This window comes from Pistacia vera, unplaced genomic scaffold (genome assembly GCF_008641045.1).
Source record: "Pistacia vera cultivar Batoury unplaced genomic scaffold, PisVer_v2 Contig500, whole genome shotgun sequence".
In the NCBI taxonomy this organism is placed as follows: domain Eukaryota; kingdom Viridiplantae; phylum Streptophyta; class Magnoliopsida; order Sapindales; family Anacardiaceae; genus Pistacia; species Pistacia vera.
Window position 1 is genome coordinate 74216 of NW_022196336.1, and position 61056 is coordinate 135271.

At 35.0% G+C, this 61056-nt stretch overlaps 3 protein-coding genes and 1 long non-coding RNA gene across 4 annotated transcripts; 2 read left to right on the top strand and 2 right to left on the bottom strand.

Annotated features, from left to right (window-relative positions):
* Positions 1-13667: 13667 nt before the first annotated feature.
* Positions 13668-17992, top strand: LOC116105605. Its single transcript, XM_031392014.1, has 8 exons — positions 13668-13793; positions 13884-14030; positions 14129-14226; positions 15351-15423; positions 15656-15716; positions 15841-15926; positions 16036-16125; positions 17633-17992. Exons 1-8 carry the CDS (start codon positions 13683-13685, stop codon positions 17693-17695), a joined length of 729 nt encoding a protein of 242 aa, XP_031247874.1. The 5' UTR covers positions 13668-13682; the 3' UTR covers positions 17696-17992.
* A 6535-nt stretch (positions 17993-24527) lies between these two features.
* Positions 24528-34644, bottom strand: LOC116105606. Its single transcript, XR_004124097.1, has 2 exons — positions 34547-34644; positions 24528-26938 (listed from the first exon to the last, which is right to left on the bottom strand). It is a non-coding gene; the product is annotated as an uncharacterized LOC116105606 (long non-coding RNA).
* A 2771-nt stretch (positions 34645-37415) lies between these two features.
* On the top strand, positions 37416-41308 carry LOC116105599 (elongation factor G-1, chloroplastic). Its single transcript, XM_031392006.1, has 4 exons — positions 37416-37755; positions 38479-39893; positions 40308-40820; positions 40991-41308. The coding sequence occupies exons 1-4, from the start codon at positions 37515-37517 to the stop codon at positions 41156-41158; spliced, it is 2337 nt and encodes a 778-aa protein (XP_031247866.1). The 5' UTR covers positions 37416-37514; the 3' UTR covers positions 41159-41308.
* A 5243-nt stretch (positions 41309-46551) lies between these two features.
* Positions 46552-50505, bottom strand: LOC116105593 (hsp70-Hsp90 organizing protein 3-like). Its single transcript, XM_031392000.1, has 7 exons — positions 49463-50505; positions 48376-48664; positions 47800-47885; positions 47473-47696; positions 47299-47365; positions 47147-47206; positions 46552-47069 (listed from the first exon to the last, which is right to left on the bottom strand). Exons 1-7 carry the CDS (start codon positions 50345-50347, stop codon positions 46956-46958), a joined length of 1725 nt encoding a protein of 574 aa, XP_031247860.1. The 5' UTR covers positions 50348-50505; the 3' UTR covers positions 46552-46955.
* Positions 50506-61056: the final 10551 nt, after the last annotated feature.

Here is a 61056-nt window from a genome sequence, read left to right on the forward strand (position 1 = left end):
TAGCCTTTATTGTCAGTGACCTATTCAAATGAATTTCTTATATAAAAAATAAAGTTTTAATAATCAATTTAATTACATAGTAAATATTGTACCTGATCATCATTGTTGTACCACACCAAATCGGTAATATACTTCATTGTTACTCTATTATGAAACATCTCCTTTTCTATTGATACTTCGTTGAAAATTCTCTTTTGCAATTAAACAACTGGCATGTTTTGGTTTCTATAATAATAACAATACATAAGATATCAATGTTATACAACATTTAATATTATAATATACAATTTCTTGGTCTTACATTTCTTGAAGGGAATGCACCTCCTCAATTTCCAGATTCACGTAAATTCTTGATGCTGAAGTTGTATTCAGAAATAATCGCCCAACATGTTACACACACAAAAAAAAAAAAAAAAAAAAAAAAAAAAGTTAATTATTCACGATATAATAATTTTATATAATATGTTTAAATTACCTTGAAACTCCTTCACATTTGTTGATGTAACAATCATAACAATAGCCTTGCCATTTTCCATTTGCACAACATCATTGATTTCATCACAGATTTTTCCCCCACAAAGATATAGTAATTGTTTCTCTGAAATTAATAACGATGTTAGTTACATCAATTGATAACAGGATGTACCAATATTGAAAAAAAAAATCTTATTGTTCAATCTGCAATCTAATGTCTCTTTTATTACTCTTTGTTGATACAATTTCTTGAGTTTCTCCTATTCCATTCAGAATACAAATGACATCTGCATATCATTATTTATGTTAAATATAATATATAACTTTATTTTTCATAGACTTGAAATATCTATAAGTAAAACTAAATATATCTAACAACAAAGTAGTATCATGTGATCTATTTTCAAGATCATGAATACTAGAAAATTTAAAATAAAACTTTGGAATGGCTATTCTTGGTTCCTTGATCTCCTTCAAAGATGTGGTCATCAGAAATTGTATACGATATGTGCCTTCCACATGTCTGTAAGAAGTAGCACATCCTATTACCCTTACATTTCTGATGAGATATATACAACCTTCATGAATCTGGCTTCTAAACTTAGGAGCCCTATTTTTTGGCATAGTTTCATGCATCATATTGCTCTGTAAAACCAATGTAAATGAAAAGCGTTAACAAATATGTGTAATTTATAAATAATAAAACTTTTAACTAACATAAATATTTATATTTTGCACCTGTTCATCCATCAAAACCATATCAATGCTAAACACATCGTTATTCATTTTAAAATTAATACATTCCCAACATCTTATAACTCTGGCAATGAGTATCCAATCATCACATGATTGGTTAAGATCTTTCAACGAACAATAAGACATTGCAATGAATTCCTGCAAGGGAAAAAAAGACAATTATCAATAACGTATAGTAATGGTGTAGCATCATTCGGCAACTGAATTTTTACAATATAATCAAAAACTGCATGTTTTGATGTGTCGAGTTCCTGTGAGATAAAAGCAAACGTACAAATGATACATTATGGTTCGACCGCCGAACCATAACTATAATACTAATTATTATAGTTTGCTCTTGCAAATTTTGTCCGACAACATTGCTATGGTTCGCCATATAAACATTAACTTATTATATATGTAATTATAATTGGAAAAATAGTTGTTATATCAGTAATAAACCAACATAATTCGCCTGTGAAATGCCACTATAAACATACTAATGGCCCATTATGGTTTGCCTATGGAACCATAAATTATAATATAAATCATAATTATAATTGGAAAAATAGTTGTTATATCAGTAATAAACCAATATAATTCGCCTGTGCGACGCCACTATAAACATACTAATGGTCCATTATGGTTTGCTTGTGGAACCATAAATTATAACATAAATAATTATACTTCGGCAACTCACGATGCTCTACATGACTTGCTGTGTGGAGTTCTTGTGACATAATAACAAACATACTAACAATTCATCATGGTTCGCCTGGCAAACCATAACTTAGAATATAAATCATTATATCGCTATGGTTTGGCATATAAACATTAACTCGTTATATATGTAATTATAATTTGGCCAACTGGATTGTTAATGAAAATAAACAAATAAAAAGAGTCATTACCTTCACATGGATATATAAGCAGCACCTTTGTTTCTTCAAAAAATCGTATATACCTAAATCAAATTGGAGGAAAAAGTAGTTGTTATATCTATAATAACGATTCATCATCGTTCGCCTGCCGAACCATAACTTAGAATATAAATCATTATATCGCTATGGTTCGGCATATAAACATTAACTTGTTATATATGTAATTATAATTCGGTCAACTGGATTGTTAATGAAAATAAACAAATGAAAAGAGTCATTACCTTCATAGGGATATATAAGCAGCACCTTTGTTTCTTCCAAAAATCGTATATACCTAAATCAAATTTGAGGAAAAAGTAGTTGTTATATCAATAATAAACAAACATAATTCGCCTATGCGACGCCACTGTAAACATACTAATGGTCCATTATGGTTTAGCTATCGAACCATAAATTATAACATAAATCATTAAACTTCGGCCGCTCATGATTCGCCTGCCGAATCAGAACTTATAATATAAATCATTATAAATGAAAAAAATATTAAAAACATGCAACTAGCAAGAACATCACATATAAACATATAAAAATTACAATATCGAATGACTTTACCTTCACCAAGATATATAAACAACAATAGCTTTGTTCCTTCCACAAATTGTATATACCTACATGAAATTTCAGGAAAAAGTAACTGGCATGAACATAAGCAAAAAAAAAAATCAATAAACTGGCAAGAACATGATCTATAAACATATAAAAACGAATAACTATACCTCTGTTTCTTGCTGGTAATAATGTACCAAATTATACAAATAATTACATATATATACTATGTACATCCAATTAAAGTATACAACTCTTCACATTCTCATAAATATTTGAAACCGTTTATATTAAAGAGCAACACATAACACATACAATGTAACAAAATAAAAACTTATCAAACCATTCATATTCACAAACCCCCTTAATTCACATAAATGCGTTGTGAATAACATACAACATATAAGACCCCTTACATTCACAAAAATTTATAAATAAACAGCAATCAATAACATTCTGTGTATAAGGTTATGTAAATGTAAATGACAATATTTATTGTCAATGTGAAACAAATAACAATCAATAAGGTTATTAAAATCTGTCATTATCAAACACCAATTACATGAAGCCACATATACCATAAAATACAAGTCATCAATTTATGGCACATCATCACCAATCAAATCTAGCCATGTGTCGGCCTATGCCTCGGGATTATATATATATATATAATCCTGAGGCATAGGCTATATGATTGCAATTTTGAGGGGCTAGAATTCCTTCATTTTGACACATAGGCAGATTGTACGACATATGGCTACATTTGATTGGTGATGATATGAATTCTTTACATTTGGCATCATGTTATTGGTGATGATGTGATGCGTTGGATTCTTTGTTACATGTGGCTTATTAATGACACATATTAATAACCTTAATCATTGATGTTTCACATTCACATTAAATATTTTCATTTATATAGAAATAAAATTTATATGAATGTAAAGGGACTTATACATTGTATGTGTTTGATATTAATGTGAAGGGTTAGAGATATTCATGTGAATATGAAGGGTTTGATAAGTTTTATTTTTGATACATTGTATTTGTTATGTGTTGTTGTTTATGTGCAATCAATATAAAGGGTTAGAGATATTAATAAGAAAATATTGATATTAGAAAGTTGGACATATGAAAGGTGTAATTAAATCTTTATCAATTAAATGCAAACTTTTTACATTCACATTTAAATCTATATATATTTATTTATGTGAGGATTGGTACCATAATATAGAGATGAGAAAGGAAAACAAATATTCCATTTGTTAATATTTGTTCATAATAGTTTTTAAAGTTAGTAGTTCCGTGAAGGAGAATCATTTTCATCTATTTCACAAATATCAAGTGATGTTGGATATTTAATTGTATTTGTCCTTTTTTTTTTTTTTTTTTTTTTTTTTTTTGTTGATAGTTTTGTAATGTTGTTGCGTAATATTTAATTGTATTTCTTTTTATAGTTTAGAATTTTTCATTTTTAAGTGGAATGCCTTTAATTATTGTCTCCATCTTTTCCATCTTCATTTTCATCTGTTTCAAGAAATCCAGTTAGGATGACCTGCGAGGATTGGTATCATTCGACAATTTTAGAATGAACATGTGAGGATTTATGCTATAAAAACAAATTCAATTTTAGTGATGAGAAAGGAAAACAAATATTCATATGTAATTTTAATTGTAATTATTCTATCTCTTTTTGTTGATATTTTTTTATGTTACATACATATATCATGAAAATGTGTTGTTGCTGAATATAACTAATTTTATTTGTTTAACAAATATCAACTGATGTTTGATGCCGAACCATGTAGCTTTAGTAAATTATTTATAATATGCCGAACCATTATTATTATCATTAAAGGAAAACAAGTATTAATATCTAGTTTTAATTGTAATTGTTCTATCTCTTTTTGTTGATATTTTTTTATGTTACATACATATATCACAAAAATAGGTTGTTACTTAATATAACTAATTTTATTTGTTTAACAAATATCAGCTGATGTTTGATGCTGAACCATGTAGCTTTAGTAAACCATTCATTTTATCATCACACACATTTCAGTTTCCACTTAACAATCAATAGTTAATTGACCATAACTGGCTCAATAAAAATCCAATTGTTGAGAGGTTTGAATCTTTAGAAATTAGACAAATAGGGCTTTAATTTGATATACTATATGATTAATTTAGATAACTGTAGCCCTACTTTTGAACCATTCCTTTTATCATCACATACATTTCAATTTCTACTAAATAGTCATTAGTAAATTGATCATAACTTGCTCTATAAAAATCCAATTGATGAGAGGTTTGAATTTTTAGAAACTAGGTAAAAGGCCTTTAATTTGATATATTATATGCTTAATTTGGATAACTTTAGCCCCACTTCCGAACCATCCATTTTGTCATCAAACACATTTCAGTTTCCACTGAACAGTCAGTAGTAAATTGACCATAACTTGCTCACTACAAATCCAATTGATGAGAGGTTTGAATCTTTTGAAACAAGACAAACAGGGATTTAATATTATATATTATATACTTAATTTGGATAACCTTAACCCTACTTCCAAACCATTCCTTTTATCATCATACACATTTCAGTTTTTACTTAACAGTCCGTAGTAAATTAATCATAACTTGCTCAATAAAAATCCAATTGATGAGAGGTTTGAAGCTTTAGAAACTAGACAGATAGGGATTTTATTTGATATATTATAAGCTTAATTTGGATAACTTTATCCCCACTTCCAAACCACCTTTTATCATCATACATATTTCAGTTTCCACTGAACCGTCAATAGAAAATTAACCATAACTTTCTCAATAAAATTCCAATGATGAGAGGTTTAAATCTTTAGAAACTAGATAGACCAAGATTTAATTTGATATATTATATGCTTAATTTGGATAACTGTAGCCCCACTGCCAAACCATTCCTTTTATCATCACACACATTTCTGTTTCCACTTAACAGTCCGTAGTAAATTAACCATAACTTGCTCAATAAAAATCTAATGGATAAGAGGTTTGAAGCTTTAGAACCTAGACAGATAGGGCTTTAATTTGTTATATTACATGCTTAATTTGGATAACTTTAGCCCCATTTACAAACCATTCTTTCATCATCACACATACTTTGGTTTCCACTGAACCGTCAATAGTAAATTAATCATAACCTTCTCAATAAAATTCCAATTGACGATAGGTTTGAATCTTTAAAAACTAAACCGACAGGGCTTTAAATTGATATATCATAGCTTAATTTGGATAACTGTAGCTCCACTTCCGAACCATTCCTTTTATCATCACACACATTTCTGTTTCCACTGAACAATCAGTAGTAAATTGACCATAACTTGCTCAATAAAAATCTAATTGATGAGAGGTTTGAATCTTTAGAAACTAGACAGACAGGAATTTAATTTGATATATTATATGCTTAATTTGGATAACTATAACCCCATTGACGAACCATTCCTTTTATCATCATATACATTTTGGTTTCCCTGATTCTCAATTTCCACTGAACAATCAGTAGTGAATTGGCCACAACTTGCTCAATAAAAATCCAATTTATGAGCGGTTTGAATCTTTGGAAACTAGAAAGATATGGCTTTAATTTTTTGTAATATATGATGAATTTGGATAACTATAGACATGCTACCAGACCATTCATTTTATCGTCACACACATAAAACAAATTCAATTTTAGTGATAACAAAGGAAAACAAATATTGATATGTAGTTTTAATTGTATTTGTTATCCCTGTTTATTGATATCTTTTATGTTACATACATATATCATGAAAAAAGGTTGTTGCTGAATATAACCAATTTTATTTGTATCACAAATATCATCTGATGTTTGTTGCTGAACTATGTAGCTTTAGTAAATCATTTGTAATATGCCAAACCATTATTATTATCCTTAAAGGAAAACAAATATTGATATATATGTGGATTTACTTGTAATTGTTCTATCCTTTTTTGTTGATATTTTTTTATGTTACATACATATATCATGAAAAGAGGTGTTGAATATAACTAATTTCATTTGTTTAAAGAATATCAACTAATGTTTGATGCCGAGTCATGTAGCTTTAGTAAACCATTCATTTTATCAACACACACATTTCAGTTTCCACTGAACAATAGTAAATTGACTATAACTCGCTCAATAAAAATCTAATTGATGAGAGATTTGAATCTTTAAAAACTAGATAGATAGGGCTTTAATTTGATTCATTATATGCATAATTTGGATAAATGTAGCCCCATTTCCGAATCATTCATTTTATCATCACACACATTTCGGTTTTCACTGCACAGTCAGTAGTGAACTGGCCATAACTTGCTCAATAAATATCGAATTTATGAGAGGTTTAAACATTTAGAAACTAGACAGATAAGGCTTTAATTTGATATATTATATGATTAATTTGGATAACTGTAACTCCACTTCTGAATCATTTCTTTTATTATTACACATATTTTGTTTTCCACTGAAAAGTCAGTAGTAAATTGACCATAACTTTCTCAATAAAAATCCAATTGATGAGAGATTTGAATCATTAGAAACTAGACAGATAGGGATTTAATTTGATATATTATATGTGTAATTTGGATAAATGTAATCCCACTTCCGAATCATTCATTTTATCATCATACATATTTCGGTTTCCACTGAACAATAAGTAGTACATTGACCATAACTTGCTCAATAAAAATCCAATTGATGAGAGGTTTGAATATTTAGAAACTAGATAGATATGGCTTTAATTTGATATATTATATGCTTAATTTAGATAATTTTAGCCCCAGTACCAAACCCTTCCTTTTATCATCACACACATTTTGGTTTCTATTGAACAATCAATAGTAAATTAACCATAACTTTCTCAATAAAAGTCTAATTGATGAGATGTTTGAATCTTTAGAAACTGGACAGACAGGGGCTTTAATTTAATATATTATAAGCTTAATTTAGATAAATGTATCCCCACTGCCAAACCATTCCTTTATCATCACACACATTTCAGTTTCCCCTGTTTCTCAATTTTCACTGAACAGTCAGTAGTGAATTGGTCATAACTTGCTCAATAAAAATCCAATTGATAAGAAATTTGAATCTTTGGAAACTACAAAGATAAGGCTTTAATTTGATATATCATATGATGAATTTGGATAACTATAGACCTACTGCTGAACCATTCATTTTATCATCACACACATAAAACAAATTCAATTTTAGTGATGACAAAAGATTTCAAATATTGATATGTAGTTTTAATTGTGTTTGTTCTATCTCTTTTTGTTGATATTTTTTTATGTTACACACATATATCATGGAAAAAGGTTGTTGCTGAATATAACCAATTTTATTTGTATCACAAATTTCATCTGATGTTTGTTGCCGAATCATGTAACTTTAGTTTACCATTTCTAATATGCCGAATCATTATTATTATCCTTAAAGGAAAACAAATATTGATATATATGTAGCTTTAATTGTAATTGTTCTATCACTTTTTGTTGATTTTTTTTTATATTACATAAATGTATCATGAAAAGAGGTGTTGAATATAACTAATTTCATTTGTTTAACAAATATCAACTGATGTTTGATGCCGAGCCATGTAGCTTTAGTAAACCATTCATTTTATCATCATACATATTTTAGTTTCCACTGCAAAATTAGCAGTAAATTGATCATAACTTGCTCAATAAAAATCAAATTGATTAGAGGTTTGCATATGTAGAAACTAGACATATAGGGCTTTAATTTGATATATTATACACTTAATTTGGATAACTTTAGCCCCACTACCGAACCATTCCTTTTATCATCACATACATTTTGGTTTCCATTGAATAATCAATAGTAAATTAACCATAACTTTCTCAATAAAAGTTCAATTGATGAGAGGTTTGAATCTTTAGAAACTAGACATACAGGGCTTTAATTTAATATATTATATGCTTAATTTGGATAATTATAGCCCCATTTCCAAACTATTCTCTTTATTATCACACACATTTCGGTTTCCACTAAACAATCAGTAGTAAATTAATCATAACTTGCTCAATAAAAATTTACTATACACTTAATTTGGATAACTATAGCCCCACTGTCGAACCATTCTTTTTATCATCACACATATTTTGGTTTCCTCTGTTTCTCGATTTTCACTAAACAGTAAGTAGTAAATTAGTCATAACTTGCTCAATAAAAATCCAATTGATGAGCAGTTTGAATATTTGGAAACTATACAGATATAGCTTTAATTTTATATATTATGTGATGAATTTTGATAACTATAGACTTGCTGCCGAACCATTTATTTTATCATCACACACAAAAAACAAATTCAATTTTAGTGATGAGAAAACCATTCATTTTTATCATCACACACATTTTGGTTTCCCCTATTTCTCGGGTTTCACTGAACAATCAATAATAAATAGGTCATACCTTTCTCAATAAATATCCATTCTAATTTTCATAAGTTTCTCCAATATATGATAATATTTCTATCAAATTAAATGCATTAGAAAGTAGACTCATAAAATCATGCGACTCATTATTTTGGCTGTTGAATTGTAGGAAGTCATCCAAACAATGTCGAACCATTATTCAATATTTTGTCTAATATTTATGTTAGGTGAATGCACATGCCGAACCATGCTGTTTCATTAATATATAATTTTAGCAAGTCATCAGCCGAACCATAACTTATAATGAATCACTATAATAAGCCTTTGCCGAACATAGGTTTCACTACATTTGTAAAAGATAAAATGTTTGTTTGATTTCAATAAAATTTTGAAGAATCATCAATATGAGTAAAATATATTGGATAGGTTCTCTGATTTTCATAAGTTTCACCAATATATGAAAAATTTAGTTAAAGTTAACTATTATTTTTCTATAGAATTGTAATAAACCATGTATCGAAATTTAATTTATCCATGGTTATAATAGATACGTTAGTTCACAGTTTGGTTGTCGATCCACATATTTCTCTATTAATGATTTTTGATATAACAGATTTCAAACCATAAATTCGAGTGAATAATTGTGTTAAGCTATTGCCGAACTACAATTTATATATTATCGTTATGTATTCTTACTTTTGTAGTTATGTCGAACCATACTTCATAATATATTAATGTAATAAGCCTCTGTCGAATATAGGTTTCACTTCAACTGAAAAAGATAAAATGTCTATTTGATTTCCAAACCTTATTGTAGAATTATCAATTTGTATTATTCGGAACCATTATAATATGCCGAACCATTGTTATTATCTTTAAAATATCCACCATTTAAATACAAATAATAAAAAAAAAAAAGAAAAAAAAACAAATTAAAAAAAAAACCAAAAAACGTAAAGGCCTTTCAACTAGTTTTTTAACTAAAGAGGACCCGCTTTTTAAAATACTCTTTTTCAAGGTTTTGAAATTTAACTTTTTTCTTATTACACTCCATAAATTCCATGAAGATCCTTTATTCTATTATTTTTCAATTTCTTTTAAATTAAAAGTTCAAAATAATTAAAACAAAAACAATTAATACAAATAATTAGCCCATTGATATAATAAAACTAAATAATACAAACAACTATTAAGATTAAAATCACTACCAACAATTTGAAAAATAAAATAAAATAAAATCATATTGACTAAGACTAATAAAAAATATGAATTCAAGAAGCAGTAAGAAAAAAAAAAAGAACATTTTTATGTTACTAGAAGTATAAGAAACAATTCTACCGAAAAATAAAATAATATAATTAACTTAAGTCTTTAAGGTTTTCTTTCCAACTGATTTTTCATTAAAGATACAACTTGAATTAGAAAATAATAATAATAATTTGAGAAGCAATAAAAAACTTATAACTTTATATTAATTTCACTAGATATATCCTAGTGCAAAATATCTTCCTTCCTTGAACTAACTTTTAGTTCTAAAAAATATTTCGAATTCGTCCAAAGGTAGCGTATTGAGGGGGCTGCTTGTTCCGTTTCTGTCTTTATTCTTTTCTAATATAATTATCGGATTTACCCAAAAAAAAAAATGTTCCTTTTAACTGATGCTGTTAAAAGGATAGTAGAGTAATATATTTTTTTCTTTTCTTTTCTACTTCATTTGCTATAGGTATAAATAAACTCTAACAGTTGCTTAATTCTTTCATTATAGGTATGGAACGCTTATCTAGTAGCTGACCCACGTTGGTTGACTCAACTTCATCATTTCAAACCCCAAACTTGTCTAACCTTCATGCCACAACTAATACGGATGCAAGTGCAAGTGCAACTTGTGGTACTAGTCCACTTGTTGAAGAAGAAAATGATGATAACCCATTCCAAAGGAAGAAAATAGCGAAGACATCTCCTATATGGACAAAATTTAGAGAGGTTAATCAACCTGACAATACGAAGAAGGCATAATGCATTCATTGTAAGTCCAAACTGTCCATTACTGCAACTAGAAGCACTATTCAGTTTTCAAGACATTTGAAGGGGAGTGTAAGGCGAATGGTTTTTCAGAGGCAACAACAACAGATAAATTTTCCACCTTCACATTTAATTAAGGGAGGAAGTGCGATACCTCCTCTTGTAGGTGGCAAGTTTGAGATGGCTTAGATAAGGGAGCTAGTAGCGCAACGGGTGCTTATGCATGAGCACCCATTCACAGTTGTGGAGCAAGAGGGTTTTAATAATATGCTAAAGTATGGGATTCCAAGTTGGGAAAGAATATCGTGCTTCACAAGTAATAATGATTGTCAAAGGGTGTATGAATTGGAAAAGAAAAGGTTGAAGGTTGTTTTGAGGAATGTTTATAGAATTAGTTTGACTACCGATTTGTGGAATTCAAGTAATAAAAAACTTCAGTACATGGTTTTGACAGGGCATTGGATAAACAGTAATTGGAGGTTGAACAAACGTGTGCTCAATTTTTGTTCGTTTACTGCCTCCTCGCGGTGGTGTCCAGATTGCTAGTTGAAAAGTTTGTACCCTAATTAATAATATCCCTAATTCCAAGCTATGTGACACCTTTTCCTCCTCGATTTTCAATTTGTGGATCACTTACCTTTACTTAATTCAAAGTTTGGGATACTACAAAGTTTTTTTATATTTTAATTTTTTTTTTTTTCATGAAATGTTCTATATCTATATTTTAATTAATGTTTTGCTCAGTAAACCCCTATAGTTTTCAACTACTTCTAAAGCACCCACCAATATTAGAAATAGGAGGCTAGCCTCTATTCTGTTAGTTTTGTCTGTTAAGGTTAGCGAAAGTTAAGGTATAGCTATAATTTTAAACTTATAAGAAAGGTATTTCAGTTTGAATTATATCCATAATGTCTTTTCTAACACAACTTATTTTTCTCTTTTAAGAAGGGCATATTGTCACTTTCCCAAAGCCTAGAAAGGCCTAACCTACCTCGTGCCACTTTCACACTGGTCAAAGAGGCCTGACCTGGCCTCATGCCGCTTTCTCGACAACTTAGGGTCTAATTAGGCCTTGTACCGCTAGTGAGGTGTTCAATAAGGCCTTGTGCCACAGGTGATGCAGTTAATGAGGCTTGATTTGGTTTTATGCTGCTCTAGTATCGTTATTGGTTTTTAGGTTTATAAAGGGGTGTGATTTTGTCAATTTTCAGAGTTGACGGGTAGAAGGTGAAGAGGTTTTAGCGTTAGAAGGGTAGAAATGCCATTTTCTTTTATAACAAATTATTATTAACGATTTATAAAGTAATGAGGTTAGCCTCTTATATTTGATACTAGTGGTTGTGTTTGGAATTTCTGAAAACTATGGGGGTTTTGTAATAAGAGCCCTTTTAACTCATATTTTCTCATAAATTAATTAAAATTTACACAAAGGTTAAGTTTAAATTTTTAAAAACACTGTAATAGTTTTCTTATATTTCCAATTTTTTATATTTAGTATGACTCCTAATTTATTTCTTAATAATTTTTTTTTTCAATTTCAAAATAAATATAAAACGTGGAGTTATTGTTAATTAACACATTTGAGCATTCTTTATTGTCGTGTTCTGTTTAAAAAGAAAAAGAAAGAAATGGAATGTTTAGACTTCTATTTTGGTAGCCCACGTTAAGAAAAGTAGAAAGCTACGAAGAGCCAAAAGCTAACAACTCGTTACCACCACCTCTTCTTCTCCTTATCCAAGCAAGAAAAAATAAAATGGCAGCTGAGAGGATAACAGCATCCTGTTCTTCCTCAATATCCCATCTCAATTCTCAAAGGAGCCATGTCCCTCTCTCTTCTCCTGCTCGCTTTCTGGGTCTCCCTTTACGACCTTCTCATTTCTTGGGAAGCACTTCCACTTCTTCTTTGTCTCCCAAGTTCTTCAATTCACGCCACACTAACAGAAGAAACTTCTCTGTCTTTGCTATGGCAGCTATTGGTATATATATCCTTCTCTTTCCCTTACTCTTGTTTTATTAATTTCTTTTATAACTGAATTTCCATTAATTTAGGTGTACCCTTTATCTAGATTGTTGAAATGTTAATTTTTTTAATTTGGTTTGCTCATGTATCGCTATTTTATTTGATTGTCTTAGTTTTTTTATTCAGCATAAATTGTAATTTTATTGAAAGGATATTTTTGAATAATCAGGTTGCATACAATGCAATTATGTGATTTCTCCGTAAAATAATAATGTTGTTTTGTGTTTATCCTAGAGAAATATTTCTAAGAAATAATAAGTTTTAATCAATAAAAATTATGGATAAATTATGGCTTCCTTGCTTCTTAGTTCTCTCCCTTTTCATATTTTCTCTTAAAGTTTATTCATGAAATTGTATCAAATGAAACTTGAGTGTAAACTATATATGTTTTTTTTCCAATTGGGTTTCAAAAACCACTTAATATATGTAGAATAAGTAGTAGGCACCCTTGCTTAGGAGAACCTTGGAATCTTATTATTGATCATGTATGGCGTCATTACAATCCAATGGCCACTCTCTCAATAGGCATCGCACCGGCCACCACCTCTACAACTAGCACCATCCGTAAGATCCAAAGACCTTCCTTTTCCAGGCTCAGAATCTCCTGCATTGGATGGGTAACAATTTTAATAAATAAATAGAAATTTATCTTTCTTTTAAGGAATTTTTTATCATTTATATGATTTGAACACTAATTGTTTTTGAAGGACCCAGAAGGCATTTTGGGGCCGGCCCAGACGGGCCATATTGCAAGATTAGAGTTTAAAAGACGACTTGAGAAGGATGTTGAGGCACGAGAAGCCTTTGAGCAACATGTTCGTGAAGAAACCAAGCGTCGTAGAGCTCTTCGCCAAGTAAATTTTGAATCTTTGTATATATAATTTATAGTTAAATAACATTGGTTTTTTTGTGAATGTTATATTATTTTTGCTGGATGATGGGATTGTTTTAGTCTCGGGTTATACCGGATACTTCAGCGGAGTTGATAGAGTATTTTCTTGACACTGAAGCTCAAGAGATTGAGTATGAAATAGCGAGGCTGAGGCCACGGTTAGTTCTATGTTTTATTTTATGTTAACATGAAGAGAATATTATATTTTAAAAAATGCGTACCACTTGATTTATATTTGGCTTCTTCCAAGATTAAGAAGATTGATGTTTATTTGTAAAGAGAATTCTCTCTGACTAGGTTTTTGGGCTTAATTTTACTTCCTTTTTAATAAGCTGGGTTTTTTTATTCTTTCATTCTTTGGTTTGATATTTTTTTTTCCTTTATTGGTTTCTTCTTCCCTATTTTTTGTTGGGACTTCCTTTCTTGGAATTGAGTTACCTTTTGGTACTTTCTCCTCCGTGGAAATCGTTTGCCCGTGGGGTTTCTCTCTTTGGAGAGAGGGGGTCATATAACTTTAGCAAATCCCTTATCATCTACTGTGGTGGGAGTGGATACAGAGCAGAAGATTAAGGCGATTACTTTACTACTTTCTTGGCCTTTTATTATGCTTTTTGTCCTAATCAGCTATCTTCTTCTACACTAGGACGTGACACTATTTGTGTTTCGCATGATGAAGATTTATATCAACAGCAAATTTGTTGCAAAACTAATTTGATTGGCTGTTTACTTCTGCAAAAGGATTCGTAACCTTTAAAATTGGAGAATCTTAACTTGTATCTGCAAAACCTTTAGGTCCCTAAGTCTATGTGAAAGTGATTCCCATGTTTATTTTTAAACACCCAACTCTTTAAATTCATAGGGAAAAATTAGGCTATGAGTGTTTGCAGAGAGTAACTACTTTTGTATGTCATTTGATTAGTCTAACAATACATGCAAACTAGTTTCCTCATTGACCCTGATCTCGACACTGAATTTGTTGGTGAGAGCAGACTTGTGAGCCACTATTGCCCTTCTGACCGTTGGAAAAAAGCGATGGCTGTGGCAACTTTACTGAAAAAACCATTTCCAGTAAATTCTATAAAAGTATGGACAAGGACACCATTACCTCGAGAATGTGAATCTGACTTGCCTGTGACTTCCCTTCTTTTGTTTCCACCTTATTTAATATGTTATCCTCTTTGTGGCATCACTATTTTTATCGTCTCAATGAATGGGATGTGTTTTACTTCACAGCTTGATGTTTTTCCTTTAGTAATGCAATTGTAACATATGAATTTTGCAGATTGAACCAGGAGTTTTTCTCACACCTGCAATTTGAAATAGGTCAACTTCGCTTTGCTGTTTCAAAAACTGAGGTTCATTCTTCAACTATATATTTCATGGGAAAAAAAAATAACTTCTTTACAGTGGATGAACATACAGCTAACCAATCATGGGGTGCCGCGTCAGCCTATATGACATGCACTCACCTCATAATAAGTTGATTGTACGATACATCCGTTGTATGGAAACTTTGCTCGTATTTGAAATGATGTTATAGCATAATTACATAGAACTATGATATGAAACCACTGATGGATCTTGTAGGATATTGAAGACAGATTGATTGAGCTGGAAACATTACAGAAGGCTCTACAAGAAGGAACAGGTTTTTTTTTTTCTTTTTCTTTTTCCTTTTAGTTTGTTTTAGTCTTGACCGTGGTGCTGAAGGATTCAGAAATTTTTTTATTCACAACTGATGCTCAACTGTTGGCTCTTTTCTTGGTTTACAGAAGCCTATGACAAAATGCAGTCTGACCTTATAACAGCCAAAAAAAGTCTATCTAAAATCTTGACTTCAAAGGATGTGAAAGCAACTGTATGTCTTTACTTTTTTTTGTTAACTCATCAAGCCTCCATATTTGATACATTTTTTTTATTTTGTATGATTTGCTATTCATCAGGGTTGACTTTATGTTCTTATGCAGTTACTGGAAATGGTTGAACATAATGAAATCAATAGATCCTTATTGACACTTCTAGATGAAAACATAGCAAATGCACAAAAGGGTGACCAGGTTAGTATTGTTGGAAATATTTACTTTTATCTTCTTGTGAAATCTGTCATGTTTTGATTTTATAATGTTGATATGGAGTATAGGAGTGCCAAGGTCCCCCTATACTAAGTAGCAACATAACAAAATCAAAGAACAGAGAGTAAAGGATAACATAGAGTTTTTTCTTTTTGGAAGTGAGGGGACAAACACGTGATGTAACTTATTAGAACACCTTTTTTCCATTGATTATGTTTGCAAAGAATGGAATTGAACCCTTTCACAGTATACTTTAGCACTGCCCACCAATGTATAGATAATCACATAAATGTAATTAGATAGATTAATATGTTCCCCAACTTGATCACTAATTCATATGTCAAATTTGAATTGAGTTCTACCCTTTATGTTGATTTTCAGCTTGTTTCTTCTTGTTGATGTCTAACATCTTGAACTAGTATGATGTCATCATCCATATGATATAAATTATGAGAAATTACTCCACTGTGAGTCTTTGACTTATCTTTCATATAAAGTTTGAGCCTGTAGACTTGATCTGACTTTTATTTCTCTAGATTGTCATCATAGTAAATTTGAACTTTATAATCACATTCTCATTTTGAACCTCGTTCTCATATCCGGCAGGTGAAACTGAAAGTTTATTCTATTAATTATCATATCATTGAGTTGATAATGACTTCATCCATCAATCTAAAAGTTTTAAGAGTGCATTCTTCAAATTTCAATCTGACTTCATTATAGACAAGTAGTGTAACCCTTTGCCGCTTTTCGTCATGCCCTTAAGAGTCATTTTATCAGTCAAGCTTTTAGGTGACCCTTATCGCACCAAAGTTTATGATAGTCATTATTTCTGGTGCACACATTTATTTTTCATCACTATTCACATCTTCCACCAACTAATAGGAATTTCAACTAGTGACCTAGAATTATCCAGACATACAGTTATTTTCTGTAAATGAGTGTTGAGTGTCCCATGGACGACTGGATTTATACACATGTCAACATTGTAGAGTTCACCTCCCTTTGTTCCCCTTAAAACTATTCCTCATTGCTTGATTGTATCATGAGACACACTCTTCGCTGTCATCTACTCTGACATGTAATTAGGGTTTTTGCTAATAAACAAGGAGCCGTATTTTTTATCATTTTTGGGTAAAATACATCCAGTTACCTTCCAAGTACATTGATTGAAAGTTCTAATTTGATAACCTAAATTTTCTTTTTATCTCCTTCAATGTTACATTCACTTGAGTAGTCATGTTGCACGTGGATTGCCTTAGTGTTATGCCTTGATAGCCGCTATACATAAAGAATCAGGAAAATTAATGTTTGTGTAAGCATCTGACTATATTTTATGTGCTTTATCTGGCAAATAACTTCAAAATTAGAAAGCAATAAGATTAGTTTCTATGCATAGTATGTTAGTAATTACTAATGAATAATAGTTCATAAATTGCTACTTTTGACTTGGAGAATAACTCATGAATTTCATATGTTTGATTCCTTGCAGAAACAAGTGGCAGTGTTCATGGAAAAGGTCCGTGCAGCTGTTCTCAAGTACATGACAGTTTAGTAATTCTACTGTCATTCCTTATATTGAATTCTTTATAAGTCTGGGATTTGAGCAATAACTCCATTCCTAACTACATTAGCTAGATTAAGAAAAACAGGAGCAAAGCAAGATGGAGTCTTGCATAAATATATGGTAGCAAAAAACAAACAAACTATATATAGATGCAATGACATTGTTTTGTACCGTAAGAGAGACTTAACGCACAGATATTAGAACAATTTGTTATAGAATCATATATATGCCATGACATCTAAGTGATATAGTTTAAAAGAATGGAATAGACTACATTAAAAAGACTACCCTTGTTGGAACACTTATCATTTATCTCTATCCTAGAAAGTGGAAAGCACTTGAAAACATGATGTTAAAAAATGAGTACTTAAGTGAAATGACAAAATCACAATTTGTGCATGAAGGGGCACAAAGAAAATGTTAGTGTGAGCATGTCATGTCAATGTTAACTAATTGAACTAAAGTCTAGTGATTTTGTGTCCAATAAAGATTGGCTTACAACTCAATCTCACGAATTTTTTTTTACAATTTTGACGTGATAGCTTGTAATTGGTTAGACAAAAAAATTCTATCAGAAACTGATTGTAAATTGTAACGTCGAAGGTGTGTGAGAAAGTTTATGAGATTGAGTTGTAATTACAGTTACTTTTTTGTGTCATACTTGAAATTGTCAATATATTTTATTAAAATTCTGGTAAGGCCACAAATGAACAAAATATTTATTATATCGATATATTGCAAACTGTGTTCTTTTATTTTCATGTAAATGAAGTGTACAAAAGAATTAAATTTTTTGTTTGTTTACCTTAAGACAACTCATTAAATATCAGTATAGATATTTCCTAAGAAAAAGTGGCAATATGTGAGATTTGAAAAGCACACATAACAAGGATAATTTTTTAATTGAAATGACCTTCGAATTTTGATTATCTGCATCTATTGGTATATTTAGTGCGACCTTTAGGTAATGGTCCCAGGTAGCAAGTGCTAAAGCAGCTCAACGTCCTAATTAGGAGTGAGCATAAGTAGCGGATAGAATTAAAACCTGTAGGTATAATCAAAATTGAAACCGAAACCTATCCTAAATTGATACTGTGCCAGTAGGTTTTGATTCCATTTTATTGGAACCGCATTGTGCGGTTTCTGTTCTGGTTCTTACATGTGGAGGAATCGGAATCAGAATCGAAACCTGAAAAAAGAACCTGCAGCAGGTACCCGGCTTGGAACTTGCTTGGAACCTGTAGTAGGTATCCGGTTTGGAACCTGTTTGGAACCGATGACGAGTACCCGGATTAAAACTTGTTTTGGAACCCGGGCTGAAATAAAATATTTGTGAAGAATGGGGGTCTCTTGTAATTTTACATATAAAAAAATTTAAAATGGAAAAAATTAAATTTTTACAATAACCTAATTAAACAAATATATAATTATACTTATTACATATAAACAACACTATAAAAAAAGCTTTAATATATAAATATTAAAGTTTTAATTAATTAATTGTATGATTGGAATTAGGATCTAATTAAATGTGTTTTAATGTTATTAAAAGAATTATTTTTGAATAAAATAGTATATTTGATTGAATAATAATATAATATTTATTTGTTTACTTCAATTACCAAGTTTTAAGTATATCTATAGTAAATTAGTAATTAATTAATTATATATGATAAATTAATAAATACTAATACATTACTAGTTAAATGATTACTTAATCAATTATAATATTACGTTATAGTTAAATAATTATTTAATTAATTATAAGTTTATAACATTATATTAGTAATATAGTACATTACTTAATTAAATAATTATAAACTTAATTAATTATAACATTACATTATAAACAAATGATTAATTAATTAATTATAACATTCCATTATAAATATTATTACAATACTTAATTAAATAATTAGAAAATTAATTAATTATAATATTACATTAAAAATTTATAGTATGATTACTTAATCTATTATAACATTACATTATAATATGATCACATAATTAATTATAACATTACATAATTAAATGATTACTTAATTAATTATGACATTATATTAATAATTTATTACATTAGTACAATATTTAATTAAATTATTAGAAATTTAATTAATTATAATACTAAATTATAGATTTATAGAATGATTACTTAATTCATTGTGACATTATATTATAAATATTAATACATTACATAATTAAATGATTAAAAAATTAATTAATTATAACATTATATTATAGATCTATAGTATGATTACTTAATTAATTATAATATTACGTTATAAACATTAGTACAATACTTTTATTAAATGATTAGAAATTTAATTAATTATAACATTATATTATAATTACTTAATTATTTAATTAATTACAACATTAGTACATTACATTATAAACATTAATAATTTATAACATTAAATTTACTACATTAGTATTTAGTACATTATAAATACCCAATTATATCATTAAATTTATAAACATTTATAATTTATTAAACATTAGTTATCAAATAGACCTTGTTCAATGTTAGTGTAAAACAATAGGAGGTATCTTGTAAATTTACATTTACAAACACAAAGCAAAATACCCAATTCGATTAGGGCAAATTGAATTGGTATTATCTCAATATCTCTTGATTCTTTTCTTCTCTGTTCCCTCTGTCGTCTTCCTCTCCTATGTTTTCTGGAACTTCAACTGTTAATTCTCTGAGGGATACTACTCAGATTGAAGGTGCGTGATATGAAACTAATCAACTATCTTAATATTATTCTGTCTCTTTGGCGTTATTATGTTGTAGTCCATATTTCTCTCTTTCCTTTTATTCTTTTGGTTCAGTTGCCTTTGTGGTGTGCTTGTGCTTGTGGGGCTTCTCTTTTGGCCCCTCAAAACAATGGTAATAAAAAAAGATTAGTGATTTGTGAACTGGGTTTCATTTCTTTGAAACAATTTCTCAAAATTATAATTTATAACCTCTTACTATAATCCACAGATATGTAATGCACAATGTTATGTATGATTGTATTTTATAAATTTTTATATAACTAGACAAAACAAATTGCATCAGCTTGCAAGCTTGCGACTAATGCAATTTGCAATAGGGGGTGTACTTGTAAATTTTTAAAGAATTTTTGTCTTTTTTTTAATTAATAGGGGGGTAATTAATTTTTTACAAGATAGCCAAGTTAAGTTCCGGTTCCTTGAATTTAAGAACCTGCACTGTGCTGTTTCGGTTCCCCAAAAAAATACAGGATACCCGGAACCGCTCACCCCTAATCCCAATCCCCTCTTTAATGACAAGTATTGGTTTCCTGGGTCCACATCCCTTGTTAGTATCGAAACTAACGAATTGCCTCTACGAACATCAGAAACTACAATTTACATCCTCTGTCATTAGTTTAAGATGTTAACTTTAACATTAGTGAGGGTCAATTAGACATTTCACCTATCAAATTTTTTTAAATCAAATCTGAAAAAATAATATCCTAAAAATACGTAATAGCAAATGAATACAATAGATAATTTAAAAAACTAAAATTATACATACAATTTAATAAAAAATTAAAAACGTAGAAAAGTTGATTTAGGAAGTATTTAAATTTTAAAAAAATTCAAACAATAAAGAATACATAAAACTTAAAAAACATTAAGAAATTTTTATAAAATTAAAAAAAAAAAAAAAACCCTTACTTTGAAAAATTTAGAAATTTTAGAGAAAAAAAATTGCTACCAATGCCCAAGCCATCGGCCAAGCCAAGTGTAGGTCAACGTTGGCCAAGCATGGCTCGATTTGGCCAGGCGTGGCCAATTGGCATCATGTCTGGCCTAGAATGGCCAGATCGATGGCCAGCCGACATGGCTCGACCTAACTATGCCAGGCCAAAATGGTGCAACACTAGTCATGGCCAGTACGAGTTTTGCTAGCTCAGCCTTGGCCAAATCCAAGCCAATGTTAGACCAGTGCATAGCCACTGGCAGCCCTTTTTATTTTTATTTTTTGATTTTTTATTTGGAGTTCTTAATTTTTCATAAATTCTTTGAAATCTCTTCTGTTTTTTTTTTTTTTTAAATATTCTAAGTTTGTTTATCTTTCTTAAAGTTATATACAGTAATATCAATGTGCATACCGTCAATTTGTTTTTATTTTTAACCCCTGGGAAGGAACAAGCTACAAAAATCAAATCAGAGCCCAACGTCAATTTTTAGCCCATTAAGCTTATTAATATTCATACTACTCTACTGCCGTATGAATTCAGATCACTTATTCTGTCACTTAAAAATTTTTACTTTATTTTTAGTATTTAAGAAATTCAATTTTGTCATCGTACATGCGTGTGAAGAGTGCAAATCGTTTGGTTATTATTACTTGTAAATAATTTGAAATGGTTATTGAAAACCTTATTTGTCAAAAAAAAAAATATATCATATTAGCAAGATCTACAAATCTCCAAAAATAATGACACTCAAATTCAATTACATATCTAACGATATCCTTATCTATTTGTTTATCAAATTATGGGGTTTGTAATATTCATAATCATAAATCGAGTGACAGTGACGCCCTAACAAGGTTGTGTGTTTGAGGACAAAAAATATACATTATTAAATAATGTGATCATCAAAGTACCTTTAAGGCTCTTATTTCTTTGGAAGAGTCTCTGGCCGGCGCTTAATCACTTTATTTATACAATTGTGGAGCGTAAAATAATTTCATCAACTACTATATGCATTAGATTTTAGGCACGTTTTTAATGTACACATGGCATGCAATATAAAGCATTGGCAGGAAGTGAAAGCAATTTTCAACTTTAATATTTAAACTGCATTGATTTTTTAATCATTGCTATAATGGATCAATCAATGGCATCATTGTAAGTGGCAAACTGACATGGAAATATAAAGTGGACATGACTTCTTGATAATTTGAAGGCTTTTGCACTTTTTTGCCTTATAATTGTTGGCTCTAATCAACAAAAATCAGGAACCACAAAGCTTAACTTTTTTTCTATAAATTGAGAGCCTTTCCCATGCCATGCCCATATATCAAAATTATAACCAGCTAGCTTCCACAAAGAGAGATGGAGACATCATACTTTTCCAATCCAATTTCAACTCTGATCGTCCTTGGTCTACTCAGATTGCTGAGCTAAAACAGCACCGAATTCATCAAGACTTCCTGTGATGCCCTCACTACCCTTTCTAGCTATGCAACCAAAATCCAAGACAGCCCCAAGTTACTAGCCATTACAGCCGTCTCTGTCTCCGCCTCAACATTCATAACAAAACTGGCCAAGACTCATTGCTTAAACCCCAGAGAAGCTGTAGCCGTGCGGGACTGTGTTGAATTTCCAATATGATTTAGCCTCAATCAGCTATATATATGTGTGTGAAGTGGCTTCCACTAGCAGGGTTGTTTTTTGGCTTCAGAGGATGGAAATGAAGTATTTGTACTGGGGAACCTTTATTGTATAAAATGCTTGATGATCTGTTGTCAATTAAGATGTAAAATAAATATAGCATATATGTGTGTGTGTGTGTGTGTGTATGCACCCACCCATGTATATATGTATGTAAGACTTGAATCAAATAAAGAACGTATAATTAGCAGATCAAGAAGGAATGCAATCCTCATGAGTAAATAAATCAAATAGATTTAACGATTATAACCATCCTAATTTTCATTTTTCTCTGTCTACCGAAATAAAGATATAAATTAATTAAGAAATATGGAAACTACGAAATATGCAACTAATGGGCAAGAAACTCGACCGAAATAACACGAATAGGCTCTCTTGTCCGTCATTGCAGGTTGAGAAGCAAAACGTGCAATTTTCTTCCTTGGTTCAAAGCTAATGGCATTATGACAAAGAATGCATTAAAATAAGTAACAAAGTATTTAGGATATTAATTAATGTTGGGTATAATTGACATGGATGTATTGTAGCTATGCATATCTTCATCCATCAAACAAATCAATATATTCTAGACATCAATTATTTCTCGATTTGAAGTGTCATCACATATTCTTTTGACTAGAAATCGATTTTTTTTCTTGGCTTACATAGTGACCCAACTGACAAGAACAATGAGGAAAGTGCATATGTTAACCAAAAAAAATTGCAGGTTTCTTTATGACAATGGAAGCCAAAGGGTCCTACAATTATAAGGTGAGTAGTTAAAATCCTGTGGAGCAAACTGCAGCTCAGCCCTACTTCCCTCTATAGGAATTCTAACATGAATTTCACTCAATTCTAATGAGTAATCCTAAGATCTCCATATTGTTATAGAATACTAAATTTTAAAGAATACAGATTAGAAAACCTGATTTTGCCATGGCTTCTAAATTTCTTTAATTCCCTACAAGTAGTAACCGGTCTTCCTTTCAAAAAACTCTCCAAAATAACGACTTCCAAATAAGGTTCAATGTACAATCACATTTTGAAAAAAGGACCTCGTCAATTTATATCAATTTATTGGGTCCTCCCATTAAAAGTCCAATAAACTATAAAGTCCATTACATACTCAAGCCTACACTTGTTAACCCAGATTATATAAAATAAAATGCATTGAGCAAATTCTAGAATGATCATATAAACCCATTAAGATATCTCATTGGATTATGCAATTACCCAATTTTATCAAACCAAAACAGAATTAATGTTAACCCATAATTAGGAATTTTTAAACATTCTCCTACTTGTACAACATTAGTTATTTTACCTTATTTGATAAAAAGAAAACAGTTTTAACTCTCGGGTAAACAAGCTTTTTAACTTAAACCTGGCCATTGTTTGAAGAAAACAAAATAGTCCATAGATAACACTTTGACCAACAATCCAGTCAATATGATTATCAATAATCAATAATGAACCAAGACAATCTTTACATCTTTAATTGACATAAAATCAATTCATGATTACAATTACTAATAATCAAATCACATGGAACAGTAATCTAGGAGTGTGGCAAGAAATAGCACCCAACAAGATGATCATAAACATGTGCTATTTCCTGTCAGTCCTCTTGATGATTCATCTTTAACCTTTATGCTTTAAGAAAAAAACAAGAGAAATCTCACAGCTTCCAACGCAGCCCGTAAGTTTCAACCAATAAACCTTAAGATATCCAACCATGAAACATATCTATTCAAATACCATTCTCAAGAGAAACTTTATTCTTGAGACACAATGTTGTATTTCACTAACCATATGATATACAGTTTATTACAAATTCAAATAATATTATGTAATAGACTGAAAAAAACTCCCACTAACCAAGTGCATCAAAAACTCAAATTATATGTTATCACATGTATATAGTAATTAACAAGTTTAACATCTTGGTTAATGAATCAGCCATAGCAACTACTGTAGCATGTACTTAACCATAATTAAAAATCTTGACCGTATCTCTGAGAACATAGTATATACAGCAGTTCAAGAATTTATCCGAAACAACCCTAGAAGCCATTATAAAACATATAAAAAAACTTGTTAAAAATTGAGACATTTGGTATGACCAGCTCACAATATCTAATTACCTCTCAAGAGATTAGATTTACCACATGTAAGCATAAAACATATAGTCTTTAATAACTATCTCATAAGTTTCTTTATTATCATTCAATGATCTATATCTAGATTATAGAAAATCTATCCAATACAGTCACCCAAAAGAAAATTAAAATTTCCTCCCACTGACCTTATAATATATATTGAGTATAAAATATGAAGTTTAAGGTAAAATACTAATGGTATAAAAATCTTTATAAAAAAGACATTAGAATACATAAGAGAAATGGCATTTCTATGAAATATATATACCTTTATCTGAAGCTCATAGCTAGTAACCTAGCCTTAAAAGCAGTTTAATATGCTTTTTCATCTCTTTTAGCTTTAAACACTCATCTATAACCAATTAGTACAATTTTATTAAGAAAAAAGTTAAAAAACTATCACAAACATTTACATTTCATAGAATCCATGCCATCAATATTTTACCATACCTTTACTAGTGCGACTTTGTCTCTCAGTCATCTCATTCTATCAGGTGTGCAAGGCATACGAAGTATCAGGCGTACAAGGCATACGAAGTATTTTGCAAACAACTATTATAAATAATAATTTCATGTTCGTCATAATACTTATCACCTCAAAATTTCTTTATAGATTTTAAAACCTTCAATTAAAGCTTATTTTTTTTTTTTTTTTTTTTTAACACTTTAAAACTTTTCAAGACTCGTATATGAACATGCTACAAAGAAAAATCAATTTAGTAAATACTTTCCCCTTAAATGAGGTAAAAATTGTCAAGAATATGGTAATGTTTTTGTAGATAAATTAAACTTTTATGTGCGGAAAATTTTCTATCTTGTCAATTTTCCCTTCATTAAAAAATGTTTCGAAATTACTAAAACAAGCGTGAAGAAAAACTTCATCTTTTTATTCAAATCTTAGAAAAATGACCAAGGAATAGATATTCAACTATATGTAGCGCATATAGGAAGGAAATTAAAAATAAATAAATAAATAAATAATTTAAGCACTACAAGAATAACTTTCTTGTAACCTTCCTTTAAACAAAAAATGTACAGCTTTATTGAATAATTTCAATTTCAACACATTACTCTTATTCTCATTACAAGCAGATTGAGTCTTTAAGAAACTAAATAAGACAAGGCTAATAAGGAAATTCGCACTTTCATGTTTAACAAATTCTCTCGCCTTTGAAGCCATATATAAAAATCAATCTATTGACTCTCATTTGTCAATTTAAGTGTTAAAGGTAATATTTAACTATCAACTGTATGTGGAGAGTCGTATGGTAAGATGAACAAGAAATAATTCAAAAGGAATATCAATTCTTAATTTCCATCTCATACAAACATCCAGATCAGAGAATCAATGTTCATGATTAATATTATAGTTTAAAATATAAACAAAACCATATATATATAAACAACATAACAATATATAAATATTTTATTTATCATATCTCCATGGGCATAAATAAAACAAGAATAAGTCATAAATATCACCATCACATTATTCTCACGAGATCTCAAGTTGTAATATTGCAAACTTACCTTTAGGTGAGGAATGCAACAACAACTAAATCTCATAATAAACCAATCAACAATAACATCCAACTTTCAGATAACTAGTCTCTTTTGGGGTGAAAAATTACCTTGGCGGTATGCTACTATTGATTTATCCACGATCTTTGGGTAGATTACTATATACGAAACCAAAATTCCCAAATAAATGTCAGAGAAATCTATGAGTACTAATAAATGAACTACTTTGGCAATTACCATTTATCTCACCCATAAATCCTTCAAACATGAAATTCAAGTACTTAACAACATGCCCATAAATTCGCTTTAATCATAATTCCCACACATTTATAAAACCATTCATGTATGATAATAATAATAAATAAACTATAAATCAAGGAATTATTGAAACATAAAATTTTCTTATCAATAACATGATTTGTTATACATTCCCAGGGCAAATTCAATATCATGTTTCCATCTCTTAAAATTGCTCTCATTCATGACCTTAATCATGACATTCTTATTGGTCACAGTAATGGAGACTATAAAAAAAAAAAATAATGCAACAATTCATTATTACATGCAATAAATAATTAAATTAGCTTTAAAACCCATGGGTCCAAACAGGTGTGAGTCCCATGGTACAGGCCCAAAACTATGCACTGTTCACTCCAATTTTCAATTATGACATTTACACCTCAAAATTCCTACAGTTTTTAATTTTTACAGTCACACCCCCACAATTTCTGCAGTTTTAATTAACTATGCATAATTTGAAAACACGTTATATTTTGCTCAATCGGTGTGCAGATTGAGAACACCTCAACATGAATTTATTCTTGCATCAAATGTATGTGCATATTTTTAATTCATCTCCTCCTTCCTGAACATGAATATTAAAAAACTTCATAATTAATTTGCTCTTGCGTAAGCACTTGTGAGGATTTTCACCCTCCAGAAGGCAACTACAAGCAAAACCGGTTTGGCCCAAAACAGCACAAGAGTAGTCAGATTATTACTTGCATGGGTGCATTAACTTGTGGCACTTCCAAAATATAATACTAGAATTTGATAGGTGGCTATTTAACTGAATTTTTTGCAACGGCATCAATTTAAAATTTCCAACCAAATAAGAGTTTATCACAGCCCGCTAGAAGACCTCAATAGAAATACAAAACAAAAAAAATCAAATGTAGCATAAGTGATTGCATATCAACTAGAATCCTACCATCAGTATTTCATAATTTCAGCCAAACAATGAGATTCCAACAAAGTTGTAGTATGTGTCCATGAAAGATCCAATAGTAAAACATCAACTATAATACATTGAAGTGCAAATTGCAGAACAAATATAAGCCAAATATTTCTACGGACGGAAGTTATCCAGGAGTTCATTAGCACGGGACAGCTCCAAAAATACAGCTCCAAATTGCAGAACAAATATAAGCCAAATATGGTGCAGAACATGCAGTCAAAAGCTTATATATTCATAGACTGAAATGACTAGCTAGTTAATTAAAACAAAATCAAATTAACCAATTTCCTTCTTGAAAAATGGTCTTGTTACATGCAGCTTTGATAGCACAAAAGTTTTTACTGTNAGAATAACCAAGAAAGACACATTTTAATGACTTGGGATCTAATTTAGTGACTGATGGTTGAACATCCTGAATAAAGCAAGTGCTACCAAATACCCTAGGTTCAAGAGGAAATAATGCTTTGTTAGGAAAAAGAATATTGTACGAGGTCTCACCATGAAGGACAGAAGACGGCATGCAGTTAATCAAAAAACAGGCTGTGGAAACGGCATCAGCCCAGAATGGTTTAAGAACATTCCTTTGGAATAATAAGGCTCTGGCAGTTTCAAAAAGATGTCTGTTTTTCCATTCTGCTATTCCGTTTTGAGATGGAGTATCAACACATGAAGTTTGATAAAGAATGCCATTCTGGGTCATGTAATTTTGAAAAGAAACTAACAGATATTCTTTTGCATTATCTTTGCGCAATGTATGAACAGAAACATTGAATTGAGTTTTAATCTCAGTACAAAAAGCATAGAAATAAGAAAACAAATCAGAACGATTTTTCATTAAGAATAACCAAGTCATACGAGAGTAATCGTCCACAAATGTAACAAAATATCTAAAAACAGTTTTAGACAGAATTGGACAGGGACCCCAAACATCAGAGTGAACTAACTCAAAGGGAGAATTAGCTCTTTTATTGACTCTAGGACTAAAACTGACACGATGATGTTTAGCAAACTGACATGACTCACACTCTAATGCAGACACTTTATTAAACTGAGGACACAATCTCTTTAGTAAAGGAAGAGATGGATGGCCCAAACAACAATGTGCTTGAAACGGGGATGTAACACTAGAACAAGCGACAGGTGTAGATTTTGGTCTGTCGAGAATGTATAAACCTCCATATTCATGTCTTTTACCAATAATCTTCTTCGTCGTAAGATCCTGAAACAAGCAATAATCGGGAAAGAATAAAACACAACAGTTAAGAGCACGAGTAAGTTGGCTAACAGAAATCAAATTGAAAGAAAAATCTGGTAAATGTAAGACATTTGACAAAGGAAGCAGTGGAGTAAGGGTAACTGTGCCAGACCCAAGAACGTAGGATGGTGACCCATATGCTAAAGTCACATTCGAAAGGGTTTTTGATTGATAAGTAGCAAAGAGACTGGGATTACCTGACATATGATCTGTTGCACCAGAGTCAATGACAAATTTGGAGGATGAGGAAAGGAGACATGTATTTGGCTAACTTGAGTTAACCATAACCATGATAGGAGTAGGTGAAGCCTTTAATGATTCTTGGTACAATGAAAACTTAGCAAATTCATCTGTAGAGATAAGAACTGACTGATCCAAAGTATCATTGGTGGATGCAACATGGGTAGAAGGATTTCTTCTATTTCTGTTCTGAAGCTTTCTATAATCACGCTTCATGTGTCTTGGCTTATGGCAATAGTGACACACAATTCCTCCCATATTATTATTTGACCCTCCTCCTTTGTTGCTACTTCCAAATTGCGATCGCCCAGAATCATAGTCATTCTTTTGACTAACGAGAGCATTACTAAACTGAACCGGTGGGGTATCTTCTGTGCGAAGTACCCTACTAAAGACATCCTGCAATGAAGAGATCTCTGGACTGGCTAGAACCTGAGACTTAGCAGTCTCAAATTCAGAAGGAAGACCTGCAAGAAAACTCATGACTGCCATTTGCTCCCGTTGTTTTTGTTGAACTTTAACATCAACACTAAAGGGTAACAACATGTTCAACACTTTATAAGTCTTCTTAAACTCCATAAAATAAGCTGTAAGAGACTTATCTTGTTTCTCTGCACGGTAGAATGCCTTACACACTTCATAAATATGAAAAACATTCCCTTTTCCAGAATACAGAAACTCCAAACAATTCATCAGTTCTTTAATAAACTCACAATGATTAATTAGGCCAAGTACCTCACCGTCAATAGAGTTCTGTATTTGTAGAATCAACCGAGCATCATCCCGGAGCCATGTCTTTTTCGAATCATCCCCATGTGGATCATCAGTCATATGATCATCTTTATCAATACTCCGCAAATACAGTATGATAGTTTTACACCAATCATGGTAATTAGTTATACCAAAGAGCTTATGTTCTATAATTTTTGACATCGTCGATATCATTTCCATCACTAGCTTTGTATCAGACATGTCTTAAACAGATGATAATCCCAATGTACACCAACAAACGGTTAAAACAAAGCAAACTAACTAAATTTCAATGACACACCAAATCAATCAACAGTCACCACCAACCAAAGGCCACAGCAAGCAAAAAACCAATAACCAAACGAAAACAAAGTGTCGAAAGATCACAACTAAGTCCTCATAAATATCCAAACAAAGAACAACAGTGAACCAGTAAGAGATTACCCAATCCAGCACGAAAATGTGTTGTACAAGTACCGGCGAAGCAGACGAAGAGAATCGGAGGAGAAGTCAGCTGTGCACGCGCTCTCACGCGCCGGCACGTGTTACTGTTCACCAGAGTTTCGGGTGGCACGTGGAGCTCACGCGCAGTGATTTTGATGGCCGGAACTCAGGGTTTTGCCAATCGGCGGCTTCTAAATCTCCCTTGGGTGGCGGTGTTGAACAAATCTCAACCTAAACAGGTTTTCCCAATTTGAAACCCAAACCCTAATTTCCCAATTTCGAGACCCAAACCCTAATTATCTTTTAAGGCTCTGATACCATGTAAATAAACGTAATGAATATTCACTATTCTCATTCATAACTTAAAAGGATAGATATTTATATACACTTGTAGTGTTCTAAACTAGGTAGGTGATCAATCTAAATTAGGATAGAAGTGATCCATATAATCAATGATTTTAATGTGATCCCTATAATCTAGGAAGTCATATACATCTGTAACACAAATCTTAGAAAAATGACCAAGGAATAGATATTCAACTATATGTAGTGCATATAGGAAGGAAATTAAAAATAAATAAATAAATAGTTTAAGCACTACAAGAATAACTTTCTTGTAACCTTCCTTTAAACAAAAAATGTACAGCTTTATTGAATAATTTCAACTTCAACATATTACTCTTATTCTCATTACAAGCAGATTGAGTCTTTAAGAAACTAAATAAGACAAGGCTAATAAGGAAATTCGCACTTTCATGTTTAACAAATTCTCTTGCCTTTGAAGCCATACATAAAAATCAATCTATTGACTCTCATTTGTCAATTTAAGTGTTAAAGGTAATATTTAACTATCAACTATATGTGGAGAGTCGTATGGTAAGATGAACAAGAAATAATTCAAAAAGAATATCAATTCTTAATTTCCATCTCATACAAACATCCAAATCAGAGAATCAATGTTCATGATTAATATTACAGTGTAAAATATAAACAAAACCATATATATATAAACAACATCACAATATATAAATATTTTATTTATCATATCCCCATGGGCATAAATAAAACAAGAATAAGTCATAAATATCACCATCACATTATTCTCACGAGATCTCAAGTTGTAATATTGCAAACTTACATTTAGGTGAGGAATGCAACAAACAACTAAATCTCATAATAAACCAATCAACAATAACATCCAACTTTCAGATAATTAGTCTCTTTTGGGGTGAAAAATTACCTTGGTGGTATGCTACTATTGATTTATCCACAATCTTTGGGTAGATTACTATATACGAAACCAAAATTCCTAAATAAATGTCAAAGAAATTTATGAGTACTAATAAATGAACTACTTTGGCAATTACCATTTATCTCACCCATAAATCCTTCAAACATGAAATTCATGTACTTAACAACATGCCCATAAATTCGCTTTAATCATATTCCCACACATTTATAAAACTATTCATGTATTATAATAATAATAATAATAATAAATAAACTATAAATCAAGGAATTATTGAAACATAAAATTTTCTTATCAATGACATGATTTGTTATACATTCCCAGGGCAAATTCAATATCATGTTTCCATCTCTTAAAATTGCTCTCATTCATGACCTTAATCATGACATTCTTAGGGTCCGTTTGGTTCATTATTCTGATAGTTTTTAAAATAATATTTTAAAAAAAGTTAAATTGGACAGGTATTACGATGTAGGATTTAAAAATTAATAAAAATATCCCTTACGTTTTTTTATTTACTAAACACCCCTATAATAAAATATTAAAAGTTAACAAAAACACCTACAATCCATCCATTAAATACGGACAACCAGCCACCACTGTTGAAGGGTGACTAGAGTGTTTTTGCAATTTCTAAAAAAAATATTTGGGAATGCTTAATTAAATTAACAAATTTAGGGAGTTTAAAAAAATTAAAAAATATAAAATAATATTTTGAGAATAATAACATTTTACTGTTTAACTTTATTGAGAATACTAATAATAGTATTCCCAATAGCGTAACAAACGAAGCCTTATTAGTCACAATAATGGAGACTATAAAAAAAATAATGCAACAATTCATTATTACATGCAATAAATAATTAAATTAGCTTTAAAACCCGTGGGTCCAAACAGGTGTGAGTCCCATGGTACAGGCCCAAAACTGTGCACTGTTCACTCCAATTTTCAATTATGACATTTAAACCTCAAAATTCCTGCAGTTTTTAATTTTTACAGTCACACTCCCACAATTTCTGCAGTGTTAATTAACTATGCATAATTTGAAAACACGTTATATTTTGCTCAATCGGTGTGCAGATTGAGAACACCTCAACATGAATTTACTCTTGCATCAAATGTATGTGCATATTTTTAATCCATCTCCTCCTTCCTGAACATGAATATTAAAACACTTAATAATTAATTTGCTCTTGCGTAAGCACTTGTGAGGATTTTCACTCTCCAGAAAGCAACTACAAGCAAAACCGGTTTGGCCCAAAACAGCACAAGGGTAGTCAGATTATTACTTGCATGGGTGAATTAACTTGTGGCACTTCCAAAATATAATACTAGAATTTGATAGGTGGCTATTTAACTGAATTTTTTGCAACGGCATCAATTTAGAATTTCCAACCAAATAAGAGTTTATCACAGCCCACTAGAAGACCTCAATAGAAATACAAAACAAAAAAAATCAAATGTAGCATAAGTGATTGCATATCAACTAGAATCCTACCATCAGTATTTCATAATTTCAGCCAAACAATGAGATTCCAACAAAGTTGTAGCACGTGTCCATGAAAGATCCAATAGTAAAACATCAACTATAATACATTGAAGTGCAAATTGCAGAACAAATATAAGCCAAATATTTCTACGGACGGAAGTTATCCAGGAGTTCATTAGCACGGTACAGCTCCAAAAATACAGCTCCAAATTGCAGAACAAATATAAGCCAAATATGGTGCAGAACATGCAGTCAAAAGCTTATATATTCATAGACTGAAATGACTAGCTAGTTAATTAAAACAAAATCAAATTAACCAATTTCCTTCTTGAAAAATGGTCTTGTTACATGCAGCTTTGATAGCACAAAAGTTTTTACTGTCACAAAGTTTTACTGTCAAAGGAAGAATAATCAAATTCAAAAACGTGATTTTTTTTTTTTTTTTTTGGTAGCTTTTGAGATTTAATTAATATGATATTTGTCCACTTCAATCCATTTAACTTTAGTTCTAAACAAAAGGCATTCAACCCTGATATGATTAGATGTTCTCATCTTTTTTGAAATGTTTCTTTCATTAATAAACTAATAAGAGAATAACACAGGATATAAATATTACAAGTTCATATTAATTTTAGCTTAAAATTTTAATACAATCTATTCAATCTCTCCATCAACAAAGGTAACAAAGAAGCAAATTAAAAGCATGCTTGTAATCAAATATATTATACAAACAGTAAACATCAATCTAGTGTTTCCTCACCCAAATACAGTTGAGCTGCTCATCGCTTCTAACAGCTAGACAATATTACAAACAGGTTATAGGCATAGGAATTGTTACCATCAGGAACATAAGGAAAATGTGAAAGTGTCTGAAATGTTTGTCTATTTTTTAAGATTTGTCTGTTTGGTCAGACGTCAATTTTCACAGTGGGCACATATGATCGATATGTGCAGAATATGATATATATATGGCCATAACTCATGCTTGAATGATTGTTCAACTTCAAGATCAAAACGAATCAGAGTTCAATTTTGTCCCCAAAACAAATACGAGAAAAGCAATTGGACGACAAATGAAAAACACACACATCAAGAGTCTTACTTATCTAAGCAGGCGGCGGCCGGCGGAGAATGAGGAACTTTTTTACAAGAAGGGTCGAAGACGAAGAGAGGACAGATGCAGAATTGCAGATGGAGAGAGAGAGAGAGAGATGCTAGGAAGGGCAGCAGCAGGTGGAGAGAGAGAGGTTGCTTTTGGTAATTTTTTTCTTTTTTCTTGAGTTCTACGGGTCGGTCGGGTACAAGTAAATTAAAAAAAGGGTCTAAAATGATGGACCGTAACCTATATTATTTGGATGGATACATATCCATGCGCGCGAGTATGAACCCGTTTTGTCAGTCTACTCCACCATAATTAATTAGTTTGAAAAGTCTTTTGCAGGAAAAATCAATGCTTGCTTTGTGGTAACAAGCGACATTTTAAGAGAATTTAATTTAAGTAAAGTTTAATTTGGTTGTTGCTTTTGCATGCATCACTTTTATTTTTTCACCTTTTTCCCCACCCTCGTTCCGCCCGCAAAACACACCCCCTACCCCATGGCTCGGGCAGTAGCCTCCCATCCCCAATAGCCAACCTTTACAGTCCCACCCACACAATATATCACTACCATAGAACACAACAAACAAGCAGAAAAGCCATTTGCAAACCATTTTAACAAGTAAATCAATCACAAATTACAATCAACAAATCTCAAAACCAAATAAAAAGATAATTCCTTGTCTCCGCACCAAATTAACACAAGAAGCATGAACAGCCCTAACTAAAACCAACAACAAATCTAGGATTTTTTTCCTTTTAATGAAATTTGACAGAAAAAGTGAAAATAATTGGAAAGAAGCGAGAGAAAGAGTAGTGAGTATTTTTCTTTTTCTTTTCAAGTTCTATTTTTTAAGGTTTCATTTAGCTTCTTTTTCTTTCTTATTTTTAATGGGAAGGGTATGAATAGACAAATTTACCCCTTATTAGTTACGGAATCTGTCAGCCCCAATCTGAATAATATTTAAAAGATTGAGAATGGTTTTCTTCTAATACACCCAAATTCACATCTAACCCTCAATTTTTTAAACCTAAGGGGTGGTTGTTGCATTTAACCCAATTTAACATAGTTGAGTGTTGAGGTTTTAAAATCTCCCACGGCACTTAGAGCATCTCCAATAGTGCTGTTTATTTTAAAGAGCATATTTTACATAAATAAAGAATATTTTCATTAATTTCTAAACATAAAGAACAAAATTTGTATTCAAATCTAATGGACTCTGTTGATGCGTGATTTTTACACCAACTAAACGCACGTGTGAAATGCTGAGCCGGCCTAGAAGACACACGTGAATATAAAGGAAAATGAGAGTAAATGCAATGGGAACAGCTTTTAAAGTGGTTCGGATGCTAAGATAGCAAGTCTTACGTCCACTGTTGTTTGTATTAATGATAGAGGTCAGGTCGCATTAGCAGACTGACGTATAAATGACTTACAAATGACAGTGCAAGAGAGAGAGTGCTATATATTCTTGAGAGAGAATAGCCAATCAATAGTAAAAATGAGCGAATCTTTTGAATGGGAGAGGAGCTCTCTATTTATAGTGGGATACATTGGGCTAATGATTACTGAATCTGTGAGTTGGTAGGATTAAGTGTACAAATCATTCTTTATATCACATTGCCCACCTTCTAGAGTGATTTACGCGATTTGGAGCAGGGATTAGACACGTGAAATCACCACAGCTTCTGGTTGGTCTGGCGCGCACCTACTATTCTGATAGAAGTAGGCTGCCCCTTTCCTCACGTGACTCGGCTGTAGGTGTACCCATGCTCTGACTTTTACACGCTGACTAGACCTTACGTCAGCCCTATATTTTTCAGGCATAATACACTCTTTAAATTAAACTTAATAAAAATGAGAGAGAATTAATAATAAAATGCGTAGAAACTTATAATTTATTAAATAAAATTGGAATAAATAGTGAAATTTGACTCTCTAGATGTAGAGAGTCAAATTCATTTTTTCATTTATATTTAAAGAAAAAAAAGTCCATTGAACTCTTGTTTTTATGGATAAATTATTTATAATAAAAAATTTAGGTCATATAAAGAGTCCTTTGAAGATGTTCTTATAACTCCAATGACGCCCATCATTAAGATTGAACAACCAAGCCCAAATTGTGAACAATTAATAAATGAGCCTTCTCCTTGTTAAGCCTATGGATGGAGACGGCCCAAATAAATTTCTTCCGGACTTGAAGTTGAGAATTGAGATGGGGTCTCAGTCTCATTTTCAGTTTCACTATCAAAAGTTCTAAACCCAATCCCACCAGTCTCTCAACTATATGCGGTTGTATTAATTCTGAGCTATGTGGCAACCTTTCCTCCTCCATTTCCAATTTGTGGCTCAATTGCTTTTATTTAATTCAAATAATTATTTTATTTTTTCCATGAATTGTTCTCTGTCTATATTTTAACTAATACTTTCTCATAAAATAAATAATAATATCATAAAGGAGTTTTAAAAATAAATAGTTTTCTAATATTTCCAAATTTTTATATCTAGTATGACTCCTATTTTATTTCTGAATGAAAATTTTCCAATTCCAAATTAGAAGAAAACACCATAGTTTTTGAAATTTAGAATTCTTGGAAATTATTGATGGAAGATTACGAAAAAGTATATAAGAAATACTAAAATTAAGTTATTTGGTTCCTCTTGATAATATATAAAATTAATTATAGAAATAATATCAAATCTGGATTATGTATTTCTAATGATAAACACATTAATTCATTATAAAACTAAAATGTTGAGTTATTGTTAATTGATTAACTTAAAACTATGGGATTGAGAAAACCCTGTTTAAAAAGAAAGATAAAGACATGGAAATGTTTGGACTTCTTATTTTGGTAGCCCACAAAAAAGCCAGAAGTTCACAACTTATAACCACCACTTCTTCTCTTTATCCAAGCGAGTGTAGGAAGGACGGACAACAACACTCTGAACTGAAAAAGAAAAAAAAAAAAAATGGCTGCCGAGAGTGTAAAAGCTTCTTGTTCTTCTTCAATATCCCATCTCAATATCAATGCTTCTCAAAGGAGGCATGCCCCTCTCTCTTCTCCAACTCGCTTTCTGGATCTCCCTTTACGACCTTCTCATTTCTTGGGAAGCTTACGTGTCTTCACTTCCACTTCTTCTTCTTCCAAGCTCTCCAATTCACGCCAAACTAACAGAAGAAACTACTCTGTTTTTGCTATGGCAGCTGAGGGTATATATATCCTTATTTTTCCTTTACTCTTGTTTCATTAATTTCTTTTATAAACTGAATTTCCATTTTTTTTTATTGATTTTGATGTAGCCTTGATCTAGATTGTTGAAATTTAAATTTTTTTTAACTGGCCTTTCTTATGTAAAATTTCGTTATTTTATTTGATTGTCTTAGTTTTTTTCTTTTTTTATTCAGCATAAATTGTAATTGCATTGCGTACGATGCAATTATGTGATTTCTCCTGAAATTAATAATGTTGTTTTGTGTTTATTTTAGAGAAGTATTAAATAAGAAATAGACAGTTTTATTTTATTAAAATTATGGATAAATTATGGCTTCCTTGCTTTTAGTTCTCTCCATTTCTCATATTTCTCTTAAAATTTATTCATGAAATTGTGTCAAATGAAACTTGAGTGTAAACCATACATGTTTCTTTTCAATTGGGTTTCAAAAGCCACTTAATATATGTAGAATAAGTAGTAGGCATTCTTGTTTGGAGAACCCTGGAATCTTATTATTGATCATATATGGCCCCCTAATGTTGAAGAATTGACCAGATTTTTTGACGGTATTGAGAATTTAAGCTTCCTATTTTAGCAAATTTGGAATTCTTATATTTTGCAGTATGTGGCAATGTGTATGTATTCCATCGGTACTTGTGTATATTACTGAGTTTTGGCTAACATAGCAGAAGTTAATTTCATTCATCATCTTTTTTTCCAGAGTCAAAGCGTGTGATACCATTGAAAGATTATCGCAACATTGGTATTATGGCTCACATAGATGCAGGGAAAACTACTACAACGGAGCGAGTTCTATTCTACACAGGAAGGAACTATAAGATTGGAGAGGTACATGAGGGAACAGCTACAATGGATTGGATGGAGCAAGAACAGGAAAGAGGGATTACCATCACCTCGGCTGCAACTACTACATTTTGGAACAAACACAGGATTAATATCATTGATACCCCTGGCCATGTTGACTTCACACTTGAAGTGGAGCGAGCTCTCAGGGTTTTGGATGGTGCCATATGTTTGTTTGACAGCGTTGCTGGTGTGGAACCACAATCTGAAACTGTGTGGAGGCAAGCTGACAAGTATGGAGTGCCTAGAATCTGCTTTGTCAATAAGATGGATCGTATGGGAGCAAACTTTTTCAGAACAAGAGACATGATTGTAACAAACTTGGGTGCTAAACCTGTTGTGATCCAAATACCAGTTGGGGCAGAAGACAATTTTAAGGGAGTTATTGATCTTGTGAAGATGAAAGCTATAATATGGTCAGGAGAGGAATTGGGTGCAAAGTTTGTTTATGAGGATATACCGGCTGATCTTCGGGAGTTGGCTCAGGACTACAGATCTCAGATGATAGAAACCATAGTTGAATTAGATGATGAAGCTATGGAGAACTATCTAGAAGGAGTTGAGCCAGATGAAGAAACCATTAAGAAATTAATTCGGAAAGGCACCATTTCTGGCAGTTTTGTGCCAGTCCTATGTGGCTCAGCTTTCAAGAATAAAGGTGTTCAACCTTTACTTGATGCTGTTGTCGATTATCTGCCTTCGCCACTTGACTTGCCAGCAATGAAGGGAACTGATCCTGAGAACCCTGAAGTGACCATTGAAAGGGCAGCCAGTGATGATGAACCATTTTCTGGACTAGCTTTCAAGATTATGAGTGATCCATTTGTGGGATCCCTTACTTTTGTCAGAGTTTATGCAGGGAAGCTTACTGCAGGATCTTATGTGCTGAATGCAAATAAAGGAAAGAAAGAGAGAATTGGTAGACTTCTAGAAATGCATGCCAACAGTAGAGAGGATGTTAAGGTGGCTTTAGCTGGTGATATTGTTGCTCTTGCAGGTCTTAAAGATACCATTACAGGTGAAACACTGTGTGATGCTGATAATCCCATTGTGCTTGAGCGAATGGACTTCCCTGATCCTGTGATTAAGGTTGCAATTGAACCCAAGACTAAAGCCGATATTGATAAAATGGCCAATGGTTTGATCAAGCTTGCTCAAGAAGACCCTTCATTCCACTTCTCACGAGATGAAGAAATAAACCAGACAGTGATTGAAGGAATGGGAGAGTTGCATCTTGAGATTATCGTTGATCGACTAAAGAGGGAGTTTAAGGTATGTATCAGCCATTGTATGCATCTAATTATATTGTATTACTTACGCTCGTTCTATCACGTTGTAGAAATTTCTTATCATATTAGACTCTATTTAAGGATTTTAGCAGACAGATTTACTTGTGCTTTTACAAACATGTAACATGAATGTTGGTGAGTTTTTACTTTTTTTTTTTTTTGAGATTATGCACATTATCTTGGTTGTATTTTTACTATCATGAGAGGAAGAGAACTAGGAAATGCAACTCAATTGTTGAATTCATTGAAACTTTCTTTGTTATGTTGGTAGCCCCTTTCTTTCCAAGCTTTTGTGTCAGAAGTTTGATAACTCTTATATTTCTGAAAGATTGCAAAGAATAATATATATTTTGTTATATGGTTGTTTGTCGTTACTTGTGCTCCTTGGTATAAATAGGTAGAAGCTAATGTTGGTGCACCTCAAGTAAACTATCGTGAAAGCATTTCTAAAGTCTCAGAAGTGAAGTATGTGCACAAGAAACAATCAGGAGGACAAGGACAGTTTGCCGATATAACTGTCAGGTTTGAGCCCCTGGAGGCAGGTAGTGGATATGAGTTCAAGAGTGAAATCAAGGGAGGTGCAGTTCCAAAAGAATATATCCCGGGAGTGATGAAAGGATTAGAGGAATGCATGAGTAACGGTGTGCTTGCAGGCTTCCCTGTAGTCGATGTACGTGCTGTACTCGTAGATGGTTCTTACCATGATGTTGATTCAAGTGTCTTGGCATTTCAACTTGCGGCTAGGGGAGCTTTCAGAGAGGGGATGAGGAAAGCTGGTCCAAAGATGCTGGAACCTATAATGAAAGTTGAAGTTGTCACACCCGAAGAGCACTTGGGTGATGTCATTGGTGATATCAACTCGAGAAGAGGTCAGATCAATAGTTTTGGTGACAAACCAGGAGGTCTGAAGGTATGTCAAATTTGTTGTTCAAACTTTCTGCGATAATCTCTGTTTCTAATAGAAAATTCTGATCTACTATTGGAAAAACAAAATAACAGGGAATAAAAGGGTTGAAGGTATCTCCATTCTTTTCTTTTATTGTGTCTTAATTTACATTACGTTGCATGGGATTATTGCAGGTGGTGGATGCCCTGGTTCCACTGGCAGAGATGTTTCAATATGTAAGTACACTCCGGGGAATGACAAAAGGTCGTGCATCCTACACAATGCAATTAGCCAAATTTGATATTGTACCTCAACACATCCAGAACCAGCTTGCAACAAAAGAACAAGAGGTTGCTGCTTAATTTTATTTTCCAGAGGAAACAGGAATTATTATATTTTTTCATCAACTTGATTAAGTCCAAGGAATCAAGTTTCTTTTTGTACCAATGACATCAACTTTATAAGTCCTAAAAAAAAAAACATTTATTTTTTTAAAGAATGAACACATATCTTAGCTCAAATCTCAAAAATGCGGATGCTGATTGGTAAAATCACCAATAAGGTCGAGCTAGGATCCTCCCAAGTGATATTAACTGCCAGCTGAGCTCAAACGCATCAGCACTGGTGAGACAGCTTCTGCTTCCACGTTCTAAGGCATTCTAGTAAAAGATCTGACGCTACCACGGTTATTCATTCTACAATGTTTGAGCTCTTTTAAATTAATTAATCACCAAACCTTTTTTTTTTTTTTTTTTTTGGGGGGTAATTTCCATCATCAAACCATATTTATACATCAATAATATAATTCCTCCCAAAATTATTCAAAATGTGTTAATTATATGTTGCATTGACATATTAAGCGATGATGTATTGAATTATAAAGTAATGTCCACTTGTTTGATAATTTTCAAGTTGTTTTTATCACCAAATACTAGCATTAATTTTCCAATCGGTAACATTGGCATTTTAACATTCCAATGCCCACTTTGATACTTTTCAAGTTGTTTTGTGAATGAATAATACTATGTCAATAATTTATTTTTATAAATTTTCTCTCACAAACCTAACGTGATAGTTCATAATTGGTCAACTCGTAATTAATTAACGAGACTTATGTAAAATCTATTATAAACTGACTAATCGTAAACTGTCATGTCAATATTATAAGAAAAAGTTTGTAAAAGAGGATTGTTGGTGTAATATTATTTTTTTGTGAACCAAACATTCCAATATCCATTTGTTCAACAGTTTTCAAGTTCACATGAAAAAACATGTAATTATTGTGATAAACCCGTACCCATCAAAATAATATAGGATACAGGTCTCATTTTGAACCCCTTTTTTCTTAACATGTACTCACCCTATCGTTCTTTTTTTCAATGGGCTAGGTATACCCACAATATATCCATAGAAATTAAAAAATAAAATAACCATGGTCGTGTTTGTTTCATTTTTTTCAGTCATATCCTATCCTATTCAATCCCACTCAAAATACATATTTGTTCCAATATTTTCAAAATTTAATCCTATTCCATCCTAAAATTCTATTAGCCAATCTCTTCCACTCTTCTCCTCATTCTCTTCTCACTTTCTCACACCTTACTCCCGCCATCAGCCGTAGCCCGTTGTTGTTCTCCTCTGTTTCCTCCCTTTCCTCTCTTCTCTAAAACAAATCAAACCCTACATCCACCACCACCCTTTCCTCCACCACTACAGCCGCCCTCATTTTACTCTTCTCTTCCTTCCCCTTTCTTCTGTACTATAAAATAAATCCTAGATTTAGTAAAAACTGTAGATGCAGAACCTCCATCAATCGCCCTTTTTCCACCAGCACATCGTGGCGGGGCTAACTATGCTGTCTTCCCAGCGTGCAGCTACTCGCAGTTGTGTCACTAAGAGCCCCACACGCAACGCACTGCAAACGGCAGAGCAATCGTTCAGCGTTACAACACTGCCCACAATAGCTCACCACTACGGCACAACCTGCATATAAGGGAAGAATGCGTGGATCACAAAACAGAGCATGTCTAGCCTAAAATCCTGCCAAATATTCTTTCATTAATTTTTATATTTGTAACTGATATTCAGTTTAAATTTCATTGCTGTACATTGTAACAGTAGCACAGATTTAGCTCCAACGTTTGTATAATTCCTAATTTAGCTTCTCGGCTATTGTGTATATATATCACAATTCTTATCAATGAAAGTGTGGAAAAATTAGTCATTGAAATCACAAGCAGTACCTGTTCTTTTATATTGCAATCGCACACTTCCCTAGAGGTTCATTGGAATGGGTTTTGACCTTGTACATTTACAGAGTTTTCTATAAGAAAAAAAAAGAGGAGAGGAGAGTTTTATGTTTAACCTTGTACAGTTGCAGAGTTGTAATTTGATTTGTTTACAATATTTTATGTTTGTTCTAGAATTTCTTTGGGAAATGTAAGAGATGAGTGTGTATCGAGTTTGTTGTTCCGACTATTGAACTTGTCCAGATTTTTTTTTTTTTTTTTTTTTTTAAAGTCTGTTGTATTGGTTCATATGTACAGTAAATGGGTACCTACGGGTTGGAGTATGTTGTTTTGGTTTATAAGTAAAGCAAAGAATATATTCCCACCCGAGGTTTACTGAAATCTCAATTTGATACCTGATTATATTTATTCCATATTTTTACCTTTAATCTAACATTGTTTACTTTATTTTAACAATTAAAGGGTAAAAGTGTCAAAGTACCCCACATCCTAAATTTCTCTCAACTCACACCCATTGTCGATGTCGGCACCACTCGTCTTCCATGGATCTCGGTCAAGTTTCTCACCCATACTGATTTCTAAGCCCAATTCCTTTGCCTCCTAACTTGAACAACTGATTTCTTGGTCGGATTTGGCCTGTTTTTCTGTGAATTTCTGATCGCGCAATCCACAACTCAGGTTCGATTTGGGTAGTTCCCGTCGACGTTGGCCTTCTTCGACCCCACCATTGACATCCCCACCCTCCATTGACCAAAACCTCCAAGGTTCTTGCTTGTCTTCTCTCACCAATCGTCGACTATCGTTACATTAGGGTTTCAAAATTCTCAATCAAATTCTAACCAATTCCAACAGTCAAAACTCCCTTTGCCACCACTCTTGGCATCATTGGTGCCTCCTTTTCAAAACCCCCATAACCCCACCTCTTGGCAACTCGCCGATTGGCATCCATGATAACACCACCTATCGCCGCGTTTAAGTTGTTTTGGCTTCGATTTGATTGGATTTTGGTTTGATTTGGAGTTTGTTGTATTATGGATTGATTGTGCAAACCCTCCTTGCCATTTTCCCAATCGTCGAACATCACTCACCTGCCCCTTACACATCACCCACCAATTGTTCAACCATTTGCCCCAAACAGTCGCGCGAACACAAACCTATTAACTGGGGCAAAGGAATTGGGCTTAGGGTGGTGATTTCCATCAATTTGGGTGAGAAACCCGGTTGAGATCCACGAAGAACGGACGACACTGACACTGACACTAATAATGGGCATGAGTTGAGAGAAATTTGAGATGTGAAGTACTTTGACGCTTTTACCCTTCAATTGTTAAAATAAGATAAACGGGGTTACATAAAGGGTAAGAATCTGAAATAAATGCAACCGATGATACCAATTAAGATTTTGCTAAACATTTAGGTGGGAACATGTTGCTTGCTCTTGCTCTTGTAAGTTTAGTAAACGGATACGCTAGGCCTGCAAACGAACCGAACACAAACGAACACCCCCGTTCGAAACTTGTTCAATAACCACAATGGGGTGTTCGAAATTGTGTTCGAACTCGAATGAGCACAAAATGGTTGTTCGAGTTCGTTCGATTAACCAAACAAGCAGTTCTTGATTGTTCGATTAATCATTCGATTAACTCTTTCGAATAACTTATAAATATCTATTCGAATAACTCATTCGAATAACTTAGGGTTGTTCGAGTTCTTTCGATTAACCAAATTAGTTGTGACTGAATTGGATTTGGAATTTGGGCCGGGTAAGGGAAAATGTGGAATTGGGTTTGGATTTTTGTTTTAAAATTTGGGCTGGGCCGAGTTAGTTTGTTGGTTATTGGGTTATATATATTATGTATATACAAAATTATTGTCATGCATTTATTAATCATAGATTAAATGTGTTTAATATGTTATTAAATTACCAAAATTATAGGTTATCATATTTATATTATCATTATATCATTATCATAAATATTTTAAATGTCTATATATATATATTTTGCATCAACACCCATAAATTCATAATAGAGTGAATCTATTAATATAAATCAATACGTATGTGTGATTAATTTGTTTTATATAATATATATATATATTATATATATATATATATATATATATATATTATATAATATATAATGTGTAATTTGCATATACAAAATTATTATCATACATATATTAATCATAGATAAATATGTTTAATATGTTTTAAATTATCAAAATTTAAGTTATCAGATACATATTATCATTACTGTTTACATATATATTTTGTATCGCCACCCATAATATATAGTAGTATAAGGGTCTATTTAATATATGATCAAATACATATGTGTGATTAATTTGTGTGTATATATATAATATAATATATTATATAATATATATATATATTATATATATTTATATATATATATTATCATTACTGTCTACATATATATTTTGTATCAACACCCATAAATTCATAGTGGTATGAGAGTCTATTGTAATATATGATAAATACAAATGTGTGATTAATTTAGGTTTAATTAAGCTATTATATTATTAAATTTATCATGCTATATATTATTTGATTGTATAATATATTATGTTAATAAATTTGCCATACTATATTTAATTAAGTTATTATATTATTAAATTTGTGATACTATATATCACTTGATTATACAATATATTATGTTTATTAATTTACCATACTATATTTAATTAAATTATTATGTTATTAAATTTGTTTACCATATTATATTTATTATTTATTAATTAAAATGTTATCTCATAATATTTAATTATTGATTATATTTAAAAAATATATGAAAAAATTATGTTATTAGATTTATTACTTTATATATCACTTGATTATACAATCTATTATATTATTAAATTTGTCATGTATCATAATAATTTATTATTGATTACCATTAAAAAAAAAATCATTCAAACTAAACCAAATATAATATAAAAAGACAAAAAAATGAAAAAATATAAATATATATATAATAATATATACCATGTTTTTCGAACATAAACAAACGAATAATCAAACAAATTGTTCACGAATGAATGAATCAATAGAATACAGTATATTCGCGAACATAATCGAACGAATATCTTATGCTCAAACTCGAATCAAATATATTATTAAACAAACATCAAACTATTCACAAATAATTTGTTATCGATCGAATCAAACATTATCGAACGAACATTAAACTATTCGCAAACAATTTGTTAACAAATCGAACATTATCAAATGAACATCAAACTATTCATAAGGGGCTTGGTTCATTTACAACCCTACAAATACCTACAGGTTCACCCATACCCACATAGGATAGGATAAAGACCCAATTTTTATTATGCGTACCCAACCAGCCCACCCGTTTTGCCAGGTCTACTTCAAATTCAATCAACCAAAAACTTGCATGAATTTTCCAATTGCAAACATTGTTTTCTACTACCTTTGAATTGAAGCTTTAATACTGTAACAAAAACTACAACACAGGAAATTAATACTGCCAACAAAACCCACCAGAAGTAAAATTAGTTTCACTTTCACATTCCCTGCACTATAGACTCGAGACCCAGGCATTCCAGACAGTTATTGTCAGGTTTAAGAAGCTTAATCCCGGTAAATGTTCCATTGAAACTCCTGGTCATTAAGCTGCCAACTTTTAGAGCTGTAATAAATTGAGTAACACATAAACACACACAAAAGAAGAGAAAAAGAAGGGAAACAATGTCTCAATGGATCAACGTTAAATTGTAGATATAAAGAAACTCCCAAAATTTGCCATGCGATACTAGTTCTTTACCAATTAATCCACTCAAATTCACACACCAAAATACAATTTACTCAAGATGAGCAGAAGGGTTTTTTTTTTTTTTCTCATTAGTAAAACTTTTATCAAATTTATTTCATTTGGACAATTCCAGCATTGATCAGCTTCTGAATCTTGTTCATCACCATTGGGTTCTTCATGTGCTCCTGAGCAGCTTTGGGGTTTTCTTGGAAGTCAACCAATACCTATCCACAAACCAAAATCCATTTTAGTGAAATTTTATATCCAGCAACAGAGCAAACAGTTAAAATCCAGTCCTTACCTGTCTCATTACAGGGTCAGAAAGAATGTTTTGAATTTCAGGATCCTGCATTGCCTTGGCCTGCAAAATGGAATAGAATTCAAAATCAGAATCCCCCAAAATGCTGAACATATCAACCCGAACGATAAATACATATTTTCAAAAAAGCTAACCTGTCTCTCCTTCAATTCCTCAGGGCTTAATTCTCCACGGCCAGCCTTACTAATTTGTTGCACACATCTGCACAGAATTTTAGAGCAACAACTAAGATCCCAACCACAGGAATTTTCGGCACAAAACAGTCATTAAAACAACAGACCCACAGAAGCTGTATTCATGTGTGCTACCTTCGCATGCCATCAAGCAGCTCCTGGTTTTCTGGGTCAAGTTTTAGCCCCTCCTGGTATGTTTCCAAAGCTTTGTCATATTCTTTCATGAAAAACTGAGCAGCCCCTTTTCTAGTATACCCTTTAGAAAAGGTTGGATCAAGCTCAATGCACTTCTCCGCATCCTTCAATGCCTCAGGCAGTGCACCTAATTTTGTGTAGCATGCAGCTCTGTTACTGTAAGCCTGAAAACCAAAACTAGCCCTCATCAATCCGTAACTATCCATTTATGCTTAATGAAGAATATAATAAGCACTGCACTATAGATAAGTAGATAAAACTTCATACCTTTGGATCTTTGGGATTCCTCCTCAATGATTCTGTGTAATGTTTCACAGCCTCTGGGTATTTTTGCTGCTTAAAATACTCATTCCCTGGAAACATCATTAACAGCAGACTTGAACAAATTTGATAACAGAATAATGTTCCTAATTTAGGTGGAACATGGAAGTATCTATTATTAAACCAGACTCAAGAAGGGGAGGACGACACAAAAAAGAAAAAAAAAATACACTAAGGGGTCACAGGTAGAATCTCTTTGATAAGGCATAGCTAAAACTTACGGAAAACACATGAATAACAGGATGCGACAAGTAGTGAAATGCCTAGAACATGTATAAAAAACCAAATGCCTTGTAATAGGACACAAAGCAACTTGGAAGATACCCAAAAATAGGACGCTTCAATAACATACATGCGTTCGGATACATAAATGTGTATATGCACATGCACATGGTCTGTCTAAAATGTGAGGGAGCGAGAGAGAAACTCAAAGCTATTGTGCAACAGAACTAGTTACTTAAAGAAAATGTACTATCTAGGTCAAGAAGCACCATTAGCCAAAAGCCAAACAGAAAAAGGTACCTTTTTCACGCTCCTCATCAGCTATCGTTGGATCAAAGATCTCTTGCTGCTCTAGTTCCTTTTTAGCTTTCTCAGCTTCATTAAGTCTCTTCAATGTGTCTGGATTACGATGCTCAGTTAGAGCTTTCTGGAAAGTCTCAATGGCAGGTTCAAAGTCCTTTGAGCATTTTGCCATTTTCACCAGAGCAGTTCCCTTCCTAGTCAAGGCCCTTGCTATCATCTTAAAGTCAGATCTAAGCTCTCTTCCCCTTTCAACAGCCTTATCACAATCTTTGATGCATTCTTCATACTAAAAACGATTGATGTTGGGAATAGGATCAGCATACTAAATTTAAAAAAAATATTTCACCACAAAAATTTTAGATGCTAAATTTAAGCAAAACTTTAGAAGATTGCATACAAAATCTCCACTTCGTTGATAATAGAATCGATTAAAATCTCACAGACCTAAAACTTGAGCGAGAATGGCAAGGCACTAAAAACTTCTACAAGAAAATAGGCAAAACCTCTACTTCATTTAATTCTAAAACACTAGGAACTAAGTCATCTCAATGAGTTAACGCTTTTGAAAGTTGAGCTCTGCACAGAGTCTCGCAAAAGTTAGGATTTAACATTAGATTTCACCATTGTTGGGGCATAGAAACAAGAATCTATTTGATATACAGTGACAATGAAATGTTATCAACTAAGTACTAAGCAAATGTTATACTTTCCATTTGCTAGGACTTAATTTTTCCACAAAAACACACTCAGGAAGCACTATCCATAACAAATAAGAGATTAACTAAATCAGCAGCAAGAACAAGGGCACGTATGTTAGTCACCATAGCAAACAAAGGACTCTTTCTTAGACTAGTAGGACTTAAGGTGACGTAGTCTACCCATCCAAAATTCCTGGAAGAGTTTGCACGCTAATATTACCATTTCTTCTAAGCAGCGTAGAGCGTAACCTTCTTGCAATTACAACAGAACTTCTTCAGTAATTATCATTCTTTACTCCTATTAGAAACTTCTAGCATGTTACTGAAGCAAAATCTTAACTAATCTCTCAAAGAAGGGTCGAAATTAACAAAACGAAAATTGTTACCTGGCCCATCTCGAGATACACTGCGGCACGATTAGTTAAGTAAGAAATATCCTCGTCGTCGAGCTCCAATGCCTTGGTGTAATGTGCAATCGCCTTCTCAAAATCCTTCTTCTTATAAGCAGCGTTTCCTTCTTCCTTCTCCTTCAATGCTTGTGCCTTTCTATCCTTTTTTTCCTTTCCATCCTCTGTCAACTCCATCGGCTCCGGTTCCGGCTCGGGCTTCTTCTCCTCCTTAGCTGGCTCTGATTTCTTGGGCGATTCTTCCTCCGGAATTTCCATGTCATCACCAGTGGGCCCCTTGAACTTCACGTTTAATAAAACTCCTAAAGCTTGCATCACACGCTGGTCCTTCAAGTAGAGGTTTAGATTGTTAGGATTCTTCTGAATCTCTTGCATCATTGTAATAAAATCAGGCTGTTGAAGATAACTTCTCGTGGTCGGATCCGCTGTTAATTTCGCCCACATCTCGGGACCAGCGAAGGCAGAATTGAACGGATTGTCTGTTGGTGGGGCCCTAGATCTGAACGATTTAGCGGCCGCTGCTTCTGCATCCTTTAATCCGGATTTGAGTGCTTCATTGTGAGGATCAATTTCAAGGCCTTTTTTGTAAGCCGAGATAGCGTCGCCGTAGTTATGTGAACCAACGTAAGCCGCGCCGAGTCGGCTGTAGCCTTTAGGCCAGTCCGGTTTGAGCTCGACGGTCTTCTTAGCATCGGCTAAGGCTTCGGCGAAGTTGTTGAGAGAAGCGTAAGCGGCGGATCGATTGGAATAGAGAACGTGGTTGGATGGAGCCAGAGCGATGGCATCGCTAAAGTGACGGACGGCGGCCTCATAGTCTCCGGCCGAGAAGGCGGCGTTGCCTTTGGCTTTGGCTTCTTCTGCCATGTCAGCACGCGTATGTTTATCAAACAAAATAAGAAGAAATAAAAATAATTAGGAGAAATATGTCTGTTGCGTATGATAAATGAGTGTAGGGATGGGGAAGAAGAGGCGTTGTGTTTGGGAATATAAAGAGGAGTTAAAGAGACGAGAGACTTCTAGTGAGAGACCGAGAGGAGGAGTTCTGGAATGTTCGGTTAAGTGAGTCGTTTCATTGAAAAAGGGGGTTGTTTGGTTACGGGTGAGTTAGCGTCTCCAAGTCTTCATAACGACTTTATGACTTGACCCTTCTCTTTCTTACATGTACAATATTTTTGTTACCTATGAATTGCTTGTGCACACATAATATCTATAAAAAAAATTTCATTTCTTTATTTAGAATAATAGAAACTTGCTTGTTATTAAGATAAAATCTATTAATTTATTTTTTTATGAGGCATGATTTTGCAATAATTAGTCCTCTTTAATCAACAAACTTTTTGCCATAAGTTCGTTTTATAAGCCTATAAATTGAGGTTTCCTTCAACATAAAATAAACACAAAGATAGAAATAAGAAATTCTCTCACATGTTGTTTCTATGTTTTATTACTTTAATTTTATGTCACATTATCAACACCATGCTCTAACCAACTGAGGGAAGTATTTCATATTTCTTTCTTTAATTCTTATGGTTTTAAGTTATCACTTTATAAAACTATGCAAATCATTACCTTTTATATACTTGCATTATATTTATGCATGTGCATAATCCACCAATATATTGAAGTTGCACATTATTTTATAATTGTTTATGTTGATGCTTAATTTCTGCACCAACTAATTGTCACGTGCGTAGCGTTGATTGATAAAAAAGAACACGTTAAAATGAATATAAAAAGCGAAATAAATGCTATGAGAGTTTTTAAAGTGGTTCGGATGCTAAGGTAGCAAGTCCTACGTCCACTGATTTGTATTGATATTGATAGTGTGGGTCAGGTCGCGACAGCGGACTGACTTACAAAAGGTTGGGAAATAGATACAAAAGCGTGAGAGAGAGAGAGAGTTTTTTTGTGTAAAAATTGTCGAATCCCCTTAATGAAGGGGTCTTCCTCTTCTTATACCCAGTTGTATGTCCGTAATCATCACTAAATCCTTGGGTTGGTGTGATTGTCATGACCTAATCTGATTTTACGTCCCATTACCCATTTCCAAGTCGATTTCACGCGATTTGGAGCAGGCTAGCGGACACGTGGGAGCACCAGGGCGTTTGGCAGGCTTGACGTGCGCTTACCGTTCTGACGGGAGCAGGCCACGTTTCGTCACGCAACTCCACGTCAGCCTTTGATTTCTTAGTTATAACAGAAGCCCCCTAGTTTGTAAGGTTTGAGGGTCGAACCTTGGAAACTAAGTCATGCCGCGGTTGGAGGTTTTGGTTGTTCCGACCTGAATAAAAGAAGCTCGGGACATGACCTTCGGCGAACACGACCTCACACAGTTCTCACTAGAGCGACCTGAGAATCGTCATTTTAACGACCTAGATTCGTTGGGCGCTCTTTTACGTGCCTTGGAGAGATTCAATGAACCTGTATCCACGCTGTCAGGTGCTTTGCACGCGCCACAGTGTCTGCCAGAAACATTAAATGAGCTGTGCTGTCTCGGCGTCGTTTCGATAGCTTTGACTGCACGACGCACTTGAAACTACGGCTCCTATCAGGGCATTTAATGCGACGTGGGGCGCATTAAATGCGGGGAGAGAGAGGAGGCTGTCGTTTCGGTTCCGAGAAGTGGTAACCATCGATTCATAATCCATATAAAAACTCACATTTTTCAGATGAGGTCACGAAAACCCCTTTTGCTTCGAGTGACAAGCCTTTGCAAACCAGAAATCATTGTTTTCCGATCGGCGCTTCTCAGGCAACTGAAACGAGTTTCGGCCTCGGTTACGCATCCCAGAGGGTAAGATTCTCTTCTTCTTCTCTTTTTTTGCATTTGTTTGGTTGGTGGGCAACGACATTGGGTCTCTCGGTGTTCCACCAGAGACGCGCCACTGTTGCCGGACTCGAGCTGTGGGTGGCGGCTCAAGTTACTATTAGGGTTTTAAGAGTTTGTCCCCTGCCGCCGCACGGGACAAAACACGAAGGCCTAAATGACCATGTCTGTCGATGTTGCAGACTCTGGAATGGATCCGTCAACGTCCAGACCCGAGGAAGCAGCCAGCTCGTCCTCGCAGGACGTTCCCGAGGATGCATCCCTTGATGTCTTCTCGGTTCTCACCCCAGAGGAATTTGATAGGATAAAAAAGCAGTTTGACGTCCACGCGGAGGTGTTCCTCGACCATACCAGGTCATCACGGTGCCCTTCCGATGGCCTTGCCGCGATCTCCGAAGAGATCTTCAAGGGTGGAGGGAGGATTCCCCTCCATCCTTTCATCAGGTCAGTCTTGGATCACTTCGGGATCGCACCGATGCAACTCACGCCAAACGCGTATGTCATCGCCGTCGCGATGTACATCGCGTGCTGCGAAAGCGGCTTGGGTGAGCCAACGACAGTGGAGCTCGACGTCGCCTATTACCTCAAAAAGAGTAGGGACAAGGATTCATACTACCTGTCCTAGCGACCTACCATCGCCGAGGGGATACATAGCTATCCCAGCAACGCGGGGGCCTACGAAACGAAATTCTTCTTTTTCTGCTATGACGGCCACTGCCGCTTTCAGACACCAAGTAGGTTATTCCTCGTGAGGCATATCATCTGTTCGCATGCTCTATAATAACGACCTGTATTCTTTTGCAGTTAACAAAACGACCAGCCAAAACTAACTTGCCGACCCAGACAGGCTCGTATCTTTTGAAGTACTGGACGAGGAGAGCCAGGACGCGAGGAAGCTTGTGACAACCGCGAACTTGCGGAAGTACGGTTTTTTCAGCAACAAAGCATCTTTAGAACCCTTGGAAGGTAAGTTACGTTGATTCCTGTCCTGGTCGCGGAGCAATTTTGCTTACTAACGAACTTAAATGCAGAAACTATGCCCCCGAAGGAATCCGAGCAGCCCCGTCGAGCACCGTTCGTCTTTCCTCGATCGAGGAGGGAGAGAGCGGCCGAAGCTGCTCGTCCCATTCCTGCACAACCAGTGCGAACTGCTGCACCTTCGCAGCCCCCTGTGCATGAAGCGACCAGGGCAGAACAGGTCGCTCAGGCACCACCGGCACGCCCAAGGCGTAAGGCTCCGGCCCAAAGGTCGAAGAAGAGGAAACAGGTCCAGGCCGAAGATTCTGAGACCGAATCCGAGGAGGAGCCTTTGAGGTCGTGAAGGGACTCAAGGAGGTCGGGCAAGGAGCCTGCAGGTGAGGCGATCACCTCCGACAAGGTGAAGGACATACCAGTGCTAGACTCGCTGGGGAGCCTGCCTGAGTACCTGCAGCCGATAGTCTATTCTCTGCTTGAGTGTGGACTATCGGAGTCTTACGATGAGTTCGCTGACACGGGCGACGACCTGATGACCACGTCGTTCCAGCATCTAAGCAAGGTAAACGAGCTATTCTTAAAATTTTGTTCTGGTTCATTTCTAACCATTTCGTGCTCGTAGGCTCTACTTGCGATGAGGATGTCTATGGAGAGGACTCGGCTGGGAGTCGCAAAGGGGTCCAGAGATCTACAGGAGGAGGTCGCGAAGCTCAAGAAAAGCCTGGAGTCCGCCGAAGCTGAAAGAACAGAAGCGTTCGATGCGACGAACAGGTATCTGAGCCAAAAGGATGCTACTTTACGAACGGTGGACTTCCAAAAGGCGGAGCTTGAGTGACGTGCGGAGGACGTGAAGGAACTCCAAAGGACAACCGCCAGGCTCTTCAAAGTGGTCGGGGAGAAGGACCAGGAGATCCAAGCGACCTTCGTATGGGCCCAACGAGTTGAACAGGAAAAGGAGGCCTCCGAACAGGAGAAGCGAGCTCTTGAGGCTGAACTCCAGGAGAGTTGTGAAAGGATCACCTCACTGACTGAAGAAATGCGGAATCAGTCAGAGGAGCTGGAGGAGAAGGCCGCCGACTAGGCGATCGGGTCCATTTATTCCCTCCGATTAAGGAACCCAGATATGGACATTTCCGACCTCCCGGAGGGGTGGTAAGCGACTTTGCGGATCATGGCCGAGGAGGACGATCAGGCAGCTGCGGCCGCCCAACGACCCGACCAGGCAGGGGGTTCTGGTTCGAAGGATCCCCCGGACCAGCCGTAATGTAATGAGTCGACCCCATCGTAATTGGGTCTAACTTTTGTTTGTACATAAAGGAAGACACTTTCTTTACAATTGTAGTTCGCTTTTTTCATACATAAGTTCAATTTACAATTCAATTTGTATAAGCAATATTACATGCGAATTTTTACACGTGAACAGAACACATACGAACTGTCTCCAGCGAACAGAATTAAGCTTTACATTAGAAATGAAATTAAGATAAACTGATTGAGAGTTGAGTTCAGGATTACTGATAGTATGGCCGAAGGTGTTTGGCATTCCAAGCTCGGGGTACTTTGGAACCGTTCAGCCTTTTGAGATGGTAAGTCCCCGGCCTGATCACCTTGTCGACCTGGTACAGCCCTTCCCAGTTGGGTCCCAGTACCCCCGCACTCGGTTCTCTGGTCCCTAGGAGAACTTTCTTTAGCACAAGGTCCCCGACCTGGAAGTCCCTTCGCTTGACCTTTGAATCGAAAAATCTCTTTGCTCGCTGCTGGTAGGCTGCTATTCTTAGCGAAGCCTTGCTGCGATGCTCTTCAATGAGATCCAAACTTGCCCTCATAAGTGCTTCGTTTTTAACCTCGTCGTACAAGTCCCTCCGAAGAGAACTAGTTCCCACTTCTACAGGGATCATCGCTTCGTAGCCATAGGCTAGTGAAAAAGGGGTCTCTGAGGTGGAGGTTCTTGGAGTCGTCCTGTACGCCCATAAGACTTCGGGGAGGTCGTCAGCCTAATTCCCCTTGGATGCCCCAAGTTTGGCCTTTAGAGTGTGCTTGATGGTCTTGTTGACTGCTTCAACTTGGCCATTCACTTGCGGTCTGGCGACTGAGGTAAATTTTTTATAGATGCCCAGCTCGTCGCAGAACTGCTTGAACTCCTCGTTATCGAATTGCTTTCCATTATCCGAGATGAGGGTGTGCGGAATTCCGTAGCGGCACACTATGTTTTTGAAAATGAAGTCTTTCAGCTTTCTGGTCGTGATCGCGGCTAATGGTTCGGCTTCCACCCATTTCGTGAAATAATCTACCGCGACCATGGCATACTTGACCCCTCCCTTTCCGACTGGCATGGGGCCAATAAGATCGATCCCCCACATGGAAAACGGCCAGGGGTTAGACATAGTTATCAGCTCGTGAGAGGGGGCTCGCGGGATGTTCACGAACCGCTGGCATTTATCACATTTCTTGACAAAGTTGTGCGTATCTTCTTGAATCCGGGGCCAATAATATCCCTGACGAACAACCTTGTTCGCAAGAGATCGAGCAGCTGTGTGGTTGCCACAGATCCCTTCATGGATTTCCCTCATGATGTAGTCTGCTTCTTCGCTGGTCACACATCGGAGGAGAGGGGCACTGAATCCTCTCCTATACAGCTGGTCCCCGATGAGTGTGAAACGAGTAGATCTTACTCGCAGGACCCTTGCCTTGACCTTGTCACTTGGCAAGGTCCCATCCTTGAGGTACTGGATAATGGGAGTCATCCAGGAATTCGGTTGAGCCACATTTACGGCCTGTTCGGTCGAGCTGATAGTTGGAGCACCGACGAAACGAACAGGAATGTTATCCGGAGCCTCTGAATCCAACGAGGAGGCTATCTTTGCCAAGGCGTCCGCTATAGAATTTCTCTCTCTGGGGATCTGAGCGATTTCAAAGTGCTTAAACGACCCCAGAGCGGTCTTAGCCTCTTTCAGGTAGCGGACCATGTTCTCTTCCTTGGCTTGGTATTCCCCTAGAATTTGGTTGACGACTAGCATAGAGTCACTGTAAATGCTGATCGCGGTTGCACCTATTTCTTTGGCAAGTCGCAACCCGGCGAGCAGGGCTTCGTACTCGACCTCATTATTGGTCGCTTTAAACCCGAATCGGAGAATACCATGAATTCGAGCCCCTTCGGGACTCACAAGGAGAAGACCCGCACCGGCTCTTTTCCTGTTTGATGACTCGTCGACGTAGAGATTCCAAGTCGACAGGTTCTGAATACTTTCTTGCACGGCTTCGCTAGACTGTTGCTCGCTTGGGAGATAGGAAAATTCCGAGATGAAGTCGGCAACAGCCTGCCCTTTAATAGTCGACCTGGGCCTGTACTTTAGGTCGAACTGGCTCAATTCCATGGCCCATTTGAGCAGTTTACCCGAGGCTTCAGGTTTCTGAAGGACCTGCCTGAGGGGTAATTTGTCATTACATTGATTGTATGGGCATGGAAGTAAGGTCGCAGCTTTCTGGATGCGACCAGCAGAGCAAAAGCTAGTCGTTCCATTTCTGGATACCGCATCTCGGCATCCGATAAACGCTTACTTGCATAATATACTGGCCACTGAGCCTTTTCCTCTTCCCGTATTAAAGCTACACTGACCGCGAACTGGGAGACGGACAGGTAGATGAGCAGGATTTCCTGTGGAAGAGGCTTAGAGAGGAGAGGTGGCTTTTCAAGGTGTTCTTTTATACTCTGAAATGCATGCTCGCATTCGAGAGTCCATTCGAATTTCTTATTGGCCTTCAGAACATTGAAGAATGGTAAACAGCGGTCTGTTAGCCTTGCTATGAAGCGACTAAGTGCCGCTATTCGCCCATTCAGACTCATAACCTGCTTCTTGCTGGTCGGGCTCTCCATATCGAGCAGGGCCTGGATCTTCTCGGGGTTTACTTCTATGCCCCGCTGATTGACCATATATCCTAGGAACTTTCCTGACGATACCCCGAATGAACATTTGAGAGGGTTCAGCTTCATTCTGTAGAGTCGGAGTATGTCGAACATCTTTACGAGATGCGCAATATGTTCTGAGGCGACCTGGGATTTGACCAGCATGTCATCCACATAGACCTCCATTGTCCTCCCGATCTGGTCGGAGAACATTCGATTGACCAACCTTTGATAGGTCGCACCCGCATTCTTGAGGCTGAAAGGCATGACTTTGTAACAGTATAGCCCCCGATCCGTAATGAAGGTCGTATGCTCCTCATCTGGTCCATACATCAGGATTTGATTGTATCCCGAGTAAGCATCCATGAAGCTTAACAGCTCGTGCCCCGAGGTGGCATCAACGAGCTGGTCGATTCTCGACAGGGGGAAGCTGTCTTTCGGGCAAGCTTTATTGAGGTCGCTGAAGTCTACACAGGTCCGCCACTTGCCATTTGGTTTCTTTACCAGGATCAGGTTGGCAACCCAGGTCGGGTAGAGAGCCTCGCGAATAGATCTATTTCGGAAAAGGTTCTCCACTTCTGATTTTAGTGCGGCGTACCGCTCCGGATCCATCGTCCTTCTTTTCTGGCGAACTGGCTTGGCTTCACTGTTGACATCCAATGAATGGCAAATAATGTCCGGGCTGATCCCGACCATATCTGTGTGCGACCAGGCAAACACGTCAATGTTCTCCTTTAAGAAGCTTACTAGCTCGGAAGCGAGCTGTGGGTTGAGACAGCTTCCAATCCGTAACACTCAGCTTGGCTCTTTTGGATCAACCGAAACCTCGGATAGATCCTCAAACGGGCCACTGGGGGGGGGGGATTTCTTGGATTCGCGAATCTATGTTATCTTCCGTTGGACCAGGCTGTGGCTCGATCCGGCTGATCGCCATAGCCTGGCAGGGCACACATCGCGAAATGCCCTTTTCCTTATCCGCCATCTGGACCGCTTTTACATAGCATTCGCGAGATGCACTCTGCGATCCGCTTACTTCGCCTATCCCCGCTGGAGTGGGAAACTTCATCTTAAGGTGATAAATGGAAGTGACTGCCCTAAAGGTTCTCAGCAGAGGTCGCCCCAAGATTCCATTAAAGGCCGACGGGCAGTCCACGACCAAAAATTCAGTAACCCTGGTCACCTCGTCGTAGTCGCCGAGCGTGACTGGTAGCTGGATTGTTCCTTTGGGGATTAGGTGATCCCATGTAAAACCGTATAGAGGCATCGAGGCTGGCTTCAGGTCAGCCTCGACTAGGTTCATTCTATCGAAAGCGGACTTGAACAGGATGTTCACAGCGCTTCCGTTGTCTACAAGCATTCTGCAGACATTATGGCACCCTATCAGGGGCGTGATCACCAGAGCGTCCTCATGAGGATGGTGCAAGTGAGCTGCCTCCTTCTCGTAGAAGGTGATCGGTTCCTCCTTTCTGGCTTTTTGAGGTTGCTGCGAAGTGTTCATTACTCTGATCGGGTCGTGATGCGCTTCGCGAGCATACCTTTCCTGCGCTCCTCGCGTGTTTCCCGCGAGATGCGAACCTCCGAATATTATTTTTACACTTTTTTACCCGCTGCTATCACGATGCTTTTTCTTTTGCTCCCCTTGGTTTTCTTTTGGGGAGTCATCAATGTACTCCTTGAAGTGCCCCTTCTTGATGAGCTCTTCGATAGTCTGCTTTAGAGCTCGGCATTCATCAGTGTGTTGCCCGTTATCCCGGTGGTAACGGCAGTATTTTTTGCTGTTTCTGGCCGTAGCAAGAGTTTTCATTGGTTCCGGCTCACCGAGCAAGCTGGCCTCCTCGAATTTGTCGAGGATTACAGATATGGACACGTTCAGCGGAGTGTATTGAGTCCTGTCGCAGTCACGACGAGGAATAGGAGCATAGGACTTTTTCTGCTCGTAGCGGGGTTTCTTCCCTTTTCGCTGATCGTCAATGTCTCCTTTGCGATCAGCTCTCCTATTATCTTCCCGACTAGACATGCTGCTGGAAGTGCCGTGATCGTGACGGCGGAGTGCTGCCAATGAATTCTCTATTCGGAGATACTTTTCTGCCAGGTTATAGAATCTGGTGAGGGAAATATCATCCTCAGCCTGCAGTTCTTTCCACAGGTCGGTTTGCGGGCAAACTCCAGCTATTATAAGTGTTCGGATTGATTCTTCTGGAGCGTGTGCCACCTTGTTTAGTTCCCTTTGGAATCTTTCAATGTAAGATTGCAGGGATTCGTCTCTTTCTTGCCTTATATTGCTGAGGTAGCTCAAAGGCATCGAAAACTTCCGATTGGCTTGGAAATGCCGCAGGAACGTCGTGCTCATCTGAGGCCACGAATTGATCGATCCCGCCGGGAGCGACCTTAACCACCACTTGGCATGGGAAGTCAGCGTCACGGCCAAACAACGACATTTTGCAAGGTCCGAAACCTGGTGGAGCTCCATCAGGTCATTGAACTCAATAAGTGATCCTGCGGATCATAGTTCCCATCAAACAGCCGCATATCTGGCATCCTGAACCCTGGTGGAAGTGGAGCAGCTAGCACTTCGGGAGAAAATGGGGATGCCGAGGTGACCTGCGCCTGTTCGTTTTGCTACTCCCTTAACCTGTCCAGAGCTCGCTGCAGCTCCTCAATTTGTGGTAACGGAGCCAATTGGGGATTGCTTTCACCCGTGCGAGTCCGACCTTCTCGATTACGGTTCAGGAAGGTCCGGAGGTCGGATTCCTCCTCGCCTCGGTCGACATTTCTGGCTGCACTCGACACACGTTGGCTAGAAGCGTGTGAAGGCGATGGATCGTGCGGGGCATTTTCACGACCCTCGCGGTGGTACGAACCGCCCTGCGAGGTGTGGGGGTCACTCGCGTGATAACGATCGGGATCATTTTGCTGGCGGCGATAAGAATTATCACGCGCGGCATTTTTGCTTGGGTTTGCCTGCGATGTGGCATGGGACTGCTCGGGATTCACTTTCTCGCCGAGTCTCAGCTTTGCTGATACCCTGCTCGGGGCACCTTTTGTGCTCGTTGGTCCCTGGGGGCCCGTAGGCTGACCTTTTGCCACTTGCTTGCCCTTACGTCTACGAGCTGCAGTGCTCGCAGCACGGGCTATTGCCCTTTGCCGCGCTTTCGCGCGACCTGCAGGCGTCTTTGGCGGTTGCACCGCCCTGGCTGTGGTAGATGACATGCCTTGGTCCAAACGGTCCAACCTTTGGTTGACCGTCTGGAGAGTATTGTCGAACCTCTCCAGGTAGTTTCTGATGACAGGTTCAAGTTGTGAAGCTGCCAGGATATCCCCCGCAGCATTTTGCGAAACTGGAACTTCTTCAGTATGCTGATTAACTTGCTCTGGCTCAGATTGGCGGGCCATTTGCTATTGTAGGACCAGTAGGTCAAAGATTCTCCTGATGAAGGGTAGACACTAAATCAGGCCCTCATTCTAGCGCCAAACTGTTGATGCTTGATTTCTGCACTAACTAATTGTCACGTGCGTAGCGTTGATTGATAAAAAAGAACACGTGAAAATGAATATAAAAAGCGAAATAAATGCTATGAGAGTTTTTAAAGTGGTTCGGATGCTAAGGTAGCAAGTCCTACGTCCACTGATTTGTATTGATATTGATAGTGTGGGTCAGGTCGCGACAGCTGACTGACTTACAAAAGGTTGGGAAATAGATACAAAAGCGTGAGAGAGAGAGAGAGTTTTTTTGTGTAAAAATTGTCGAATCCCCTTAATGAAGGGGTCTTCCTCTTCTTATACCCAGTTGTATGTCCGTAATCATCACTAAATCCTTGGGTTGGTGTGATTGTCAGGACCTAATCTGATTTTACGTCCCATTACCCA

Coding starts and splice junctions, on each gene's coding strand:
- LOC116105593 (XM_031392000.1), bottom strand. CDS start 50,347: ATGGCAGAAGAAGCCAAAGCCAAAGGCAACGCCGCCTTCTCGGCCGGA. Junction 47,886..48,375: donor TGATGAGGAGCGTGAAAAAG/GTACCTTTTTCT, acceptor TGATGTTTCCAG/GGAATGAGTATTTTAAGCAG. Junction 47,207..47,298: donor AGGAATTGAAGGAGAGACAG/GTTAGCTTTTTT, acceptor TCCATTTTGCAG/GCCAAGGCAATGCAGGATCC.
- LOC116105599 (XM_031392006.1), top strand. CDS start 37,515: ATGGCTGCCGAGAGTGTAAAAGCTTCTTGTTCTTCTTCAATATCCCAT. Junction 37,756..38,478: donor TTTTGCTATGGCAGCTGAGG/GTATATATATCC, acceptor CTTTTTTTCCAG/AGTCAAAGCGTGTGATACCA. Junction 39,894..40,307: donor GACTAAAGAGGGAGTTTAAG/GTATGTATCAGC, acceptor TGGTATAAATAG/GTAGAAGCTAATGTTGGTGC.
- LOC116105605 (XM_031392014.1), top strand. CDS start 13,683: ATGGCCACTCTCTCAATAGGCATCGCACCGGCCACCACCTCTACAACT. Junction 13,794..13,883: donor GAATCTCCTGCATTGGATGG/GTAACAATTTTA, acceptor TTGTTTTTGAAG/GACCCAGAAGGCATTTTGGG. Junction 16,126..17,632: donor ATGCACAAAAGGGTGACCAG/GTTAGTATTGTT, acceptor GATTCCTTGCAG/AAACAAGTGGCAGTGTTCAT.